Source organism: Schistocerca cancellata, chromosome 3 (assembly GCF_023864275.1).
Source record: "Schistocerca cancellata isolate TAMUIC-IGC-003103 chromosome 3, iqSchCanc2.1, whole genome shotgun sequence".
Taxonomy (NCBI): Eukaryota; Metazoa; Arthropoda; class Insecta; order Orthoptera; family Acrididae; genus Schistocerca; species Schistocerca cancellata.
The window spans coordinates 306,428,760-306,500,848 of NC_064628.1; positions in this window are offsets into that span (position 1 = coordinate 306,428,760).

Here is a 72,089-nt window from a genome sequence, read left to right on the forward strand (position 1 = left end):
TTGCATAAAGGGATTCATAGTGATTTAAAATCCACTATTCCTTTTGTTTTTGTAACATAAAGTTTAAAGCGGCCATGGCTGCTAGATTCAGTGATAAGCAATAAGCGCTCGGTCACCCATTCACAACACTATACTGACGTCACAGTCCTCTAATGATGAATTAGTGACAGGTTGTATCAGACGTGCCACTGCCTGATAATCTTATAACCGTATGATTGTGATTTTCGCCGCTGCATGCATTGCCGACCAAGTGGAGTTCTCTTACCTTTTTGCGGACAAAGTTCTCAGTGTAATGGTACAGAAAGGTGCACATTTCAGTTGGGCCATTCTTACCTTGGTCCTCATGATATCAATAAAACATACCTCCATCTGTTTTATGTACTGTATCTCAAAATTTAAAATTCACAACTGCCGAGACAAAACAATTTCTTGCACTGACAAAAGTGGAAGTGAAAGTTCTACATCTACATTTATACTCCGCAAGCCACCCAATGGTGTGTGGCGGAGGGCACTTTACGCGCCACTGTCATTACCTCAGTTTTCTGTTCCAGCCGCGTATGGTTCGCGGGAAGAACGACTGCCTGAAAGCCTCCATGCGCGCTCGAATCTCTCTAATTTTACATTCGTGATCTCCTCGGGAGGTATAAGTAGAGGGAAGCAATATATTCGATACTTCATCCAGAAACGCACCCTCTCGAAACCTGGCGCGCAAGCTACACCGCGATGCAGAGCGCCTCTCTTGCAGAGTCTGCCACTCGAGTTTGCTAAAAATCTCCGTAACGCTATCACGGTTACCAAATAACCCTGTGACGAAACGCGCCGCTCTTCTTTGGATCTTTTCTATCTCCTCCGTCAACCCAATCTGGTACGGATCCCACACTGATGAGCAATACTCAAGTATAGGTCGAACGAGTGTTTTGTAAGCCACCTCCTTTGTTGATGGACTACATTTTGTAAGGACTCTCCCAATGAATTTCAACCTGGTACCCGCCTTACCAACAATTAATTTTATATGATCATTCCATTTCAAATCGTTCCGCACGCATACTCCCAGATATTTTACAGAAGTAACTGCTACCAGCGTTTTTTCAGCTATCATGTAATCATACAATAAAGGATTCTTCTTTCTATGTATTCGCAATACATTACATTTGTCTATGTTACGGCTCAGTTGCCACTCCCTGCACCAAGTGCCTATCCGCTGCAGATCTTCCTGCATTTCGCTACAATTTTCTAATGCTGCAACTTCTCTGTATACTACAGCATCATCCGCGAAAAGCCGCATGGAACTTCCGACACTATCTACTCGGTAATTTATATATATTGTGAAAAGCAATGGTCCCATAACACTCCCCTGTGGCACGCCAGAGGTTACTTTAACGTCTGCATACGTCTCTCCATTGATAACAACATGCTGTGTTCTGTTTGCTAAAAATTCTTCAATCCAGCCACACAGCTGGTCTGATATTCCGTAGGCTCTTACTTTGTTTATCAGGCGACAGTGCGGAACTGTATCGAACGCCTTCCGGAAGTCAAGAAAAATAGCATCTACCTGGGAGCCTGTATCTAATATTTTCTGGGTCTCATGAACAAATAAAGCGAGTTGGGTCTCACACGATCGCTGTTTCCGGAATCCATGTTGATTCCTACAGAGTAGATTCTGGGTTTCCAAAAATGACATGATACTCAAGCAAAAAACATGTTCTAAAATTCTGCAACAGATCGACGTCAGAGATATAGATCTATAGTTTTGCGCATCTGCTCGACGATCCTTCTTGAAGACTGGGACTACCTGTGTAGTGTTCAGTATTTCAGCTTTACGCGTGTCATCGTCTGTTTCAATGCCATCATCATCCCGGAGTGTCTGGATATGCTGTTTCGAGCCACTTACTGATTTAACGTAAGACCAGAACTTCCAAGGATTTTCTGTCAAGTCGGTACATAGAATTTTACTTTCGAATTCACTGAACACTTCACGCATAGCCCTCCTTACGCTAACTTTGACATCGTTTAGCTTCTGTTTGTCTGAGAGGTTTTGGCTGCGTTTAAACTTTGAGTGAAGCTCTCTTTGCTTTCGCGATAGTTTCCTAACTTTGTTGTTCAACCACGGTGGGTTTTTCCCGTCCCTCACAGTTTTACTCGGCACGTACCTGTCTAAAACGCATTTTACGATTGCCTTGAACTTTTTCCATAAACACTCAACATTGCCAGTGTCGGAACAGAAATTTTCGTTTTGATCTGTTAGGTAGTCTGAAATCTGCCTTCTATTACTCTTGCTAAACAGATAAACCTTCCTCCCTTTTTTTATATTCCTATTAACTTCCATATTCAGGGATGCTGCAACGGCCTTATGATCACTGATTCCCTGTTCTGCACTTACAGAGTCGAAAAGTTTGGGTCTGTTTGTTAACAGTAGGTCCAAGATGTTATCTCCACGAGTCGGTTCTCTGTTTAATTGCTCGAGGTAATTTTCGGATAGTGTACTCAGTATAATGTCACTCGATGCTCTGTCCCTACCACCCGTCCTAAAAATCTGAGTGTTCCAGTCTATATCTGGTAAATTGAAATCTCCACCTAAGACTATAACATGCTGAGAAAATTTATGTGAAATGTATTCCAAATTTTCTCTCAGTTGTTCTGCCACTAATGCTGCTGAGTCGGGAGGTCGGTAAAAGGAGCCAATTATTAACCTAGCTCGGTTGTTGAGTGTAACCTCCACCCATAATAATTCACAGGAACTATCCACTTCTACTTCACTACAGGATAAACTACTACTAATTGTAACGTCTAGAGAAACAAAAACAATATATTATGTAGTAATTAGAGAATTAGATGTATCATATTGTGTCATTGCATAAAATTATGTATTTTTTTATTATTTATTTTTGAAAACGTCTGCGTCGGCGAGTAATAAAACCGACACAGAAGATAAATGTTAAACAGAGATTAAAAAAGGAACTAGTATATAATGCGTGATGTAGATTAATGTCTTTGTCTTCTTGATTTGGAAGTTGTGCGAGTAAGATCTCCTGTTGTTGTCGTAGAGAACGCGAATGTAGCACTCTTTTGTCGAGACTAAGCAATGTACGCGAAACTGTCGCCCAAAAACGCGGTGCCCGAATTTGCAGTGGCCACAAATATAAAATTTTATGTATTTTTCTTTCAGTGTTGATTGTTATGTATGTGTAGATATATATGTATTAGGTGATAAATGTATGTATGTATATCATGATCAATGCTATGTATTAATGAATGTGTAAACACTCTTTCATGACAAAACGTACTACTGCAAACGAGTCTGAGAAGACGATCCTGATAGTACTGAGAAGCTGTAACGACTACGTAATCCGGGGGCAGCCGAACCCCGAGATAAGATAAACTAAAGGTAAGACTACAGTGTAGTTGTCCTGTTTGTAGAAGTCGAGCTCCAGTGAAGTGATCTCATTTCGCTAGTGGTGTGCATATTGTGCGTAGTTTGATGTTAGTGTTTGTGACAGGACAAAGTTGATGGTAGATAGTAATTTTTAGTGTGCAGTTAGTGTAGATAAATTAATGTATTTTGTGTGTAAGGGGCAAAACTGTCAGACTTTGTATTTTAGTAAGCAATTTAGGAATATGGTTAAGCTGCGTAGTCAACAATTAGTTAGTGCAGGAAATGTGGAACCGGATACCTCAAGTAGTACTAGTACTCTCTTTGAGGATATAACATGTGAGAATGTGGGGGCAGGGGCACAGGAAGTGGTGCCACCGCCCACTAGTCCTCAAGGGGATGTAGAGAAAGAAGTTGTACCACCACCAGAAAAGCAGAAACCAGAGAGTGGTAATCTGCCTGGTGGGTATTCGCTTCAGGCTATATTAGAGCGCGTGCTGAATTACCAGGCAGAATTTGCGCAACAGCAAGTCGAGCGAGACCGCCAGCAAGCTGAGCGAGATCGTAGGCTAGCAGAAAATTTACTTGCCCAGCAAGCTGAGCGAGATCGCCGGCAAGCTGAGCGGGACCAGCAACTTGTGCAATCGTTAGAAAACATGAAAAAAGAGATTGCAGATATGAAACAGAATTATGAGTCGATACCTAAGGCCGTGCAGGAGCTGACTGAACAGGTCAACAATCTGCAAGTAGCAAACACTAACAGGGTAGACGAAATAGGTGTATTAGCCAATCGAGTAGAAAAGCTAGAAATAGATTCCACGCAGCTTGTAGAGCAGAAGTGGAACGAACAAGCAACTAAAATTGAAACAGAATTCAACTCATGGCTAGAAGTGAAGGAGTGTGAGATTGACAAGAACATTAATTCCAAAGTACAAGCAGCCATAGCAAATAGAGATCCCGAATCGTTCAGTATCGCAGTAAACAGTCAGGTACAGAACGACGTGCAAACCATCAAACAAATACTCAGTGAGGATATTCCGCTGTGGCAAGTGAATATGAACAAACGGATATCCGACCTGGAGAAGGGTTTAGCACAAAGCAGAAAGCATTTGGAACAGGAACCTCTGTCGCCAACAGCCCATGGTTTTGGCAACGCACAAACTTATACGCGATACAACAATGGGGAATCTGTAGTCGATAATGCGAAGAGCTGTAGCTTCGGTTCGGAGCACACAGCATATGTCCCAGGAGCAAAACCATGTAGTTCAAAAATATTAGTGGAAGAAAGTTTAATCAAAAATAGACAATTTCAAACGTTTACTACTGAACGGAAATCAGTACACCCAGTAGTATTCAGAAAAAGCTTTAAAAATATCTTGCCCAGTGTGTGGAACGAAACACAGAAAATTCAATACGTAATGTCGTACATTCAAGGGGACGCAGCGTTGTGGGCTACAGAAGTGGCAGACAGCTGCATGACATATGAACAGTTCGAAAGGGCATTTCTATCGAAATATTGGTCGCCTTGTATACAAGAGCGGCTAAGAAAAGAAGTATATAACCCCGAACCGTACTCACCCCGTCTGGGGAATTTGAGACGGTATTTTGAAAAATATATAAACAAAACACGCTACTGGGACGAGCCTATATCACCAAGAGACATTATAAGACTACTAAAATCACATTTACCCATTCATATCAAAGAGAAATTAATACACGTACCAGAAAGTGATATGGAAAACTTACTGTCTGTTCTAGATTCTATAGACTTGATACAGGAAGACGCAAAATCAGCGTGTGATCACTCGCGGAATAATGGGTCAGGATGTAAACATGACAGAAATAGTAGTGCACAAAACCACAACCATGGAAATGGTGGGGGTGGTAACAAGCGGCAAGAACATTCGCAAAATGGTAGTAATGGTAGAGGCCAGAACGGGTATGGACAAACAACTTATAACAAAAAGCGTCGATTTGACGACCGGTACGAATCCGGAATGTCAGGGACCAACCGCTGGAAGAAAGCGCGAGGTCAGTGGCAGAGCAATTATAGTGATAGTAATCGAAATTGGCAGCAAAATCAGCGAAGAAGCCCAGAGCGACAGGGTAATGACCGGTATGACAACAATAGACCACCACCGCAAAACGCGCCTATTGCGCAGCCGTGGCGGCCGACAAATCAGAGTGTACATATAGTGGAGGTCGCGGACAATAGCCGTCCAAGTACTTCACAAGTAACTAATCCAACAAACTAGAATCGGCCTCGATATGCTCTCCATCGACGGCCGAGGGATGGAGTGAGAGCAACACGAGTGATATTAATATACCTGGGATACGTATGCTGCGATACAACGATGGTGTCAGTATGGATAAAGATCTACTGAACGAACCGCACGAATGTAAGAAAGATAATAACGAAAATGTGCAAGCTATTATCGAAGCGAAAATCAATGATGTTGCAGTGAATATAATCATCGACACAGGTGCCTCAGTAAGTGTAATCAGTATGGAGTTATTTAAGGCACTGGGAAAAGGACATAGCATTCCGACTTTCCCGGTTAATAATTGTAAGGTGTCTGGAGCGATTAGTGCACAGAGCCAATCAGTTAAGTACCAGGTGCAGGTGGAGATTTGTAAGGAGGGCGAAGCCATAGTGAGCTCGTTCCTCGTTGTTAAAGGATTGAAGGTGGCCTGCATTCTGGGAGTAGATTTTCTCCGTGAGAGGGACGCATTGATCGACCTCTCCTTGGGGAAATTAAGCATAGTTAATAGGGGTAGGAGGATTGAGTTATCTATGATGAAATCGAAGGAGGTACTTGTGCCGTGTTGTAATCGAATCAATATCAAAGGTAGGAACCCTTGGGTACTACACCTTGATGATTTTTCACATGCAGCAGACCTCTATTATCCGAATTTAGAGGATCGAAATTTTGAAATAAATGTTCAGGCATTTCAAACCAAAGTGCAGGAATCTGAAGGGTTAAGCGATACACAGAAGCAACAGTTGACGCAGCTGCTATCGGAATACACTATGGTATTTACCGACCGACCAGGAATAGTCAAAGGGTACCACTATCACATAGAGGTGATGCCCCATAAAACATACTGTCGCGCAACTTACTCCATCCCTTGGTCTAGGAGGGAATTGGTAGCTAAAGAGATTCGGAAGATGTTAGAGTGGGATATCATTGAGCCCTCCTTCTCTCCATACAGTAGTCCTCTTGTAGCAGTGGCGAAAGCCAATGGAAAAATCAGGCTAGTGTTAGATGCGAGGGACATTAATAAAATTATCATACCTGTTCGGACTCGTCCTGAGAATTTAGATGATCCCCATACGGGGAAAATCAAAGGATTATATCCACGTAAAGATGTGAAGTTATTTATTCAGTGACGTATCACATATAGAGAGTAATAGTTGTAAGAAGATTTTAATTGTGTTTTAGAATATAAGTATGTTAGTATTAAGAAAGAAATTTGTGTGTAATGAAACTTGGAGGAAGTGGATTCAGAAAGTAGGCAATAGCTTACACAGGAAAGATTTTGTTTACAGACAATTAGAGCCATTTAAAATATTATATGCTCATTAAGCAACGAACAATCTTCTTGTTGATAAAGTGAGGATTAATTTCTTGAATCATTATACAAAGGATTAATTTCTTGAATCATTTTCTATGTGTCGTGTGTAAGCGCAATTAATGATGCAATCTAATATAGTAAGATAACTGTTGTAATTGTATTAGAATAAGGAACCCTGAGAGAGAGAGTCTTGACTAGCCAAACATGGACTCTGTAATATGCAACAATTATGTGATGTTTGCTGCCAGTAGTGATTTGAGAACGACACTGGAGCATAAGCTAATCAAAAAACAAGCCGGTTCCGTGGAAACTCCGCTTTGTATATAACAATGCTTCAATTGAAGCCTGTGTACTTGGTACACGCCCTTGAATATTCATTACGCGATACGCGAATTAAGTCAACCAATGTGGAACCTACACTGTAGTCATATAGGAAAAATCATTAAAAATAATGCTAGTGCTAAATGAAGTATTTATTGAGCAATATGCCCAAGTCAAGCTGTCATGCACATGGTAAAATCTGTTTGATAGATGGGTGATAACCAGGCAAGCTACACTGATAAGAAAATTAAAAAATTTTTACAAAAGGGCTATATACGCCTAGTAACAATATGAAAAGTGTGTTGTGATAAGGTAAAACCAAATAGACGCCATGTAGATTAGAGTGAGTATGCGAAGAATAGTTAAAAGGTATTAAAAAATAAACTGTGTGCATAAACAATGGAGGAAAGGACGGAATATTGTGTGTAGCAGGGACAGAAAATGACTGTTGTATCTGCACCAATATATACGTCGATAAGTCTAGTGTTGAGTGACAGACTGTCCTAGTGCAGTGCTCAACGAACAATAGACAGTGTATAAAAACAGTAGTTATTGATCCGTTCGGAGTCGATTTAAACGAACATCGCTCAACGGGGACATTTAGTATGTGTGTTACGAAACATTTTCACGTGTTGAAAGACGCTCTGGCAGTGTACCAACCGTGGAGTGAGTGAAAATGTGTAGCACAATGTGCGTGTGACGAACCTTGAATACCAGTGTCACAATGCCACAAGAAACCTGTTATCACGCCAAACCATCCTGTGCATACCAGTGAAGCGACGGCTTACTGAACAATAAACGCTTTTAACAAGTTGCATCTTCTTCCACAGCTAGTAATCTGTGTCCTTAAAGACAGTACACCGTTGTGGAATGTTTGTTTCATGCGCTACGACGGGGAGCCATGCGGAGAAGCCGAGACGAGTGCCGTGCCGCCAGCCAGCCGGTCGTGGTAAACCACTGCCACTCGCCGACATCGGCGAATGGTTCAGCGCGGTTCGCGACTGCTTGGGCGCCACGTCAGCACGACGTCGCTGTTACTGAGAGCCGGTCGTCGAACCCAGCGGCCGTAGGCACGCGGCGTTCCAGACGATGCTACTCAACAATTGCTTCGCGCCGCCAGCTCCGTACAACATTGTTGTCATTCAAATGAACTATCAAATATGTGTTTAATGCACTAACATGAATAGGGTTTAGTGGCCACGAAATGACGTGACAAACATTTGTTTTTTTTTCTTGAGTTATTCAATACAGACTCAAAGTATTCATTGGTTCAGTGATATATAGATATAATATGTTTTCGTCATGTTAATGAAGTATACTCGCATGAATGCTAGACATTTTAAACCAATTGTCGCGAGTAAATGCAAGGACGATTCATGATACTACTGTAAAAATGTGTAATAAGTGACTTTCATTACAATCCAAAACACAAATATTATATGGGTAACAAAGAGACTAAAAGTTTAACATGATCTCACAAATAGCCTTTGTTATATGTGAACATTGGATAGAATCTGAACTTTTTGTGATCAAACTGGGTATTAAAACAAACCAGGCGAGATGACCATGGCTCCGGCGCAGTTTTCCCAGGTTTTCTGATCGCACGTAGCCCGAATGGGGGAGCCAAATAAATGTAATGACCCTGGGACTAGGTTGACGGTCACCTTACAAAGTGTAAGAACAGTATAAAAAGTGTAATTAAACCTACAGTGTAAAGGAACTAAGAAGTGTAAAGTGAATGATCCAACCAAGGTAACAGACAATAACCAAACAGACGTTAGTGGCAGCATATTGCCGAACATTTCCAACGTTAGTCAATTGCTGCCAGGGGGCATTGTAACGTCTAGAGAAACAAAAACAATATATTATGTAGTAATTAGAGAATTAGATGTATCATATTGTGTCATTGCATAAAATTATGTATTTTTTTTTATTATTTATTTTTGAAAACGTCTGCGTCGGCGAGTAATAAAACCGACACAGAAGATAAATGTTAAACAGAGATTAAAAAAGGAACTAGTATATAATGCGTGATGTAGATTAATGTCTTTGTCTTCTTGATTTGGAAGTTGTGCGAGTAAGATCTCCTGTTGTTGTCGTAGAGAACGCGAATGTAGCACTCATTTGTCGAGACTAAGCAATGTACGCCATTACGTGTGAATTCACAAAGGTCTGTAATCACTGAGATATTTTAAGGTTTTAATAGAGTTGTTTAAATGAAAACTTGTATTATTTATTGTTAAGCTTGCTTGCATATTATCCCATCCTGTTGAGACATTTTTCAGTTATATAAATATTATCTGTGGTGCTGAGCTGCGTGGAGAACGAAGAGCCGCTGCCGCGGCGTATTTAAACGACTTACAATATAGTCGAGCATACCGCAAGGAAGCGGTAAAATAATAGTAAAATAATATTATTTCTTTTAGCTCCCAGACTGGCAGTGAAGATCAGCAGATTTTATGATGTGTTGCAGATTGATGCGGGCTGCTGATAGGATATAATTTACAGTGCAAATAATTTAATGTACCTTCAGAATCTGATAGGAATCTTGCTGTGCTCCGTTCTGATCTGGCAAACCTTATAGTGACAACGTAACTTTTTAATGAGAGTCTCATGTCTTGGGCTAGTTGTGGTATGAAATAGCATTTTAACGAGAAATAAAATCCACTGCGAACTTGTGTTTTCGAACGATCATACGAACTGTAACATCAGTTTTCAGAACAAAGTAATTTCAACTTTTAATCACTATGAAGTAGGGAAGATATATTGATTCTTAGCATGAGTTGCAGTTACGAAAAATCGTTCCTTAAATTGTAGGCCAGACACAGAACAATAAGACTTCCATATATACATTTTATTCCGCTAAAATGTAATGATGATAAAGAAAAGCAAAGCACAGCATTGCTAAAAGTATTTCGCGTAACTCTTTTCGTAAATGTGTTGTTACAAAGAGAATAAATAAACCAAAGAGCAACAATTTTACAATCCGCGAAAGAGAGTTGTACGCGAAATAATGATGACAAGCACGTCACCACCGGTTACATGCAATCTATCCTTTCTAAACACCGTCTGTGCCTTTGTAAAAATTTCGGTAGAATTTATGTCTGGCTTCAGCCAGCTTTCTGTACCTATAACGATTTCAGCTTCGGTGCTTTCTATCAGCGCTTGAAGTTCCGGTACTTTACCAATGCAGCTTCGACAGTTTACAATTACAATACCGATTGCTGCTTGGTCCGCGCATGTCCTAACTTTGCCCCACACCCTTTGAGGCTGTTGCCCTTTCTGTACTTGCCCGAGGCCATCTAACCTAAAAAACATCTACATCTACATTTATACTCCGCAAGCCACCCAACGGTGTGTGGCGGAGGGCACTTTACGTGCCACTGTCATTATCTCCATTTCCTGTTCCAGTCGCGTATGGTTCGCGGGAAGAACGACTGTCTGAAAGCCTCTGTGCGCGCTCTAATCTCTCTAATTTTACATTCGTGATCTCCTCGGGAGGTATAAGTAGGGGGAAGCAATATATTCGATACCTCATCCAGAAACGCACCCTCTCGAAACCTGGCGAGCAAGCCACACCGCGATGCAGAGCGCCTCTCTTGCAGAGTCTGCCACTTGAGTTTGTTAAACATCTCCGTAACGCTATCACGGTTACCAAATAACCCTGTGACGAAACGCGCCGCTCTTCTTTGGATCTTCTCTATCTCCTCCGTCAGCCCGATCTGGTACGGATCCCACACTGATGAGCAATACTCAAGTATAGGTCGAACGAGTGTTTTGTAAGCCACCTCCTTTGTTGATGGACTACATTTTCTAAGGACTCTCCCAATGAATCTCAACCTGGTACCCGCCTTACCAACAATTAATTTTATATGATCATTCCACTTCAAATCGTTCCGCACGCATACTCCCAGATATTTTACAGAAGTAACTGCTACCAGTGTTTGTTCCGCTATCATATAATCATACAATAAAGGATCCTTCTTTCTATGTATTCGCAATACATTACATTTGTCTATATTAAGGGTCAGTTGCCACTCCCTGCACCAAGTGCCTATCCGCTGCAGATCTTCCTGCATTTCGCTACAATTTTCTAATGCTGCAACTTCTCTGTATACTACAGCATCATCCGCGAAAAGCCGCATGGAACTTCCGACACTATCTACTAGGTCATTTATATATATTGTGAAAAGCAATGGTCCCATAACACTCCCCTGTGGCACGCCAGAGGTTACTTTAATGTCTGTAGACGTCTCTCCGTTGATAACAACATGCTGTGTTCTGTTTGCTAAAAACTCTTCAATCCAGCCACACAGCTGGTCTGATATTCCGTAGGCTCTTACTTTGTTTATCAGGCGACAGTGCGGAACTGTATCGAACGCCTTCCGGAAGTCAAGAAAAATAGCATCTACCTGGGAGCCTGTATCTAATATTTTCTGGGTCTCATGAACAAATAAAGCGAGTTGGGTTTCACACGATCGCTGTTTCCGGAATCCATGTTGATTCCTACATAGTAGATTCTGAGTTTCCAAAAACGACATGATACTCGAGCAAAAGACATGTTCTAAAACTCTACAACAGATCGACGTCAGAGATATAGGTCTATAGTTTTGCGCATCTGCTCGACGACCCTTCTTGAAGACTGGGACTACCTGTGCTCTTTTCCAATCATTTGGAACCTTCCGTTCCTCTAGAGACTTGCGGTACACGGCTGTTAGAAGGGGGGCAAGTTCTTTCGCGTACTCTGTGTAGAATCGAATGGGTATCCCGTCAGGTCCAGTGGACTTTCCTCTGTTGAGTGATTCCAGTTGCTTTTCTATTCCTTGGACACTTATTTCAATGTCAGCCATTTTTTCGTTGGTGCGAGGATTTAGAGAAGGAACTGCAGTGCGGTCTTCCTCTATGAAACAGCTCTGGAAAAAGGTGTTTAGTATTTCAGCTTTACGCTTGTCATCCTCTGTTTCAATGCCATCATCATCCCGGAGTGTCTGGACATGATGTTTCGAGCCACTTACTGATTTAACGTAAGACCAGAACTTCCTAGGATTTTCTGTCAAGTCGGTACCTAGTATTTTACTTTCGAATTCAGTGAACGCTTCACGCATAGCCCTCCTTACGCTAACTTTGACATCGTTTAGCTTCTGTTTGTCTGAGAGGTTTTGGCTGCGTTTAAACTTGGAGTGAAGCTCTCTTTGCTTTCGCAGTAGTTTCCTAACTTTGTTGTTGTACCACGGTGGGTTTTTCCCGTCCCTCACAGTTTTACTCGGCACGTACCTGGCTAAAACGCATTTTACGATTGCCTTGAACTTTTTCCATAAACACTCAACATTGTCAGTGTCGGAACAGAAATTTTCGTTTTGATCTGTTAGGTAGTCTGAAATCTGCCTTCTATTACTCTTGCTAAACAGATAAACCTTCCTCCCTTTTTTTATATTCCTATTAACTTCCATATTCAGGGATGCTGCAACGGCCTTATGATCACTGATTCCCTGTTCTGCACTTACAGAGTCGAAAAGTTCGGGTCTGTTTGTTATCAGTAGGTCCAAGATGTTATCTCCACGAGTCGGTGCTCTGTTTAATTGCTCGAGGTAATTTTCGGATAGTGCACTCAGTATAATGTCACTCGATGCTCTGTCCCTACCACCCGTCCTAAACATCTGAGTGTCCCAGTCTATATCTGGTAAATTGAAATCTCCACCTAAGACCATAACATGCTGAGAAAATTTATGTGAAATGTATTCCAAATTTTCTCTCAGTTGTTCTGCCACTAATGCTGCTGAGTAGGGGGGTCGGTAAAAGGAGCCAATTATTAACCTAGCTCGGTTGTTGAGTGTAACCTCCACCCATAATAATTCACAGGAACTATCCACTTCTACTTCACTACAGGATAAACTACTACTAACAGCGACGAACACTCCACCACCGGTTGCATGCAATCTATCCTTTCTAAACACCGTCTGTGCCTTTGTAAAAATTTCGGCAGAATTTATCTCTGGCTTCAGCCAGCTTTCTGTACCTATAACGATTTCAGCTTCGGTGCTTTCTATCAGCCCTTGAAGTTCCGGTACTTTACCAACGCAGCTTCGACAGTTTACAGTTACAATACCGATTGCTGCTTGGTCCGCGCATGTCCTGACTTTGCCCCGCACCCGTTGAGGCTGTTGCCCTTTCTGCACTTGCCCGAGGCCATCTAACCTAAAAAACCGCCCAGCCCACGCCACACAACCCCTGCTACCCGTGTGGCCGCTTGTTGCGTGTAGTGGACTCCTGACCTATCCAGCGTAACCCGAAACCCCACCACCCTATGGCGCAAGTCGAGGAATCTGCAGCCCACACGGTCGCAGAACCGTCTCAGCCTCTGATTCAGACCCTCCACTCGGCTCTGTACCAAAGGTCCGCAGTCAGTCCTGTCGACGATGCTGCAGATGGTGAGCTCTGCTTTCATCCCGCTAGCGAGACTGGCAGTCTTCACCAAATCAGATAGCCGCCGGAAGCCAGAGAGGATTTCCTCCGATCCATAGCGACACACATCATTGGTGTCGACATGAGCGACCACCTGCAGATGGGTGCACCCTGTACCCTTCATGGCATCCGGAAGGACCCTTTACGCGCCTGACGTTGGAGCTCCTAACTACCAGTAAGCCCACCCTCTGCAACCGCCCGGATCTTGCAGACTGAGGGGCAACCTCTGGAACAGGACAAGCAGCCATGTCCGGCTGAAGATCAGTATCAGCCTGGGACAGAGCCTGAAACCGGTTCGTCAGACAAACTGGAGAGGCCTTCCGTTCAGCCCTCCGGAATGTCTTTCGCCCCCTGCCACACCTCGAGACGACCTCCCACTCTACCTCAATGCGGGCAGTATCCCGGGCAGCCACAGTCTTAGTCCGATCGGGGGATGCGTGGGACGAGCTGGCTGTCCCCGACAAACCCCCATCCGGACCCCCACAGTGATGCCCATTGGCAACAGCCTCAAGCTGTGTAACCGCATCCAACACTGCCTGAACTGGGAGCGAAGGGATGCCAACTCAGCCTGCATCCGAACACAGCAGTTGCAGTCCCTATCCATGCTAAAAACTGTTGTGCAAAGAACGTCTGAACTAATCTACAGAGAACACAAACAAATCGACACAAAATTTAAACGGTTATTAAAATACAAGATTGCCTAGTAAATGCAGTAATGCTGCTGCTTGCGCACTGCTGACACACTGCTCGGCGGCGGAAGAAGACTACGCGATTTTACACTATTCAGGTACTAAAACGCGATGCTACAACTTTCAAACACTATAATACGCCCGAAATTTATCAATTAAACAATGCAAGTACCAAAAACACGCAAAGAAATTAAGAATCAAACTAAGTAACAAATAAGTGAGCTAGGAGTATACGACTTTCTGCTGGCAGCTGCTTATCCAACGGCGGCAGGGAGCACACTGGCTGCGACCAACCGACACTGGCCGTTCAAAACAAAAACAGAAGACAGACGACTACGCGATGTTACACTATTCAGGTACTAAAACGCGATGCTACAACTCTCAAATACTATAATACGCCCGAAATTTATTAATTAAACAATGCAAGTACCAAAAACACGCAAAGAAATTAAGAATCAAACTACGTAACAAATAAGTGAGTTAGGAGTATACGACTTGCTGCTGGCAGCTGCTTATCCAACGGCGGCAGGGAGCATATATTCAAATGACAGAGCCAACCAGTAAACATCTTTGCAAATTTTGGCTACTTTTTTCGTGGCACTATAAATTTTCAAACCATCTTGAATAGATAAACGTTCCTTGTACTATCCCAGTGAAAGTTTTTGTGCTGCACGAAATAGAACAGTATAGTCTACTAAAAAGTGATGAAACGTACCTTTATTTTGTTTTCTTGCTTTTTCATCATTGCTTGAAAGTCCAAACTCTGAGTTGATCATCTTAGAATTAATGTAGAACAGTTAATCGAAGTTTACAACAAGCATTACCAATTGGTTAAGCACGATTCCAGATCTGCCAAAGATTTATTTCTCAAACGTGACAACTTCTGGAGTTGTTCCCAATTAGAAAGAAATGCATATTTCAATCCTATTTCTAGAAGTGACAAGGCAATGACTGCATCACATTTTCATGCCTCAATAATCAGAAGGCAACAAAATCTACGTCTTCGGTTTTTGGGGAGTTTTCCCCATTTAGCAATAAGTGATTCAATTTAGCCAGCAGTATTTCATGATAACTGCGTCGTCTTTCTTCTAAGGATTCCCATTTAAGTTTACGAAGAGTTTCTTTTCATACGGTCTGTACCGACATGTTCCGATCCTAGCAGCGTCCAGGCGCTGGGTCAGTGCTCTAGAATTGGTCGCACTAGCATTCTGTATGTTATTTTCTTTAGAGGTGCATTGCATTTTCCGAGAAGTGTTCCATTCGACTTTCATAACACTGATTTCACATGATCATCCCATTTTACATTGCTTCTTATTATTATCCCTGAATACTTACAAGATGTGACATCTCAAGATGCTCACTACTAATCATGTAATCAGAATCACAGAAATCTGATTAGTATTTTCGGAGAAATTGCTGTATTTTGAACAGAATTTATCTGTTCTGAATTGAACATTAACGTGATTTCTGCCTTATTCGGTAGTTCGTGGTTTCATATCCTCATAAGGAAATACGTCCAAGTCGGGTAAGGAGGAAACAAAGTATTGCACTAACGCAATACCGGTATAAAACATCATGGACGAAATCTACTTTTCTGTTACTCGTACTTGTGTTTGCTTTGGCCACCCATAATAAACACTACAGTGAGTAAGTACTCTCGTCATATCTGAATTAACGTGAGTCAATGGTAAATGTTGTGTGCACACCCTGAATAGTATACTACAAACAGATGCAGCAGAATGACACTTCTGGAATAAGTCTGTCCAGCGTGAGTCGCAATTTTTGTGCAAACAGCGTCCATCCTCAGGAGGGGTCTCTTTACCAGCAGATTAATCAGCCGGATTGCAGAAGGTGCGTTGAATTCTGGCGCTCAGTTCTGAGCTAACATTCGGCCAATAGGTTCGTTTTCAAATAATTCTCTTTAGCAATGAAACTACCCGAATGTTAGAAATGTGCGTTATTAGGCTGCTAAGAATCCGCACTGGCTGAGGCAGGTTAAACATCAGGGGTAGTGGATGACTCTTACAGCTCAAACTTTTTTAAAAAATTGACTGAACATGCTGGTTAGTGAGTAATAAAAATTTAGCAAAAGGATTTCTTTATTAAAACAGTATTCAAGCAAATGAGGAACAGCTTAACAACAGTGAAACATCAATAACATAATTACAGGAGGTGCATAACCGCTGGTTCAATACGCCAAATGTGGTGTATTGAAATTCGGCAAGAACTTTCCAAATGATTTATTTGCTTCCACTACAGTGCTCCGTTCACCTCAGTCTGTGTCACAGGGGCCCGCAACGCTGAGGCAGCACCCAAGCGGCCTGTGCAATACAATGCTGTGTCGTGCCGGCCTTGTATGCCAGCTGCAGAGATCCGAATACGTCAGGATGGCTGCGCCAGCAGCCGACTCAGCGGCCAGGCCACTGTCCCCATTGACTCCGCCGCAATTCATAGGCCAGCCCCGCTGCTCTTTCTTCCTTACTTGTGTAGCTGAGAATGCGGCAGCAACGACCACCCAAGATCCGGCGTCCGGACCTACGGCCCTCGCCTCCGAAGTCTCCAGCATGTGTCGGAAGCCAAGATGATTGCCTGTGATAGTAAGCCGAAGATTGTCTTGCCGCTAGCTGGCTGTGGACCCTGCGTTGGCCTCAGAGGGTTGAACCAACGACCCACCATGGAATGGGACACTGGCACCCCCTCTGTTGCTGCATGTAGCCTGGCGGTGTGACACGTCCCACCGTCCAGGAGAGCTGTCACCCTTCAATGAATCTTGTTAGAAATGACACCTATTTATACTCGGCTGTGTGGCACTGTTTTGCTAATAACACTTAGATTGGCCAGTGGCCCTCTTCTGCCTGTGACTTGCGCCATGCCAGCCGGAGTGGTCGTGCGGTTCTAGGCGCTTCAGTCTGGAACCACGTGACCCGCTACGGTCGCAGGTTCGAATCCTGCCTCGGGCATGGATGTGTGTGATGTCCTTAGGTTAGTTAGGTTTAAGTAGTCTTAGTTCTAGGGGACTGATGACCACAGATGTTAAGTCCCATAGTGCTCAGAGCCATTTGAACCATTTGAACTTGCGCCATGGAAACTGCTGTGTACGCCCTCTCTGACAGTTCTATGGCCCTGTGGCCTCTATTTGCCTTCGCAGCTGCTGGTATGCGTAACTTACTGCAATAAGGCCCGCACCTGGCTGCAACTCGTGCTCCGAATATCGCACAAAACTAACTTTCCCTATCATAACCGGTGGTGCCACTACAATTTATATCAGACAAAAAAATACTAAACCTGAGAAAAAAAAAATGCGTTAGACATGTTGATGAAAAGCAGCATTCAAGAACGTTTAAGAATCGGCCCAGAACAACCAGTTAGCCGTCATAACCAATTACTTCAAAAACAGGTGAGCGCTATGTGACTTATAAGTATGGAGCCATAGCTATTGCACAACAAGTGTGCTCAAAATACTGAACTTCAAACAAAGCCCACACTAACCATTCAAGAACATCTTATCAATAATGGTAAACGTCAAGCACATCAAACAAATAAAAATTAAAAATGGCATTTACTGGGCAAATAAATTGTGCACTAAATATGTTCAGTTTAAACAAATAACCAATAGGTTAAAAATAGGTGCCACTGACTTAAAGCCCAAAGGATTCAACTGGTTCATGCTTAACAAAACAACTTCACCTCGTCCAGTGCACGGAAATATGTCCAACATAGACCAGTCCAGTGGACTCCCAAAGAAACAGCACTAGGAAACCGAAGTTCCCTCGCACGATACACAAATGTGGTAGACACTTGTTAAACACATACATGGTTTGCACGTCGGCAAAAGAGTCCAATAATGCCGCTACCGGTACACATGCATTGGTGCTGGGTGCACTAGAATACTGAGCAAAAGTACGCCACAGGACCAAGCAAGATGCTCACCAGATAAGTCCTTAAGCGTCCGGTGCTCTACGTATACCCATTGACTAAGCAGCAAAGACTAACCAAACCTGTATTGGAACTGGAGCGTCATGTTTCTGAGAAAAGTGAGCTTAACAGTACAAGACCTGGTCACAAGATCGCGTAATGCCGAGAAATGATCGTCCGTTTACAGCCACATGGAACGACCACGTGTGGCTGCTCAGGAACTTCCTTCTCTAGCTAACGGCAAGATGGAACTGACCAAGAGCCAAAGCAGCTCGCACACGCTCTCTCTAGCGGGACGCCAGGAAGGAGGTTTTTTAGTGACCACCAGATATATAGCCTCGCGCTGTCGATGAGGAGTCGATACTGCGCACGGCTCGGATTCATTGAAGAAATGTTAACTGGGAAAACACACACACACATACACAGTTTCTTACTGAAGTGCTACCGGCTTTTGTAGAGGAAGTATCACTTGAAACTGAAATATCGAGATGTGGGTGGTACTAGCATATCTGTTCGTATAACGCGCTAGCTTCCGAGAGAGGAAAGTAAGCCAGACCCGGATCGAACTAGAGGGGCCGATTACCGACCGTGGCTGGTCCACCAGAAAGCCTGAACGTGTTTGTTAGGAGGTTTCCCATGCTTCTTAGGCAAGTGCTGTGCCAGTCTCCACTTTCTGCCTGATAAAATGCGATACACAGGTAGTATAAATTCACTGAATAAAAAAAATGGTTATTTGTTGTGATCTAAACCTGGACTAGACTGGTTTCCTACCTTTAACGTCATGTATCTGTGTTGTTATCCTGAACATTGCAAGTGGTGTAATTACGAAAACGCTGTCTGATAAAAAAGTCGTCACAGTATCTGAAACTGTATTGCAAATAGCTTCTATTAAATTAATTAGAAAACCAAACCTATAAACTAAATGAGCTATCCTGTGCTACTCTGCGTTGTGCAGTGCAGTGAATGGTGCTACAACATGTGACATCACACTAAATGACTCGAAATTCTTATACACAAAAGTAACAGAATTGAAATTCTACATAACATTTGAAACTGAATATCGAACGAATAAATAACTACGGTAAAATTTTTCGCTACAAATGCCCAGTGATTCTACTTGCGAAAACTCAAATAAAATGTCAAACACTGAATGATACGCCCCCAAATGTAATACTGTACTGTAAGAATTAGAGTGTCGGCATGAGAAATGTTAATTTTAAACCGAACTTTATAAACTGCCATTACTATTTTTCAAGACTTACCTGTGACAACGTAAACTCGGTGCTGCTCGAAGTGATGAACGTAAAAATTGCTCCCCAGCAGCAAACTAGCTAAAGGAGAGAAAGACTTGCGTAATGCGATAGAAGGTCGTGCACCATTCTAAGCAGATAATGCTTTAGTCTTAACCACTGTCTTCCGCTCAGTGCAACGCGGCGACACACACAAATTGAAAAAAAAAACTTTCGTGAGGAGACAGTGGTACAATTTAAACTTGTTAAATGATTGAAAAGAAACTAACCTTGTTAAAGAACTGTATTTTGAATAATGAAACTCATTATCTGACTGTTACAATTATCTTCACAAAAAGTAATCCTTTGTTAATATATGGCTATGCCAAAAAAATAATTAGTGAAATAATATATGAGTGATAAATCTGTAACTTCCGAGTGTGAGCCATGTGAATAGACAGCTTGTTTAATGACGTCTCAGTAACTGACCTAAACCCACTAAGAAAAATCCTACTAAAACTTCCCGTTATCCCAACACATAAACTATGCACAAGCAAGCAGTGCAACAACAACAGCACCTGGAAATCTTCATTTCTCACATTAATCCTTGTAAGGTGTCAGGCAAATCCAACACCTTCCATGAAAGCCCTGACATGATAAGCAAATCCAGTAGTATGTCACATAGCTCGTGACATTAAATTAACCAAAGTAATACGAGTAACGAGTGAGCAAATGGAATACCACAGACTAACACAACAATGCCTAAATGCATGTCATACCTTCCCACCGTGAGACAGACAGTTCCAAGGGGAGAAACGAGAACAGAAGCCGAGAGCAGAACCGTGTTAAGCTGGAAGGCCCTACGATAAGGGACGGACACCCACGTCTCCAGCTAACCGCTAGGACCACCCCAGCCACAAGTTTTAACGTGAGACTTTTTCGCATCTCTGTTACGTTGCAAACTTTAAAAACATTGCCCCACCACGAAAAGTATAACGTTTCTCATTGGATAGACAGAATTTTTGTAGGCGGAGCTTAAGGTTAACATTGAGACCCTGACTGGTCAGATGAAAACACAGCCAGATAGTTTTTTTTTTAAATCAACTTCGGTAAATTGTAGTAAGGAGAAGTTAGGTGAGAGCTGCTTCCGAGACGGCGAGGTGAGCGGAGCTGTGCTGCCCGCCGCCTCCTGACGAACACCGACAAGGTAATGAACGCACGCACTGCCGCATAACAGCGCATAAAGCTTCACTCAGAACTGCAGAAGTCTCATCTGTTACACCCCCTTTTTGCGTAATACTAGTGTCGATTGTCAATTAAAGCTCATGGTGTTCACATTTGCCACTTGAAGTAAAAATCTGAAACGCGATGGTTTTTCTATTATATAGTTATTGAGAAGCCACATCAGCCACTGTAATTTACGACAAGTTAGATAAATAATTAAAGATAATTGAGGGTCACTGTAGACCATTTTGATAGTTTTCTCTTTTGTGAAACTTAATTTAAACCTAGATTATAGATTTGATATGGCATAGGTCATCCTACGATCCATTGTAGAACTTAGAAACCCGTTCAGGGAATATTCGTTCACATTTTTGTTGAACGCAGTTGGTTTTTATCATCCTGTATTAAAACATCTCCTTTTATCAATAGTGCAATTTATAAACAATGTTTTGTGAGTAGAATAAAATTTCCAATGGTAAACTTAACTGCTTTTTCGACGTTATTTTACCAGCTAACTAAAAATAGGAAAGCCTTGAACCCCTTCCACTAAATTTAGTTAGTATTAAGATTCTTTTACAGGGAGTGCAGTGGACCTGATGCTGAAATCATTAAGTATTTGGTTATATCATCGCTAGTCTGACTGAACTCTTCTGAACTCTACATGCCATGTGTTGTTTGGCGTCTCCTTACCAGCAACAGGTCCCAGGTTCAAACTAGTCAATTCCCTAAAAAACACGCTCAGAACGTCGTTGTGCGAAAGTGGTAGGGAGACGCTATATGGAACAAACAGACACCACGCAGAATGTTAGAGAATGGCGACCCTGCCAGGATGGCAAAATACCATGATTGAAGGTCGACCACATGCCTAACTAGGTCAGAAAAGTATCCGGTTGAAAAATTTTCGTAATAAAAAATTTTTTTTTAACGTTATAAATAGTCGAAAACAGTAGCTGCAGCGATAGATAGTAAGAAAGTATTCAATAAAAGTGAGACATTCTGGCAGAGACAATAGCATATTATGTTATGACTTTTAATATTGTTAGAATTAAGTTTTCTCTCGAATGCAAGCGCACAGATGGCGGATACATCGTTGACAAGTTGGTTCTGACCCAACAAGTAAGTGAATGGTTTGTCAAGTCATGTGAACAAAAAGTTTATGAAACGCGTGAGATCGTATGAGCGCATGTTGACTCGAAGTAGGGCGCGTGAATTGTTTTTAAAACAGAAAATAAGGGATTCGGAAAGATTAGCAATGGCAGATCGAGACCTTGACCGAATTGAGGTAGAGACCCAACATGAAAATGGACAGAGAATAGAGGACAGTACAACAGAAGATGCAGTATCGCGAGAAATAGGACAGATAACGCACCATAACGAGGATAATGTACGTCAAGGCATAGAAAACGTAAGTCAGCATACGACAGAGGAGCAGGAAAGTAGAGAGACAGTCGATGAAGATTCTAACTTGCGTCTTGAATACGTAGAACCCATAGTACAAGTAATCACAGCTCCCTCACCACAGAGTACAAGGAATGCGAGCAAAAACGTGTCACAGCACAGTTCAATGCAATCGGTTGCGAACCAACACTTGGGCGAAAATACAAAGCGTAGGACGTCGGAAGAAAACGCAATAGGACCCACCAATCTGGCAGAATTATTACAACAAATTACGGAAACCATGACAAGGCAAAATAAAGACATAGCGAACCAAATTCAAATTCAGAATGCAGAAACCACGAGACAAATGCGTGAGAATAAAGAACAAAACAAAAAAATTCAGTTACACCTAAGTCATATTGAAGACGAGGCAAAAGAATCTCAAGAAGTGATAGGAAACTTAATAACAGGTCACAATCAATTAAGAACAGACATTGACAAGCTACAAGTGGACGTACAAACATTGCGTAATGACACTCAAGACGAGATCAAAACATTACGTAACAACACCCAGGGAGAAGTCAAGAAACCAGAGAAACAGATAAACGAAATTACTAGACAAACAGCAGGTACAGCGCGTGAAGTTGTTGAAAACAGTGTGTTACACAAACGTATCACAAAAGCAGCGCTGAAAAGATATGATAACCGCATAGTTAAAATAGAAGCGCAAACGAAGCGACAATTTCAGAAATTGCGAACAGAGTTGTTGCAAACCATTGAAGAGCGTAGTGAACAGGATCGAACAAGCACAGAGTCTGCAACCACATCCGTATCTGTAACAGCACCGGAAAAACAAGCAATTAACGAAGATATTACGCATTTGCGATTCCAATCACAGGCGGAAAGCAACATACGTCAAATCAGACATCCTGCACAGCAACAAACACGTTTCGAAATTCTTGATGAACAAACGTCATCACAAACACATGCAGAACCACAAATGTATGTTTCAAGACAGTTTGGATCGTGCACTGAAGCAGCAAGGTTAGCCAGACAAGATACCGAATCAATACCTGACAATGGAAAGCCAGGTCGCGAAGAGTACAGTGCAATGCATTCAGCTAGACGTTCACAACCGATGGAAGAAAATTATTGCGTACCACTCCAACGATACTACGCAAGGGTAGGCGAAAGTAACAGTGGACAATATCCAATGGATCTACCACAACCGGAAAAAACGACGGGAGAAATGATCAGAAACAAAAGTGGCGAAGAATCGCGAATTTCATATGGAACTATGACGAAGTACGACAACGATCATTTCCTCACAGTCAGAAAATTTCAACACTTTCGAAAAGGAAACTCATTACATCCACGAACTTTTATTGATCAACTCCGAGTAGGATTACCAGAACACTGGACGCTAGCACACAAATTAGACTTTATATGTGCACACATATCAGGAACAGTCGCAGAAACCATGCAGAATGTTGCAGCGACATGCCGATGGTACGAAGATTTCAGAGAGAAGTTTCTCTCACGATATTGGTCCAGCGAAGCACAGAACAGAGTGAAGTACGAATTATTACAGAACCCATATTTTGAAAATTCAGGAGAGAAGAGTCTCGTGAAATTTTTCGAATTAATGGCAAAGAAAAATCAATGCTTAGATGTACCATACACTGATGGAGAGTTGATTAAATTATGCGCGATGAAGCTACCGTTGAAATGCCAGCAATCATTAGTAGGTCGCGGAGGCAATGACGTCGAAGCATTTAAAGGTATTCTAAGGGAACTAGAGTTCATATTTTCGGAAGATGACGCAAGAAAAAGAAGCGCACGTGAAAACGAAAGCAAAAAGCAGTGGAATCCACAAGACACAGTACGAAGAAACAATAATTACGAACCATGTGATAACTTCGCACCAAGAAACGACAATAGATTTCAACAAAGAACCGATTATGGCTTTAGAAGAGAATATGGCAATAACTATAATTCACCCAGGAACGGCAACAACTATTACAGAGGGAATAACGACAACCCGAACGGGTACTGCAGAACCAATAGACCGACAAATTATCAACAAAAAAACCACTATCAACAAGCTGAACAAGAAAAGAGAATACAGATAGAAGAGGTGGAGGTAAGACCACCAAACCCTGATAAACGTTCGAATTGACAGCTAAGCGCCCATGCCAAAGGGAATGACGTACCGAGCCAGGACAATTGCAGCACCTTGAACAGAGAAGTAAAAATCTTATCACGAGAAGAGAAGAAGGAAGAAACAAATCCGCAGGGACCAGATGAAAACGAAGACAAGAAAATAACAATATCGTGTTGGGACGAAATTAACTGGGAGAATACTGACGAGGAAGATGAATTACCAGAGGCATGCACAACGAATGTAGGAGGAAAGGACGAAGTAATGAGTATTGCAGAACTATTTGAGATGGAAACCAGGGAAAGCGAATTCAATGAGGATAATGCGCAGTCGACAGATGTTGAAAATAGGTTACGAGTGGGCACACAACCCAACGTATATAATGAAGGAAGTTATGAAGCGATAATTAGAGCATTTAGATGCGATTATGTGGAAGAAGCGACGAAGAAGGAGAAGATAGACGAGGATGAGGAAAAAGTAGAGGATGTTGAAGAAAGTGTAAATGAAGGAAGAAATAGAGAAGAGGAAATAAAAGAGAGAGAAGTAGCAGTCGAAGCTTATCCTACAGAAAGTTCGAATTCACAAGGGAAATTCCTAAAAAGACTCATGTATGATTGAGTGGAGGAATCGTTGATGCAAGAAGAAGAAGAACAGAACCAACCCTTTCAAATTGAACCAATTGTGAAGGCCATGGTAAAGCATATCCCAGTCAATATTCTAATTGATAGCGGAAGTGAACTGACTGCGATCTCAGAAAATTTATTCATGCAGTGTAATGCCAATGAGGAATTGCCAGTTCTGAAAACACATAAGATTAAAGTAAGAGGTCCTATTACAAACAATGCTGCGGAAGTTACGAGACAAACAAGGTTAACTCTTTCGCGTCAAGGTCAAAAGATCGAAGCCAACTTCGTAATTATACTTAAATTAACTGTAGATTTGATTATAGGTGCAGATTTTTAAAATGAGAGACGAGCGATAATAAATATGGGAAAAGGTAGCGTAACATTCGGGAATATCACACTTCTCTTTGAGCAAAAGCTAAAATTAGAACAAATACCAGTTATAAACAAACAATTAAGAATGACGCGAGATAAAGATGATGAAGAATTAGAATGGTATGCACAAAAGGGGGAATCGCCTCAACTCATGTTAGAAGTCCATAAAGAAATCGACGAAAAATTGGAAGAAGTTCAAGGTATTTCGGAACACAGTAAAAGAGAATAAGAGGGTATTTTACGAGATAAAGCAGAGGTATTTTTACCTAAGACTGGCAGTATTAAACACTTTCAGTACAAGTTTGAAGTAAAACGGCAGAAACCATTTAGAGTGCCACCCTATACAATCCCATTAAGCTACAGGAATAAAGTATTCCAGGAGATATCTAAAATCTTAGATGACGATATTATTGAACCAGCTACCTCCACATGTAACAGCCCGCTCCATATTGTACAAAAACGAGATGGGAGCATCAGGTTAGTGCTTGATTCCAGACAGATCAACACAATCATAATCACTGAGACAGATCGCCCAGAAAAATTAGAGGAATTGATACAAAACTTCCACAATGCTAAGATATTTTCATCAGTTGATTTACGGAGTAGTTTCTGGCAAATAAAGTTGGCCCCAGAATGTAGAAAATTTACAGCATTTATCGTATTCGGTAGATGTTACCAGTTTAAACGATTGCCATTTGGTTTAAACATATCATCAGCAGCGTTTATTAGGGGATTTAATACTATACTCAGTCCTGAAATTTTACAAAAAATTACTTGTTATGTTGATGATGTGATTATAGCAGAACCCTCTTGGGAACATCACAACAACACATTAAATCAGTGAAAGAGCATGGGGTCACAGTAAATATAACAAAATCCAAATTTGGAAGGCGAGAGGTCAAATTTGTAGGACACATAATTCAGAGAAAGGGGTAATGCCCGACCCAGAAAAACTAACGGCAATCAAAGAATTCTGTACTCCATATAATAAGAAAAATCTCGGAGGATTTCTAGGTCTCACCGGATTCTATAAAAAATTTATTTGGATCGACTTTCTCGCAACACCACGCCTATGTGCACTGACTGTAAAAAACACGCCATGGGTATGGGATCAACAAGCCAATGAAGAATTTTTAAAAGTGAAAAACGCACTAACAACAGCACCGATTTTAGCACATCCTGATCTAACACAAAATTTTTGTATGGCCACCGATAGCGCGAAAACAGGTTTAGGAGTTGTTTTATTCCAAGAATACGAACAGGCAGGGCTAAGATCGTATAGAACAATTGCATTTGCCAGTCGGGTACTCACAAAAAGCGAGAAAAACTATTCAGTCACGGAGCTGGAAGCATTGGCCATTGTATGGGGCTTCCAACGTTTTCGATACTTCCTATTTGGAAGAAAAACAAAAGTATACACTCACCACAAAGCATTAGAATTTCTGTTATCCGCCAAACTAACTCATGGGAGGTTAGCCAGATGGATGTTAACACTACAAGAATTTGTCTTCACTATTACACACATACCAGGACCAGCGAATGTATTAGCAGATGCTTTATCACGATGTCCACAGGGTGCATCCAATAACATAGGTTTGGAAGCAGCAGAAGACCAGTTTACAATGTACTATATGAAACAAGTACCTTTCGAAAACGGCATTACGACCTCATTGAAAAACATAGGCAAAGAACAGGACAAGGATCCCGAAATACTAGGAATCAAACACAAGTGGAGAAGTAAGGATTTTCCAGACATTCGACAGCACTATCTCGTAAAAAACAATGTTTTATTTTTTAGACGAAATGTTGCAACGAATGAATGGTTAATTTATATCCCAGATGAACTAATTAATAAGTACATATGGTATACACATTTAAGTAATGGCCACTTTGGACCAAAGAAATGCTTTTTAAAAATAAAACAAACAAGCCATTTTCCTAATATGGAAAGACGAATTACAACAGTATTAGTCAAATGCAAAAAATGTATGAGAACTAAACACGTCACTTTCCAAACCAAACCACCTATGTTTCCAATAATCTCTAAAAGATTAAAACAAATAGCTGCAACAGATTTGATGGGGCCCCTCCCACACACAAAAATTGGATATATTTTCATATTTGTCGTTTTGGAACTTACTTCTAAATATGTTACCTTGACACCATTAAAACGGGCAACAGGTCTTACTGTAAGTAAAGCATTTAGACAAGATTTTCTCAGACAAGTAGGTCGAGTGGAACGAATAATTTCTGATAATGGCTCACAATACAAATCAGTGCAATGGCAGAACACGGTAAAATAACACAAAATAAAACCCATCTACATATCTAAGTACAAACCTAGCGTAAATCCAGCAGACCGATCTATGAAGGACAAAGGCACTTTGTGCCGATTATATGCAGGCAAAAGACACAACACTTGGGATATATACCTTAAAGATTTTCAAGAAGTAATAAATGAAATGCCACATAGCACTACACTACTACCTCCAGTTACTGTACTTAAAAATATTGAACCCCCAAACATAACCAGAGAAAATGTTAGATTTCCTATTGTACCACGTTGACAGCACAAACAAGTCATAGCAACAGCACTCTCCAACATCAGAAAGGCAGCCATTAAAAGAAAAGAAAGAGGAGATAGAACAGCAATTAAAAGAACATTCTCAGTAGGCCAGAAAGTATTTGTAAAAACACACCATCTCTCCAGGAAACAGAAACACAAAATACATAAGTTTTACACTGCATACAAAGGACCTGTCATAATTAGCCGAATTGCTCATGATAATGCTGTGGAACTAATGAACCCAAAACAGGCAAAACCTTAGGACTTCACCATGTGAGCCATATCAAAAAGTTTGAAGATTAATTTTATTACTGGTAAATAATCAGCACAATATTTCAAGATTATGTTGCAGATAAGATTGTCAGGAGAAAGAAGACTGAAGAGAGAGGAAGGTGGGAAAAAGAAAGTAGTTTCAATAAAAAACAAAAAAAAATAACACCAGTAGTACCATAGATTAAGGTGAAGGGATAAAGTGTAGATAGTCTAACAGCATGAAATACTAAAATGCTATACACCACGACACTACACAAAAAATTAAAAAAAACGAATTTGAGGATTTTTGTAGAAGTTAAGACTCAAAATATCTTAGAATTGTAACATGGAAAGGGCGCCGAAATATGTAAAGCTTTTTAAGAAGGTGTAAAACAATGTAGGTACTAGACATATGTTAGATGATTATAAGTAAAACTTTTTGTAAGAACCATTGTAAAAACTCCAACAAAGACCAGATGCAACGACCCACAAGTTGCAATGCGAGAAATATCAAGAAAGAAATGGATGTAATTAGCAAGACACGATTCCTACAAGGCAGAAGTGTCGAGAGAAGGGAAAGGACAGTGAGACCAACAGAATGCCATTGTAGCCAAAGTGGGCAGTAAATCTGTCCACTAAGCGGAAACCTGCAGAGACACAACAGGACACGGAACGCCAGAAGGGTACGGAACGCCAGAAGGGTCCCTGGGGCACCCCGAATGAATGGAGTGAACAAAAAACGGCCTGACGAGAAGACTGCTTGGGCAAGCCACCACTGGTAAAAAAAAAAAAAAAAAAAAAATGTGTAAAAGTCACAATACTGTTATTAAACAGCACAATGATGCACGAAACTGAATAAAACTTCCACAAAGTAAAAATGACATGCCCAAACAATTTATGAAACTGTTACTAAGAGGAGAACTTCAAAGCGACTAGTTATCAATAAATATTTCCATATCCTGCCCAGAGAAGAACCAAGAAGCAAGTAAGAAGCAGAGAAAAGCAGGGAGAATAGAAGTTGAAGATTGCAAGATTGAGACCAAGAAAGAAGATGGGTGAAGAATAGACGACATACCTTCCCAAATCCCTATCCTATTGTAAACTAGTCGTCTGCGAAGTATTACAACGAAAAACGACCGCTTTCAGCGACAGATAACAATGACTTTCACGCATACAAAGCCAGTAAACCACGAGATTGTGCATTCACAGCTCCATTCCATTATGGGACCTCCACAACAGCAACACACACTTGCAAAGCCAACAAGGAACAATGAACAAAGCTGTACATCAAATACTAGCCCACATCCATCTCGCTCAAGTCCATCGCCTTTGTGCAAAAAACATTCGCCAACCTCATGCTTAAACATTCATAGGATTGTGTGAATGTGTGAAATGAAATTATGTGCTGTAGGGATTGTGCAAAAGAAATGTGTGGAAAACTAAATAAGTTAAGCACACCAGACAGCTAATAAACTACAAAATAACAGTCATTGACTATGGACTGAAGTAAAAAATAGCCTATCGATAAAAATAAGTCATTAGTTCTGAAATGGACAGTATATAAAGAACAAAAGTAAGGCATAATAAACACTAAAACTATATGCCACTTATTTTCTCCTCATAAAAATAAAAGAATAACTATATTTTACTTATTTTCTCCTTATAAAAACAAAGAATAAAAAATTATCTTGTTGGATGTTTCCCTTTTTTTTAACATTTGTACCATTTGTCAGGATAATATCTCAATACTTGTGTATGTATATTTCTTTGTCAAAGCAATTCTTGGAAATAATTCTTATTTGTTAGTGTAACAATGTTGAAATGAGTGTCTAGAAACAAAAACATTTTACTTGTAGATGATACTTAGAAAATGTGTTAGGAATAGATTTTACTTAATTACTACATTTATAAAAACAATATTTCTAAGAAAATCGATGTGAAAGACTCCTCACTTTCGATAACAAACTTCTTAAAAAACAAACATCACAATTAAATAATGAAAGAAAGTAATTAAATAAATAATAATTATAATAGAATAAAAATATTCTACCCTTGTCAGTATAAACATATTTTAATAATAATGTGGAAGAATATAAAAATATAAATTGGTAATACAAGCTAGCATAGAACAGAATAACATGGCTGAACAGTAGGCAAAAAAATTTAGATCACGGAATAATTTTTGACTGACTTAGACAACGATTCAATCATTGCTAACTTCAGTGCAAAAATTAAATTTGTAGGGTGGTGATACCAACACCTTCCATGAAAACCCTGACATGATAAGCAAATCCAGTAGTATGTCACATAGCTCCGAATAAATCGTGACATTAAATTAACCAAAGTAATACAAGTAACAAATGAGCAAATGGAATACCACAGACTAACACAAGAATGCCTAAATGCATGACAGACGCAGTTCCGAGGGGAGAAACGAGAACAGAAGCCGAGAGCAGAACTGTGTTAAGCTGGAAGGCCCTATGATAAGGGACGGACACCCACGTCTCCAGCTAACCGCTAGGACCACCCCAGCCGCAAGTTTTAACGTGAGACTTTTTCGCGTCTCTGTTACGTCAGGACCACCCCCCAGCCCATGTTGAAAGCTAGAGCCCTCCAGGAGAATAGTATAGATCTTACGATAACATAAAAAGGGCCACACCCCAGCCGCAAGTTTTAGCGTGAGACTTTTTCGCGTCTCTGTTACGTCAGGACCACCCCCCAGCCCATTTTAAAAGATAGAGCCCTCCAGAAGAACAGTATAGATCTTACGATAACACTAAAAGGACCACACCAGCTGCAAGTTTTAGCGTGAGACTTTTTCGCGTCTCTGTTACGTTGCAAACTTTAAAAACATTGCCCCACCACGAAAAATATAACGTTTCTCATTGGATAGACAGAATTTTTGTAGGCGGAGCTTAAGGTTAACATTGAGACCCTGATTGGTCAGATGAAAACACAGCCAGATAGTTTTTTTTTAAAATCAACTTCGGTAAATTGTAGTAAGGAGAAGTTAGGAGAGAGCTGCTTCCGAGACGGCGAGGTGAGCGGAGCTGTGCTGCCCGCCGCCTCCTGACGAACACCGACAAGGTAATGAACGCACGCAATGCCGCATAACAGCGCATAAAGCTTCACTCAGAACTGCAGAAGTCTCATCTGTTACACCCCCTTTTTGCGTAATACTAGTGTCGATCGTCAATTAAAGCTCATGGTGTTCACATTTGCCACTTGAAGTAAAAATTTGAAACGCGATGATTTTTCTGTTATATCGTTATTGAGAAGCCACATCAGCCACTGTAATTTACGACAAGTTAGATAAATAATTAAAGATAATTGAGGGTCACTGTAGACCATTTTGATAGTTTTCTCTTTTGTGAAACTTAATTTAAACCTAGATTATAGATTTGATATGGCATAGGTCATCCTACGATCCATTGTAGAACTTGGAAACCCGTTCAGGGAATATTCGTTCACATTTTTGTTGAACGCAGTTGGTTTTTACCATCCTGTATTAAAACATCTCCTTTTATCAATAGTGCAATTTATAAACAATGTTTTGTGAGTAGAATAAAATTTCCAATGGTAAACTTAACTGCTTTTTCGACGTTATTTTACCAGCTAACTAAAAATAGGAAAGCCTTGAACCCCTTCCACTAAATTTAGTTAGTATTATGATTCTTTTACAGGGAGTGCAATGGACCTGACGCTGAAATCATTAAGCATTTGGTTATATCATCGCTAGTCTGACTGAACTCTTCTGAACTCTACATGCCATGCGTGGTCTGGCGTCTCCTTACCAGCAACAGGTCCCAGGTTCAAACTAGTCAATTCCCTAAAAAACACGCTCAGAACGTCGTTGCGCGAAAGTGGTAGGGAGACACGATATAGAACAAACAGACGCCACGCAGAATGTTAGATCCTTACCAAATCATACTTCCAAAATTTGTCATCCTCCGTTGCTATTAGCAACAAAGAGCACCTTGCTTATGCTCAGAATCTCTGTGGAGTAACATGTCGACAACTGAAACTTATGTCTGAAATACGTCCATTGTACAGATATGAAGTATAACACATCGAATGGAAATGAAGCTTATATAACTTTTCTTGAGTACCGAAAATAAACTAGAAGCGTTGCAACAGTAAAAAGACGATCACACACAAAACTAAGTTTACAGAGAGGTGGCGCACTTGATTTACGTGACTTACACCCCCCCCCCTCCCCCGCCCCCAAGTGACGGTGGCGGCGGTACGTAGGGCATCCTGCCGCAAAACTAAACGGAATAAATTTGCTAAAACCTAAGTACAGTGGAGTCTGTACTGACGGGCTAAACGCTAACGAAAACAAGAATGTGGTACCAGAGTGCAATGAGTGTCTGGCGCCTTTCTTACTTGTGGCTAGGAAAGCCCTAAGCTAGCTGTTTACTAGTCTTTGGGTAGGATATGAAAGCGCCATTAGTTGGTCTGCACGTTTGCCGCTGGACTTGCTTTCTGTTGGGTAAACACAAAGATGAAGTCCATGCTGAAGTTCCGACGACCAAAGAGAATTTACAACTTCGCATTGTTGCTGTGAGTCCGTGATATGAAGAAATAGGTTCGATTTGTCCAGGCGTTCTTTCACCAAAGGATGCGATCGTGTATCACGGTAGAATGCTACCATTTCGAACATTTGATGAAATTACTGGAACTTTGTTGAGTGCTTATGGCCATTTTCTGTTGTGATTTCCTTTTTGTTGATATTGCTGAAGCGTAATTTTACACTGTCGATGTCCATCTCTAAATATAAGTTAATTTTTTGCTCATGTGAGGTTACTAGTTCACTGTTTATAAATCTCTGTTTCCTATTTTACAATGCCTTGGCCGAAACAAGAACAGAATTACTGTCGTAGTTAAGTGGTGAATCGTCCTTGGATGCCCAGGTATTTACTTTCCCGTAGATGTTTCAGTCCATCCAAACGTATACAATTACGATTAGCATTAGTTTCAACTTAATCTCTTCTCAAAATTTGTAGTTAGACTCTTTTGTCCTATTTACTTCAATCTGGAGCGCCCCACAGACGGACGCGTCCTTTCCGCATAACAACACCAGCGTCCGTATAAGATAGCGATCCATTGAATGTTTAAAATAGATATATCCTAAGTTACAAATACTACAGTTTCTTCGTTATATCTTACTAGATTTCAGAAAGTGTAAAAAAAGCAGTTGAATTTATCTTTTGTCTGCAGCATTAGCAGCAGAAATCACTTCAGATACATTTCAAAATGTGTATATCGCACCGATATATCTATAATTAATGTACCTACGACAAGAAACTATTCATCTTTTAGTAAGGAGTTTCTTGCAATTCATCTGAGCGAAAGCAAAATTACGACCTCTTAAACGATTCCGTTAATACACTACTGGCCATTAAAATTCCTACACCAAGAAGATGATAAACGGCTATTCATTGGACAAATATATTATATTAGAAATGACATGTGATTACATTTTCCCGAAATTTGGATACATAGATCCTGAGAAATCAGTACCCATAACAACCACCTCTGGCCGTAATAACGGCCTTAATACGCCTGAGCATTGAGTCAAACACAGATTGGCTGGCGTGTACAGGTACAGCTGCCCATGCAGCTTCAACACGAGTTCATCAAAAGTAGTGACTGGCGTATTGTGACGAGCCAGTTGCTCGGCCACCATTGACCAGACGTTTTCAGTTGGTGAGATATCTAGTGAATGTGCTGGCCAGGGCAGCAGTCGAACATTTTCTGTATCCAGAAAGGCCCGTACAGGACCTGCAACATGCGGTCGTGCATTATCCTGCAAATGTAGGGTTTCGCAGGGATCGAATGAAGGGTAGAGCCACGGGTCGTAACACATTTGAAATGTAACGTCCACTGTTCAAAGTTCCGTCATTGCGAACAAGAAGCGACCGAGACGTGTAACCAATGGCACCCGATACCATCACGCCGGGTGATACGCCAGTATGGCGATGACGAATACACGCTTCCAATGTGCGTTCACGGCGATGTCGCCAAACACGGATGCGACCATCATGATGCTGTAAACGGAACCTGGATTCATCCGAAAAAATAAAGTTTTGCCATTTGTGCACGCAGGTTCGTCGTTGAGTACACCATCGCAGGCGCTCCTGTCTGTGATGCAGCGCCAAGGGTCACCGCAGCCATGGTCTCTGAGCTGATAGTCCATGCTGTTGCAAACGTCGTCGAACTGTTCGTGCAGATGGTTGTTGTCTTGCAAACGTCTCCATCTGTTGACTCAGGGATCGAGACGTGGCTGCACGATCCGTTACAGCCATGCGGATAAGATGCCTGTCATCTCGACTGCTACTGGATCTGGACCAACGGGAGCAGCAACGTCGCGGTACGATAAACCGCAATCGCGATAGGCTACAATCCGACCTTTATCAGAGTCGGAAACGTGATGGTACGCATTTCTCCTCCTTACACGAGGCATCACAGCAACGTTTCACCGGGCAACGCCGGTCAACTGCTGTTTGTGCATGAGAAATCGGTTGGAAACTTTGCTTATATCAGCACGTTGTAGGTGTCGCCACCGGCGCCGACCTTGTGTGAATGCTCAGAAAAGCTAATCATTTGCATATCGCAGCATCCTCTTCCTGTCGTTTAAATTTCGCGTCTGTAGCACGTCATCTTCGTGGTGTAGCAATTTCAATGGCCAGTAGTGTATTTGAAGTGACCAGCTATTTGAATCACACTGTATAACTGAGCAATACGTGAACAATGATATTAAATTGAATCTGAGTTTAGTTTTAATTGCGCCACACTGAACATGAATGGCAGATAAAGATGGGACGTATGAGGGCAAGGACAGTGTCAGATTTTATCAACGTGAAGGATACGATATGTCGCGTACTCGGCTGAGACAGCATTATCATCCTCTGACAGAGTTTGAAAGGGGTACCACTACGGGTCCCCATTTGGCTGGCTGGTCGAATCGTGCAGCATCTAGATTTGTGGATCATTACAGTGTGCCAGCGGCCCGATGTTGGAGTGCACGGAACTGTGAGGCTAGGCATACTCGTCGTCAAGGTTCCGGTCGACCACGTCTGACCACCACTATAAAGGATCACCGACTTGTACATCAGGGGCAGTGACTGCGGCTCTGTCTCGGTGACACGCCGGAACTCACATGGCGTACAGACTCGAACTATCTCGAATTAACTCGGCGTAACAAGCTGGAACTAACTGAACTAACTGGCCCGCCGGTCCGAGGCGGCGGCTACCTAAATACTGGCGGCCGAGAGGGCGTTGGCGCAGCGATTCTAGCCAGACTGTCGTTGGCCTCTGTCGATCTTCTTGTAACCTGTATGCCACATGGTGTACTGGCGCCAGCTTACGCCAGCACGACCGTGGGTTCGATTTTCCACAGGACATTGCTCGTTAACTGATGACACTCATCTCTAGGAACTGTCTGTGTGATGCTGAGGCGTTGCCGTGGCCAACACTATCCCCAGATCTGTGCCCTGTGCAAAATGCGTGGGAACGGCTCGGAATTCGACTCTGTCAGAACGCCAGTATCCAGGACATCAAGGACCAGCTACAACAGTTGTGGGCCAGTATGCCTCTCCAATGGCTTTATGACATCCTTTCCAATCGAATAAGGGCACGCATCCACACCAGAAAGGGTGCAACATCATACTGGTGAGTGGGCTCGTACTGTCAAGATGTTTGTAACTTTGACTCGTAATCACTGATGTAACATCATATATCCTCTCTAACCATGAAATTTCATTTCATTTCCTTCTTACTTTCTGGGAACTTCATTTTATTAGTTCGTCAGTGCAGTTCATATACAGCGGCACCTCTTTGTGCAACAGATGTATACAAAGGAATAATACGGTAAACTCTTTGAATATGAATTTTGGCCTGTTAATGTCCAGGCCTAACTTCATTTGGCTTTTTTTTTTAATTTTGATATAATTTGTTCTGAGAGTTAAGGCTAGTGTTTTAGAAACTATAGTCTTGTAAAGCTGAATTTGGGAAATTCGTAAGAAGCAGTAGTATACCAAGTTATTCATTTTCACTGAAGACGTTCGAATACAGCCCCCCCCCCCTCCTCATGGGTAGTGGGGCGCAACTTTGACATCTTCAATTTCAATGGGGACCAACCTTTTTATTGCAGATTACGGTTGTACGGCAAAGTCTACATGCATTTTCTACGGAGCACTTTCTTCGTTTTGTCACAGAAGGCACTGTCGCTGGAGGAATAGAAAAGGGTACACAATCGTAATTTACGACGTGCTACTCAATGGCCCCTGCATATCGAATGGCACGGGGGACCCCACCTCCATTCTGCGAGGGCAGTACAGAACAGTATTTCGTAACTTCTAATTGGAAACCCCATTCGCAACATTGTATTCCTCTGACTTAAAGAACATTCGACGAGCCATTGTGGCCGTGGCTCGACGCGAACGCTGCTCTACCTTTCCAACTAGAATAAGTGCCCAAACGTAGTACCTCCAACTTCAATACACTTCTTAATCCGCTTTTCGAATGATCGTACACAGGACACAAGCATATCTGCGAGAATGTTAGCACAGGCGTTTCTGATGCGGTCGACCATGTCTTCACTGTTTGTTGGTACTATCTTAAAAATATCCCCACAGAAATAAATCCAGCGACTTCAAATCCGGGTACCTTGCGGGACAATTAATAGGGCCACTTCTGCCGATGCCCCGACCAATGTAAACACAGTCTATTACCTCCCTTGTTTCAATTGCGTAATGCGCTGCGCGACCGTCATGCTGAAATCACACACGTAGTCGAGCGCCCAAGGCAACATCCTACAGTAGTACCAGTAGTTGCTGTTGCAGAAAACGTTCGATATTTGCTTGTTCCCTATGATGCCACACCATACATTAACCGACCGAGTTAGTTACGGTCAGCTTGCCGTAAGCAGTGGGGACTGTCTACATTCCAGCAACGCATGCTATGCCGAATAACGCTACCATGGTCTGTGAATGTAGACTCATTGGAAAATAGTACCTCGACAAGAACGTGGGGGTCGTTTGCATTTGCTGGCGTGTCCATTCACGAAACGCTACCCGGTTATGGAAATCGGCACCATTAACTCCATGATGCTGTGACACGTGGTATGGATAATGCTTACGACGATACAGTATTGTGTCAATACTACCCGCGGACGTAACGGAACCGCGGTGTAATTTCCGGGCGTTTGTCCGTGGGTTGTTGCGCACTGCGGCTAGCGTAACTGTTCCATTAGCTTCTCCTTAACAGGTTCGCTTTGTTTCCTTTTGCCAGTCTGTACGCTGCCACCAGACATAAAGGCGTTCGCAACCGTGTAACAGAACGAACAAGAGCGAGCTTTCTCTGGAAAATACTCAGCATACAAGGCAACACCAACTTCCACATTTCTCCTACATTCTCCGTAAATCAGGATCTTTTCAGTTTCTTCTTCTGTGGTTGCAACATACATCGTCCACTCGTAAGTTTGTTCTCCAAGTGATATGTCGGTGTGCAGACACTAAACAGTGCACAAGTATTGTAATGTTTGGATTCAAATGGTTCAAATGACTCTGAGCACTATGGGACTTAACATCTATGGTCATCAGTCCCCTAGAACTTAGAACTACTTAAACGTAACTAATCTAAGGACATCACACAACACCCAGTCCTCACGAGGCAGAGAAAATCCCTGACCCCGCCGGGCCGGCCGCGGTAACCGTGCGGTTCTGGCGCTGCAGTCCGGAACCACGGGACTGCTACGGTCGCAGATTCGAATCCTGCCTCGGGCATGGGTGTGTTTGATGTCCTTAGGTTAGTTAGGTTTAAGTAGTTCTAAGTTCTAGGGGACTTATGACCTAAGATGTTGAGTCCCATAGTGCTCAGAGCCATTTTGACCCCGCCGGGAACCGAACCCGGGAGTAATGTTTGGAGCCAACATTTCTTCTACGCCTGTACGATGCGTGAGTTCCGGTCGCAGTGTACTGCCTGTTATTATACGTCGTAGTTTGCTTCACGTCTACGGTGGCGCGTCGAGTCGTCCCCTGTTCTACATGTCGGAGAAATAAAACGTTGCGAATGGGGTTTCTGATTAGAAGTTATGAAATACTGGCTGTCCTGCCATCGCAAAGCAAAACGAGGATAATGGAATGTAGTCGAATTAAATCGGGTGATGCTGAAGGAATTAGATTAGGAAATGGGACACTTAAAGTAGTGAACGAGTTTTGTTATTTGGGGAGCAAAATAACTGATGATGGTCGAAGTAGAGAGGATATAACATGTAGACTGGCAATGGCAAGGAAAGCGTTTCTGAAGAAGAGAAATTTGTTAAAATCGAGTATTGATTTAGGTGAAACTTTCCTGGCAGATTAAAACTGTGTGCCCGACCGAGACTCTAACTCGGGACCTTTGCCTTTCGCGGGCAAGTGCTCTACCATCTGAGCTACCGAAGCACGACTCACGTCCGGTACTCACAGCTTTACTTCTGCCAGTATCTCGTCTCCTACTGATTTAAGTGTCAGGAAGTCGTTTCTGAAAGTATTTGTATGGAGTGTAGCCATGTATGGAAGTGAAACATGGACGATAAATAGTTTAGACAAGAAGAGAATAGAAGCTTTCGAAATGTGGTGCTACAGAAGAATGCTGAAGATTAGATGGGTAGATCACATAACTAACGAGAAGGTATTGAATAGAATTGGGGAGAAGAGGAGTTTGTGGCACAACTTGACTAGAAGAAGGGATCGGTTGGTAGGACATGTTCTGATGCATCAAGGGATCACCAATTTAGTATTGGAGGGCAGCGTGGAGGGTAAAAATTGTAGAGGGAGACCAAGAGATGAATACACTAAGCAGATTCAGAAGGATGTAGGTTGCAGTAGATAGTGGGAGATGAAGAAGCTTGCACAGGGTAGAGTGGCATGGAGAGCTGCATCAAACCAGTCTTAGGACTGAAGACCATAAGAACAACAACAACTGCCTTCGCAGCATGTAGATGGGGTTCCTGTTGCCATTGGATATTCAAGGGCCATTGAGTAATGCGTCGTAAATTACGGTTGTGTACCCGTTTCTATTCCTCCAGCTACAGAGCCAACTGTGGCGAAACGAAGAAAACGCTTCATACAAACCGTAAGTAGATGTTGCCGTTGAATCGTAATCTACAATGAAAAACGCGGGTTCCCATTGAATATTCCAAAGTTGCCCCCGCCACCCACGCACGGGGTGAGATGGCGGGTGAGTGTGGTATCGTTAAACGTCTCCTTCCGAGACAAAGGAATTGGAATTATAATTTTTTTTTATCCGAAGTGCCGTTTTCGAGATATTCAAAGTCTTCAATTAAAATGATCACCCTGTATGAACATATTTTGTTGAGAGTGCAGTTTTATTGCGTAATTAAGTTCATGTGAAAAAATTTGCCTCAGCTACGACGTCACGTACCGATTGGGAAAAACTTAGCGATGAGGAGGTATTATCATCCACGACAGAGGGCAGCAAGTGGGCGACCTCGGCTGCTTCGTTATGGCCAGTGGCGACTATCAATTATCGTTCGAAGGTGTCACGGAATTTCATGCAGAATCTTTTCTAGACCAAGGCTGGAACGGGAGTTGTGACGGTCTTTCCCCTGTTAGAAGCGGGATGTGACACTGCACATTCTTCGATTTATTGTCCTTCGTTTACAATTTCTGACAGAATTCATTGACTCGCAGTACAACGATTTTAACTTCAGGTTATTAGATGCCCTTCTGTAACTTTGGATGATTTTGCTACGTGCGATAGAAGTTAAAAACATATCATCGTTAGTAACCAATAAGCTCACACGCATGGCACAAAGACTGAATCACCAACTTTGAACGCCCACGTGGCCAGTTTAGAGAGACAGCTAACGTTTTAACTGAAAATATTTTTTGTCACACAGGAACTAATTATAAAAAGGCTGCCAATATAACGTAAGCGGCTGTGGGTTCCTTTGAAAAGACAAGAAAGATAAGAAAACTAAAACTGACTTTGCTGTGAATTTCGACTCGTACAACGAACTGTACTATTGTCAAAAAGTTCCTTGTAATCAAGAAGTTAGAACGTAGATTCTAAAATTAGTAAACTCTGGGCACCTGTTACATCACTGGTTAATTAGGTCGCTAAAATCAGCGGTTCACTTGTTGTTGAAAATTATATTTGATGATGTACTCTGGACGTACACTCATACGGTGAAACGTGGGAACACGTAACGCACTTGGGAACAGAGTCGAACACGACCGTTTTAGTGGCCCAAGTATTATGATGGGGCACAATGCTGCAACGGGCGTAGTGATCTGCAAATCTCGGTACATTCATCGGTCAACACTATTGTGACACTGTGCACCTTCCCCATTTGCGGCTTTTGATGTGTGCGTACAGCTCTGGCTTCATTATTATGGACGACAATGCGCGAACGCTTGGAGCAGCATAGATGGAGGAGCTCTTGGAACGAGCGGATATTCGGCGAAAGAACTGGCCTACCCATTTCCACTACATAAATCCCGTCGAGCACGTGTGGGATACGTTGCGGAGAAGCATTTCAGCACGTCCACATGCACCGATGGCCATCTGGCAGTTGTCAATTACACTGCTGGAGGAATGGAAAGCCCAACACCTGCATTTGCATTTGCATTTACATCTTACTCCCAAAGCCATCTATTGTGTGATTAACTGAGCCTTACAACCTTGTTCCACTCGCAAATAGCGCGTGGGAAGAAAGGTTGTCGGTAAGCCTCTGTATTGGCTCTAATTTCTCGAATTTTCTCCTCATGGTCATTACGCGAGACGAACGTGGGGTGAAGTAGTATGTTGTCCGACTTTTCCCGGAAAGTGGCTCAAATGGCTCTGAGCACTACGGGACTCAACATTTGAGGTCATCAGTCCCCTAGAACTTAGAACTACTTAAACCTAACTAACCTAAGAACATCACACACACCCATGCCCGAGGCAGGATTCGAACCTGCGACCGTAGCGGTCGCGTGGTTCCAGACTGAAGCGCCTAGAACCGCTCGGCCACACCAGCCGGCTCCCAGGAAGTGCTCTCTCGAAATGTCAGTAGTAAATCTCTCCGTGATGCACAACGCCTCTCTTGTAACGTCTGCCAATGGAGTTTGTTGAGCATCTCTGTAACGCTCTCGTGACGACTAAGCGATACCGTAACGAAACGGGCCTCTCTTCGTTGGATCTTCTCTATTCTTCTGTCAGCCCTGCCAGATACATGAACAGTATCCAAGAGTCGGTCGAACAAGCGCCTTATAAGTCACTTCCTTCGTGGATGAGTTACATTTCTTTAAGATTCTTCCCAGGAATCTGAGTGTGGCATCTGATTTTCACATTATTTATGTTGTCATTCTAGTAAGGTCGCTCTGGATAGTAACTCCTAGATAATTTGCGGCCCATACTGTGTCCAGCGTTTTGTCATTAACTGTGTAACTGTACAGTAATGGATTTCTTTTTCTATGTGTGCACAATATATTACATTCATTTACGTTCAGGGTCAACTGCCAGAGCCTGCACCTTTTATCAGTTCTCTGGAGGTCATTCTGCAAATCGTTACTTTCTTCTGGCGTTGCTACTTTCTAATAGACAACTGCGTCGTCTGCAAACAGCCGGCAAACAGCCTACTATGCCAAGCATAGTAACACGTGGCGGAGCATGTCTTTCCGTCTGCGATGATTACACAACCTGTTAAGAACAATGTCCCACTTCTGACAACGTCCAGGGAACCAACGTCAATCGCAGTGGCTTCAGTGTAATTATCATCTTTGAATAAAAATCTCATCTTTGTTCGGCTCATGCGGATTTCTTTCAGTTATCTTGTGTACTACACTGTACCAGCTCTTTCTTTGTATGATCCAAGTTTTATCGAGCTACGATACCGGGTAATGACACATGAAGCGAAAGTTACTTTTGTCCTTACGATTTGCACACCAGTATGTTTGACATCTGTCGCCATAATGTCGCAAGTAGCGAACTGGCGTAACTGTCTACAGTTGCGAACTAGCCAGTTATCGCAGAAAGATAATTTTGATCGTGGTTGTACATTCATATAGAGAAAAATAGATGTTAAGCAGTTTATCTATGTTAACAATGTGCTATTCTGCAAACATTTTATTTTAAAATTTAGTGCGATGCCTAAGTGGTGTATAGCATGTTGCAACTAGGCCATTCTGTTGACTGTAATACGAAAGTAAGTGAATCTTAAATGCAATTTTGACATTAATATGTCGCTACAATAACAGTGTGGCTAAATCAGATTTTATTTCGCACAGATAGAGCAGTCACAAAGCAGGCTACAAGAAATATGTCACTACATGAATATATCTGAATATGAGCAAAAGCCTTAAACATATCTTGCAAAATCAAGTTCAAGAAAGTGGCTACGTGCTGTATTTCCTTGAGTGATTTAGACCAAAGCCAAGATTGTGAAACTCCACTGTGACGCTCTCAAAGGAAAAGGTATTGCGAGAAGAAAGGTAATCAGATCATCAGCTGCATGTTGTCTGAGTCAAGCCTTGTACATCTAGTTTGGACACTTTTTGGACATATTCCTGTATACATGCATGGGATATTTTCTTGTGGTATTGTCTAAAATCACTGATTTCAAGCTTGACTGTAATGGATTCTATGAAAAACTTCTAGGACGCCATACACCGTTTTACACTGAAGAGCCAAAGAAACTGGTACACCTGCCTAGGGCTCCCGAGGGCACGGAGAAGAGCAGCAACACGACGTGGAATGGACTCGACTAATGTCTGAACTGACAGGGCCGTCCATAAATCCGTTAGAGTATGAGGGAGTGGAGGACTCTTCTGAACAGATCGTTGCAAGGCATCCCAGATATACTCAATAATGTTCATGTTTGGGGAGTTTGGTCGCCAGCGGAAGTGTGTAAACTCACAAGAGTGTTCCAGGAGCCATTCTGCAGGAATTCTGGACATGTGGGGTGTCGCACTGCCCTGCTGGAATTGCCCAAGTCCGTCGGAATGCACAATGAATATGAATGGATGCAGGTGATCAGACAGGCTTTCACCTGCAGAGTCGTATCTAGACGCCCCATACCATTACATAGCCTCCACCAGGTTAAACAGTCCCCTGCTGACGTGCAGGGTCAATGTATTCATGAGGTTGTCTCCATACCCACACATGTCCATCCTCTCGATAAACTTTGAAACGAGAGTCGTCCGATGAGGCAACATGTTTCCAGTCATCAAAAGTCCAATGTCAGTGTTGACGGGCCCAGGCGAGGCGTAAAGCTTTGTGTCGTGCAGTCATCAAGGGTACACGAGTGGGCCTTCGGCTCCGAAAACCCATATCGATGATGTTTCGTTGAAAGGTTCGCACGCTGAGATTTGTTGATGGCCCAGTACTAAAATCTGCAGAAATTTGCGGAAAGGTTGCACTTCTGTCACGTTGAACGATTCTTTTCAGTCGTCGTTGGTCCCGTTCTTGCAGGATCTTTCTCCGGCCAGTGATGTCGGGGGTTGGATGTTTTACCGGCTTCCTGATATTCACGATACGCTCGTGAAATGGTCTTACGGGAAAATCGCCACTCCATCGCTGCCGCGGAGATGATGTGTCCCATCGCTCGTGCGCCGACTTTAATACCACGTTCAAACTCAAATCTTAATAACCTGCCATTGTAGCAGCAGTAACTGATCTGACAACTGTGCCAGACTCTTGTTGTCTTATATAGGCGTTGCCGACTGCAGCGTCGTATTCTGTCTGTTTACATACAGTGAATCACTTTAATACCAGGACACTATGATACGTTAACCTTGTACCGTCATAACTTTATTCGTAACAAAAACAAACAAACCATATAACCAAGTATGATATTCCGTGATGTGTTTCGTAAATAAGAGAATAACTTTATTAAGATAACGTACGTAAGTTCTTTTATAATACTATTTAAATAGACTTCGGTCCTACATTCACGTTACTTTAATATCCGGACACTTTGCAGAACTAAGCATTTCAGGACAAGTTTTTGTGGAACATTAAATGTTTCAACGTCTTGTCGGGTAGCCATTCTGTTTTATCACTTCTTTCAAACACTGCGGCATACTGCAAATGATCTTTTTTAAATGGTCCGCATATAGATTGTCCCATTCTTCTTTTAATCGAGTTCAGAGTTTCCTTGGAAGATACTGGTGTTTTTCTAATAAGTCGCTACAGTTCTCTCCACACATTCTCAATGGGGTTGAGATCTGATGATTGAGGTGGTGGTTGTAAGACTTTGGAGCAATTGTACAATTATTCCTGCACAATGCGAGCCTTATGTTTCGTGTCATTGTCCTTTTAAAACTTGAACGTGTTCGATATCCCCATGGTTTCAGCACTTTTCCGTAAATTCTTCTTCAATATATTCAAACAGACATATTTGTCCACAATACTGTCGGTGAACGCAAATTCGCCCGGTCCAAATATCGATATACAGCTCCAGACAAGAACGCTGCCACCGCCATGCTTTACAGTTTGTTTAATATTTGTAAATTCTTCGTTCTTCTTCCTCCACACCACGCTTCATCCATCCGACCCAAAAGATTAAATGTACATTCGTCTGCAAAAATGATGTCGTTCCACCGTATTTCATCCTTCGTAATGAACTCCCTGGCAAAGTACAATCTCTTCTCTCGATTCTGTTCATACCCATACGGTTTCTTCCTGGCCACTCTTCCACTGTAGCCACTTTCATTCAACGCTCTGCGAATCGTTTGGGGATGTACTTTCTTGCCTGTCTCGTTTAGCAGCTCACGTGATAATCTGGGTGCACTGAGTGTAGGATCTTTTTTTATTTTCCGTATTAGCTGCCTCTTGTCACCTGCATCCGGCTTCGGTGGCTGGTCCTTTTGCGGTACAGAGTCGATAGGGTCCTCATTTTTTATTCGTCTGACGATATCTGCCACAGTATTCTTACTAATGTTGAGCGTGGCAGCAGTTTGTCTATATGATTTATCTTTCGCGTTGTGAAAAATCACAAGCTGTCGTATCTCAGAACTAGTATTAGCTTTGCCGGCCGGAGTGGCCGTGCGGTTCTAGGCGCTACAGTCTGGAGCCGAGCGACCGCTACGGTCGCAGGTTCGAATCCTGCCTCGGGCATGGATGTGTGTGATGTCCTTAGGTTACTTAGGTTTAAGTAGTTCTAAGTTCTAGGGGACTGATGACCATAGTGCTCAGAGCCATTTGAACCATTTTGCTCAGAGCTATTTGAACCATTTAGTCTTAGCCTTGCGTAGCACCGTACCATTTGGACAGTCGACCGCACCTTCTGACTTGACGTATTTACCCTGGTGTGAACGGTGAAAACGAACCGCGGCACTGCCATCTGTCCGGATATTAAAGTAACGTGATCATCGAAGAGTGCTTTATTTCAATCGCATTATTCAACAAATGGTGTACGTTGTGCAAACATCATTCATACTGTTATATACTAGATATCTACCTTCATACAATACGTGGATGTATTATATTTTTGTTTTATCCAGAATACAGTTATGATGCAGCAAAGTAAAAATCTCTTAGTGTCCGAATATTAAGGTTATTCACTGTATCTCTGTATTTGAATACGCATGCCTATACGTTTCTTTGACGCTTCAGTGTAATACAGATCACATATATTTAGAAAGAGTGTTTATCCTTCAGGATAATATCAACGTGAGTAGGAAACGCAACCTCCAAATACACATCTGGTGAACACACTGGATAATTACTATGGCAGTATGAACTGGATTCATGAGAGCTATTCATACCTAATAGGTAGCTGTCGCATTGTTGCATTATTTGTAGTATTATACCTCAATATTTGCAGAGTGTTCTTCCATACACTTTTTCTTTTAATACAAACAATCCTGTCGGAAGAACATCCGCAACTGAGCATTTTAGCAGAAGTTGAAAATACCGCTTCAGTTGTAAATTTCTTTATTTTTCACACGATCGGTTTCGGACTGTCATAAGCCCATCTTCATGTCTCGTACTGGAAATAGCAAAAGATGGGAGATAATTTTCACACGCCGCAAGACACATAAGAAACAAAAATTTTTTTTTCTCAAAAAAGTTTTAAAAACATTTCGTAAGCGCCGGTCGTGCTTGTTTCATTGCGCTTTACGGTTTATATAATGATTTTATATCGCACCTTCCACTCAGTTTTACCACAGTTTTGAACCGACGTGTTCAATACGCACCTTTACTACGCATAATGCACTTTTAACTTATTTCGTTTATTTTTTATGTATTTTTTCTTCTTCTTCATTTTAAAAGTAAACCACTACATTCAAATTGTGAACGGCCGCGTTCTTCTCTCCGTCAATAGATGGCAGCACTTTTGCCACTCTGGTTTACCAATTTGCCTCCTCGTTCGCATCCGTCACTCTCTGTTCCGCGCAGAGGCAGCACACCGCACCTGGTACACGCGACGCTCGGGGATCACAGCACAGCGTTAAGTATCGAAATATCATTTGTATATTTCCCTAACCAGGCAGTCGCCCGTAGTACTGTCTGGTGCGACTTTCGCATTGTCGTAGATTTCACAGCACTTAGCCCGACCGGCGATTTCGAAATGTTTTGTAAAAGTTTTTAAAATTGTTTTGAGAAATTTTGTTTTTGTATTTTATGTGTGTTGCGGCGTGTGAAAATTATCTCCCGTCTATTTCCAGTATGACACCTGAAGATGGGCTTACAACAGTCCGAAACTAGTCGTGTGAAAATAAAGAAATTTACAGCTGAAGCGGTATTTTCAACCTCTGTTCTCTTTTAATATCGAGTTCACATTTTTCCGCTTGTGAACGCAACTCTTGCTCTGTCATTGTTTATCTTTATTAGGACACAGTGGGTTTCAAAACAAGCTGTGAATCAAATAGATCGCATAAAAACTAAAGTGTAAACAGTTGACAGCAGTTATAGAATGAGGGATGTTTCCTGCAGTTGCGTGGTCGCGTGCACACTTTTCCCTGAAACACTTTTCACACACTCATCTTTGCGGTCGGGGTAAACCACATTGTTTTTGCCTCCCAGTTGAATGAATGACTATAGAAGCTCTGAGTAAAGTAGCACTCGCGCAAGGCGTGTCTTTTTTACGTAGGGCACTAAAGTGGAAGTTTCCGAGGCAAAGAGCATGCTTAAATTTCGACACAACCATTACAACTGTGCTGTGGGCATTCCTAATGAGGTCATATAACAAAGGTATAGTGTCAGAAAAACACACATTGCATTCCAGATTCCGTAGAACAAATCAGTCTTCTATGCTGCAGCAAGCACACCAGGAGATCTACGAACGCTATAAATAATTCAATACCTTCTCTTGCTGACAATACGGGTAATGTAACTGATGATGATAAAAACAGAAGGCCGAAATTCTAAACCTAGCTTTCAAAAACTCGTTTACAATAGAGGACTGCAGCACCATTCCCCCTTTCAATTATCGAACAAACGAAAGGATGGCTGACATAGTGTTTAGTGTATCTGGGATTGTAATACAGTTAACATCCTTACACGGTAGAAAGGCATCTGGCCCAGACGGTATCCCCGTAAGATTTTATGTTGACTATGCTACAAACATAGCACCATTCTTATCCGTCATCTATCAGAGCTCATTGGAACGGCGGAAAGTTCCACGGGACTGGAAGAAAGCCCAGGTCATAACAATCTATAAAAAGGGTAGAAAATCGGATGAACATAATTACCGGCCAATTTGACTGACATCGATTTGTTGTAGAATCATGGAACATATTTTGTGTTCAGACATAACGACCTTTCTAGACTCTGAGAAGCTCATCTGCAGAAACCAGCACGGTTTTAGGAAACAGCGGTCATGCGAGACACAGCTGGCCCTCTTTGTGCATGATATACAACAGGCTCTAGATGCCGGCTTCCACGTTGATGCCATATTTCTCGACTTTCGAAAAGCGTTCGACTCAGTTCCGCACTGTCGCTTGCTACAAAAAGTGCGCGCTTACGGTCTATCCGATGACATATGCGGTTGGATAAAAAAGTTTTCTGACAGGCAGGGAGCAGTGTGTCGTCGTGAATGGGGTGAAACAAGCCTAACTTCATGTGTGCCCCAGGGCACGGTCGCAGGTTCGAATCCTGACTTGGGCATGGATGTTTATGATGTCCTTAGGTTAGTTAGGTTTAAGTAGGTCTAAGCTCTAGGGGACTGATGACCCAAGATGTTAAGTCCCATAGTGCTCAGAGCCATTTGAACTGCCTCTCTGACCCAAGCTCTACGCAATGGTTGGCTACACTGCTCTTAACATTCACAGAACCATGTAGCGGCTTACATGGAGCCGTTACAGGAGAAAGCACGGCTAGAACTCCCTCTGCAGGTAAAAACCACTGAAACTGTTTCCCAGAATCACTTGCATGGTCTGGTCGCTGAGCTTAGCACTAATGGCCCCCAACTCAGCTCACTCCCCATTCTTGGTCACCTCGCTACGGCCTCCCGGATACAAGTTCCCTACGGGTTACGGGTTACACCTGCAATTACAAGATAATTCTGCCCACAATTTCCTCATATAGAAAAGGTGATAAACTTCACATAGCAATTGTGAAACGAGGGAACACCGAGGCTCATAACCTAGAATATGAATGTTAGTCTTACTGAGAATGTTGTTAAAGTGAGAGAGTAGCATGCCACTTCTCAACTTCAGAGAGTGCACTAACTACACTCCTGGAAATTGTTCTTTTTTCCATTTCCAGGAGTGTATATTAACTGTTCTAAAAGAAGTGTTGAAGGTTTGGGGCATTATTTAATGAACGACTCTCGCAGTTTCAGACCTTTTCGGCTGAAAAGCGATACGCAAGTATTTTTACTGCTGACAGTCCACTTTCCGCCCATATGGAGCGAGGCGGACGCAACAACAATAAAGAACCAAAGCAAAAAATTCCTTGTGGCTGTCATGACGAATGTGTGGCAAGCCAGTGTAGTGTAGTGACGCAGTAATGCTCCCGCGGAGAGCGCTGGCAGCTGAGGCAACACAGTGCGTTACGTGTCGCTTTGTTTACTGTCGCGCCAAGCGTAGTTGCTCCGCGATCGTTGTGGGCCCATAGGCAGGCTACTACCGAACGAGGCGGCGCCGTGGTTAGCAAACTGGACTAGCATTCTGGTGGACGACGGTTCAAATCCGCGTCCGGCTATCCAGATTTAACTTACCTGTGATTTCCCTATATCGCTCCATGCGAATGCCGGAATGGTTCCTTTGTAAGAACGCGGCTAATTTTCTTTCCAATATTTCCTTAACCTGAATTTGTGCTCCGTCTATAATGACATCGATGTGGACGGGACTTTAAATGTTAATCTTCCTACTGTAGGCATGCTACTGCTGACAACCAAGACGAAGAGACCTTGTATCGACTGTTCGAGATTCATGTTGACAGTCGGCTTCACAATCCCAGACCCCTCTCCTGTCTCTCTCTTAAAAGTAAGTGGCAGCCTATAATCTTCTAGCATTTCGTTAAGCTCATTTCATACGAGCGAATTTCATGGGAAATCGAGCTTACTGCAATTGCCCGAGCGTTATATACCTGTACTGTGTAGTTATTAGCAGTAGTAGTATTAGCAGTAGTTTTATTCCTCCATTGATCACTTTTAAAAGGATACTGAACATGTCATATCACAAATTAACACGAAAGCTAACCTCATCGTATATACAGGCATTCACATTCTTACAGGTCTACTTTTACGAGACTGGGGTAGGTAGTCGTTCATAGCCTTAAAGTAGGAACCGTCCCAGCCTGAAATAACGTAGGAAAACCGCGGAAAAAGTAAATCACAGTGGTCGAATGAAGATTGGAACCTCTGTGTTTCCGAATACAGGACGAGTTTATTTGGAAAAGTGCTACCTCATTCGGTTTATCGGCAGTGTACAATAATGTTTCGCAAAGACGTTACGGTATTTGACAAGAATCATCTTTTCGATGTTGTAGCTTTTCCTACTCCAGTACTTGCTAAGAACAAACCGGAGAGGAACGACACCTTATGCAGGACACCGCTTTTATAGTTCTGTTGTCCTAGAAAGGTTTCAGCACTTTGTGTACTACCTTCAGTGGGCTTGTTTGTTTATCTTCTTTGTGAAAAATTGTTGTTAATTATTAACCTCTTGTGTATGTTATATGAATTTTGATTAAGAAGTATTTACATTTGTACAAGGAGCAATTATTGGGTGTCAAATATTTTGCATTACTTATCATACTATTAACGCGTATGTCACTGAGTTGAGGCATTTATGTTGTTCATAAGACTGGAAGACCAACAACAAAGTGTTCGGGTTAAACTAGAAATCGTATAAGACTGTTCAATCTATAAATCTAAGAATCATTGATGACATTGTTATCGTCAGTAAGAGTGAAGAAGACTTACGGGGTATGCTGAACGGAATTAACAGTCTAATGATTACAGATTATGCATTGAGAGTAAATCGAATAAATACGAAAGCAATGAGAAGTAGCAACAATGAGAACAGTGAGAAACTTAATATCAGAAAGCGTGATCAGGAAGTATATGAAGTTAAGGAATTCTGCTACCTAGGCAGCAAAATAACGCATGATGAACGGAGGAAGTAGGACATAAAAAGCAGACTAGCACTGGCAAAGATGGAATATTTGGCTAACGGAAGTCTACTTATATAAACATAGGTATTAATTAGAGGAAAAAAATTCTGAGAATGTACGTTTAGAGCACAGCTTTGGATGGTACTGAAACATGTTGATAATTAGGTGGACTGGCAAGGTAAGAAATGAGGAGATTCTCCGCAGACTCCGCGAGGAAAACACTGACAAGAAAAGGTACACAGTGATAGGACATCTGTGAAGACATCCTACATCTGTCAAGATATCAGGAAATAACCTGTGTGGTACTAGAGGGAGCTGTAGAGGGTAAAAATGTAGGCGAAGACAGAGATTGGAATAAATCCAGAAAATACTTGTGGACGCTACACTGAGATAAAAGGTTGGCACAGGAGAGGAGAGGAATTCGTGGAAGGTGCATCAAACCAGTCAGACGACTGATGACTCAAAAAAAAAATTGTTCATTCACAGTATGTTTAATATATATATTTATCAAAAATAGTTTTGCATCACCTCGGTTCCGAGAGTACAGGAAATTGGAATACAGATCAACATAAACATCATTTCCGCTCTTTTTGTTGCCCATGAAATCCACACATTGCATGTTGTACCACCATACAGTGAGACCTTCAGAGGGGATGGTCCAGATTTCTGTACAAACCGGTATCTCTAATACTCAGCAGCACGTCCTCTTGCATTGATGTGACCCTGTATTCGTCTTGGCATACTATCCACAAGTTCATCAAGGCGCTGATGGTCCAGATTGACCTACTCCTCAACGGCGATTCGGCGTAGATCCCTCAGAGTTGTTTGTGGGTCACCTTGTCCATAAACAGCGTTTGTCAATCCATCCCAGGCATTTTCGACACGGTTAAAGTCTAGAGAACGTGCTCACCACTCTAGTCGAGTGATGTCGTTATCCTGAAGGAAGTCATTCACAAGATATGCACGATGGGGGGTGGGGGGGGGGGGGGCGAATTGTCGTCTAAGAAGACGAATGCCTCGCCAGTATGCTGCCGATATGGTTGCACTATCGGTCGGAGAATGGCATTCACTTATCGTACAGCAGTTACATCGCCTTCCATGACCACCAGCGGTATACGTCTGCCCCACATAATGCCACTCCAAAACAGCAGGGAACCTCCACCTTGGTGCACTCACTGGAGAGTGTGTCTAAGGCGTTCAGCCCGACCGGGTTGCCTCCAAACACGTCTCCGACGATTGTCTTGTTGAAGGCATATGCGACACTCATCGGTGGAGAGAACGTGATGCCAATCCTGACCGGTCCATTCGGCATGTTGTTGGGCCCATCTGTACTGCGCTGCATGGTGTCGTGTTTGCAAAGATGGACCTCACCATGTACATCGGGAGTGAAGTTACACATCATGCAGCCTATTGCGCACAGTTTGAGTCTTAACACGACGTCCTGTGGCTGCACGAAAAGCATTATTCAACATGGTGGCGTTGCTGTCAGGGTTCCTCCGAGCCATAATCCTTAGGTAGCGGTCATCCACTGCAATAGTAATCCTTGAGCATCCTGAGAGTGACATGTTACCGCGACAGTTGCTGTTTCTCTGTATCTCCTCTATGTCCGAACAACATCGCTTTGGTTCACTCCGAGACGCCTGGTCACGTCCCTTTTTGAGAGCCCTTCCTGACTGACACAAAGTAGCAAACGCGGACGCGATCGAACCGCGGTTGAACTACAGACAACACAAACCATGTACCTCCTTCCTAGTGGAATTACTGGAACTCGTCGGCTGTCGGACCCTCTCCGTCTAATGGGCACTGCTCATTCAAGGTTGTTTCCATATTTGAGCGGGTTTAGTGACATGTCTGAACTGTGAAAGGGACTGTGTTTGTGATACAATATCCACAGTCAACGTCTATCTTCAGGAGTTTTGGGAACTGGGGTCATGCAGAACTTTTTTTGATATGTGAATATACACCTCACATCCTACAACTTATTTTCTGTATATCTTTTATTTCCAAGAAAGAATCGCTATAAATCGTGTTATACAGCGTGTTACTTGCGGTTTTTTGATGATGTGGTGTTGTTTCACTTGGTTTTAACTTGTTAAAGAACTTATTCCATTTGCTGTTGCTGTTTCCTGCTCTTACGTATATATATTTATGATATGTCAGTCTGTAAAGTTTCTGGCGCCACTTCACGTGTCGTTATAGCTACGTGGTTTTCGGGTGTTTGGTTACAATAACATGATCATGGATAGACCTGTTTGTGTAGCACTTATCAATATTATATTTTATATGCAGATCTGATTAATAAATGTAGTCACATGATGTAGTTGATGTCCCCGGTGTTTTTGAACAGATCTTTACGATCAACTCCACTGCTATTTTTGGTTGTTCTTCATAGGCACTTTTCTGCAGTTTGAAAATTGTGAATATACTGTATATTTTTTTTCTTGCGTTGGCATTGCAAGATGAACCCTCATATGGCGAGAGGTGGGAAGACGTAATGTAACCAGGAACATTGTCCCGATGATCGTTTTCATAGTCCAGGTTTTATGATGTGACATGATGTTGCATGGGAGTACTGCCCTCCAGATGTTTGGACACTGTACACTCACCGGCCAGTGTTATTGCGTCACTGTGCTCCTTTCCCATGAGCATGTCTTCAGGTGTGCATTCGGCCCTGACTTCATTTTTATGGATGATAACGCGCGACCGCATCTAAAAGCGCAGATAGGAGCTCTTGGTACGAGAGCTCCAACGACTCTACGGCATTTGTCAACTGTGCTGGTGGAGGAATGGGAAGCCCTACCGCAAGAACTACTCGTTAACCACGTGACCAGTACGGGATCAGGTTGCAATGTATGCATCGCCGTCCGCGGTGATCACACACCCTATTAACAACGATGTTCCGCTTTTTGTAATGTCTAGGCGATCATCATAAATCGCGCTTACTTCAGTGAAATTACTGTCTTTGGATAAAACTGCCTTTCCGTTCGTCTCATTATTTTTTTTTCAGTTACGTTGTGAAGTAGCACCTCTTTCTATGTATGGTCCAATCGTCATCGAGCTATGTTACTTCGCAGTGACACACCATGCAAAAGTAACTGTCGTCCTTAATTTCTGCACAGCAATGTTTATCAGGAACAGTATTGGTCCTAATGTGCTATATCGAGGAGTTACTGTGTTAATGTATTTCTGTTCTGATATGTGTCTGTCTAAAAGTTTATTATTATTTGACATATATGTTGTCTTTAGTCTTTGTACCCTCTCTGCTGGGTGTGGTGAGTACCAGTCATTAGCTACGTCGCTTATATCTAATGATTCTAGCTTATTTAGTTGACCCGTATGGTCAACAGTATTAAAAGCCTTCGAAAGATCTAAAAATATTTCTCTCAAGCAAACATCTTTGTCAAAAGCATCAAGCACTACATTTGAGGCTTCTATAAGGGACAGTCAAATTAAAAATGAAAGAAAAAGTAAGTTTAGTAGTATAAAAGTAATCGCCATAACTACAAATACATTTATACCAATGTGAGACAAGACGGTCAATGCCTTCATGGAAAAATGTTGGCGGTTGCCTATGAAACGATGATTGTAGTCAGGCGTGCACCTTTTCTTCCGAAGCAAATCGACGGCCACGAATGTCTTTCTTCATGAGCCCAAAAGCATGAAATTCGCATTTGGAGTCTGCAAGGGCTTCCAAGTGAGACTTCTGCAGCGCAGTCGAAACAACTTCCAACGCTGCAGAAGTTTCGCTGGAAAGCTGTTACAAATCCTCCATACAGCCCAGATCTTTCTCCATGTGATTTCTATATTACTGGAGGCCTAAAGAAAAACATTCGCGGCCGTCGATTTGCTTCAGGCGAAGAGGTTGTAAAGGCACAATTTACTTTTATGACTTAATTTTTGTAGGATAATTATTGTTTTTCATGGTAAGAAAGAGACTTCCGTATTCTTTAAGCTCAGAACGTTAATATTCTGGAAATATCTTACTTTTTTTGTCTTGTTACATTCGCTTGTCACTAAGTGCGTTACGTGTCCTCCTCCGAACTCCTGTGTGTACGAATGTGTGTAATTATGCAAGTTACCATTTTGGAGAATAATAATAAGTACGATCAAATAGACACATTTTATGGTGCTTATTTGCTTTGCTGTCACTATTCACAAATTTGTTTTTTAACAGCTCATACTTTGGGAGTGACATGACTAGAATTAGCCGGCCTGCCCATAGTCTGTTTAGCTACCATTACAGCTGTCTCACTGAGACAACTAATAGTTGCAGTAACTGTATAGAACCAGCTTATTGCTTTATTTTTTATCACGAAATCCGATGCAACAGAGTGAACAGGACTGACACACATAAAATACACACATCTAAAAAAGTTTTGTATCACCCTGGTTCCCAGAACTCCTGAAGTTAGATGTTGATTGTGGATATTGTATCACAACACAGTCCCTTTGACTATTCAGAGACGGCCGGTCTGGCCGAGCGGTTCTAGGAGCTACAGTCTCGAACCGCGCGACCGCTACGGTCGCAGGTTCGAATCCTGCCTCGGGCATGGATATATGTGATGTCCTTAGGTTAGTTAGGTTTAAGTAGTTCTAAGTTCTAGAGGACAGATGACCTCAGAAGTTAAGTCCCATAGTGCTCAGAGCCATTTTGAGAAGGGGAAAGGAGGCGAGAAGGAGGGGAGAGAAAGGGGGTGCAAGGACTCAGGGGGGAAGGAGATGTCACTAAACCTGCCCAAAGATGTAAACAACCATGCATGACCAGTGCCTATTAGACGGAGGGGTCCGACAGCCGATCAGTTCCAGTCATTCCACCAATAAGGAGGTACACGGCTCGTGTTGACTGTAGTTCAACCATGCCTAGACGGTCAATACCGCGGTTCGATCGCGTCCGCATTGTTACTTTGTGCCAGGAAGGGCTCTCAACAAGGGAAGTGTCCAGGCGTCTCTGAGTGAACCAAAGCGATGTTGTTCGGACATGGAGGAGATACAGAGAGACAGTAACTGTCGGTGATATGCCTCGCTCAGGTCTCACAAGGGCTACTACTGCAGTGGATGACCGCTACCTACGGATTATGGCTCGGAGGAATCCTGACAGCAACGCCACCATATTGAATAAAGCTTTTCTTGCAGCCACTGGACGTTGTTTTACGACTCAAACTGTGCACAATAGGCTGCATGATCTGCAACTTCACTGTATGTGGAGGAGGTCCATGTTTGCAAACTCGACATCAAGCAGTGGGTTACAGATGGAACCAATAATATGCCGAATGGACCGGTCAGGATTAGCATCACGTTCACTTCACCGATGAGTGTCGCATATGCCTTGAAAATACAATCGTCGGAGACGTGTTTGGAGGCAACGCCTTAGACACACTTTTCAGTGAGTGCACCAAGGTGGAGGTTCCCTGCTGTTTAGGGTTGGCATTATGTGTGGCCGACGTACGCCGCTGGTGGTCATGGAAGGCGCCGTAACGGCTGTACGATACGTGAATGCCATTCTCCGACCGGTAGTGCAACCCTATCGGCAACATACTGGCGAGGCATACGTCTTCTTAGACGACAATTCGCGCCCCCATCAGGCACACCTTGTGAATGACTTCCTTCAAGATAACGACATCGATCGACTAGAGTGACTAGCATGTTCTCCAGACATGACCCTGTCGAACATGCCTGGGATGGATTGGAAAGGGCTGTTTATAGACAAAGTGACCCACCAACCACTCGTAAGAATCTACTCCGAATCGCCGTTGAGGACTGGGCTCTATTAAAACCATACTGTTATGAAGTCTGGGCTAAATTTCGAGCTTCAATATAACTACAAATGGTTCAAGTGGCACTGAGCACTATGAGACTTAACATCTGAGGTCATCAGTCCCCTAGAACTTAAAACTACTTAAACCTAAGTTAAACTTAAGGACATCACACACATCCATGCCCGAGGCAGGATTCGAACCTGCGACCGTAGCGGTCGCGCGGTTCCAGACTGTAGCGCCTAGAACCACTCGGCCACCATGGCCGGCACGTCGAATAAAGGCACGCATCAATGCAGGAGGACGTTCTACTGGGTATTAGAGTTACCGGCATGTACAGCAATTTGGACGACCACCTCTGCAAGTCTCGCTGTATGGTGGCACAACATGCAATGGGCGGAAATGATGTTTACGTTTATCTGTATTCCAATTTTCTGTACAGGTTCCGGAACTCTCGGAACCGAGGTGATGCAAACCTTTTTTTGATGTTTGTATTTAAAATTCATGATCGTAGAATTGTGAACCAAGTCAGTTAATTAAAAAACACAATATTTCGTGTTTTTCATTTAACATTTGATATGAGCCGTCAATGTAACATTTACGTTACACTGGCGACTGAGGCAGGACAGTAACTATAAAAATATTATGCTATAAGAGTAATGTTATTCAAAAACATGCGTATTTCATGATTAGTTTATTTTTTCATGTATTCATGTCACACAAATGAGAATGAAAAGTCGAAAAGTGTATGAAACGGGAAAGTTTATAAAAATAAACAAGAAATAATACAATAATTTAAAAAAGCGTAAAAAGTAAAGGACATAAAAATTATTAAAATCATGATCAGTCTCCTACAATGAAACAGGGTAAGGCTTTGTTTCACTCCTTTCTCAATATGTAGTAGTTTTGTTTTCAGTACCGGTTCAATCCGTTTATTTGAATTCTTTTTTTCCCGAAGAGATTTTGTAATTTATAAAATTTGTAATTACCATATAATTATTTTATATTTCGTAAAACAGGCACATGATGGTGGATGTTTACAGTTAGGCAAGCGCTGTTTGCAGTAGTGATCTGCAACTGCTTTCAAGGAAGTACTTGTTGACAATTAAGTTGTACTGCACACGAATAGCATCTGCGACTTGCTTACATATTTTACCAATATGATCAGCAGTAGCTTCGACAGATGGTTCTTGTACACTAATACGGTTATGACGAGAAGTCAACATATTATCATGACTTAGTTAAAGGTAGATAATGTGTCATATCGAATACCTAAGGGCGAATTCGCCAGTGACAGTGTAAATGTCTTTTCCGCTTCAGCAAGTGAGATAATGTCATCTCCTGCGAGCTGAGTTCTTGTTGAATCTGTTATCAAGTCACGTGATCCTGTTATGCAGATGTTACAAGAATTAAAAACTATAATAAATAGTATAGCTAATGAGGTTACTACTATTAATCAAATACAAGAGAATTTAACTAAAGAGATTGCTATCATAAATCAAAGCCAGAGAGCATGGCTAATGATTTTACCACTCTGTAGCAACAACAAGATAATCTGACTAGACAGGTCGCACGAGTTACCGAAAACGTCAGAAACAAAACTGAGCAAATTCAAAGTCGAAGGTGCCAGTCATCTAACCGACATGTTACGACCCGATCTAGAGAGTATATCAACCGAGGTTTCAGGATTGCAAATAATTATCAAGGATATCCCTGAATCGGTTAATGAACTGACTGAGAATTTTAATACTCTACAATTAGAACAAAACACTTTAAAATCAACACTTCAGCGGGTAATAACACAAGTGTAGTATCTTTCTACCAAACACCAGAAGAAGATAAATGAGTTTTCAAGAGAGGAAGATGATCGGGAACAGAAAGGTCGAAGTGAGGGTTAAAAGGAGCAATGCAACAAACTGTTACTGAAGTATATGAAGAGCAAAGCACTTCAGTTTAGGCAATTTAAAGCGATTTAGGACAATTACAGAAAACATTAGGAGAACAGTTGCCTCAGTGAAAGAACAGCGTACAGACTCAGTTTAGTACTCAAACAGATAACACAGAATGGAATGTGGCTAAGGAACAAGTAACGAGTGGTGCAGTCCATATAGTTAGGACTAGTAATACCTGTCACAGATCAGCGTTTTTGAAAACATATTTACTAACGAAATGTGTGACAGAAATCGATCACCACAAAACCTTACGACCAGGAGTAAGGGGGCAGAACCCACTCTCTCTTCTGTTTCGCTAGAAGTCTTTTAAAGCATGGCCAATTCCATGAGTTTATTTCAGAAAAAAAGTGTGCTCCCAGTTATTTTTATTAAATCTTTCAAAAGTTTGTTGCCTAAAACATGGTCTAATCAACAAAATACATAATTTGTGACACGATTCCTGTTAGCTGAGGCAGGCCTTTGGGCAACCAAAACCGCGGAATCTTAACAAACATACGAACAGTTTGAAGAGTGCCTTTTTGGCGAAATATTGGTCCAAATGTGTACAGGAGAGCCTACATAAAGAACTTTTTAATCTAGAACCGTATAATGTCAAACAAGGCTGTCTAAGAATATATTTAAATGAAACTCGATTCTTGGACGAACAAGTATCTCACAAAACCGTATTACGCATGCTGAAAGGGAAACTAGCGACTAACATCAAAGAAAAGCTATTAAAAAAAGTCCTTGAGTCAATTTTCATCTGCTCTAAATTTTACTGACTTAATACATGCGGATGTTAGAGACAAGGTACAACAACAATAGTTATCGACATGGTAAAGCTGCGAGCCAGGCAACACCTTAGTGCCATCAGTACAGCAACAATAACGAGCAATCAGCGGATGCTTGTGATGGTTCGTTGCTTTGCCGCCGGCTTCTCGGACGCCGAGTGGTCGACCGCAAAATGGCAATTATCCGAACTAAACTGAGGTGACAAAAGTCATGGGATAGCGATATGTAGATATTCGGTTAGTTGTAGAACCTCGTACACAAGGTATAAGAGGGCGGTGCATTGACGAAGCTGTATTTGTACTCGGGTGATTCAAGTGAAAAGATTTCCGACGTGATTAAAGCCGTACGACGGAAATTAACGGACTTTGAACGTGGAATGGTCGTAGGTGCTAGACACATGGGACGTTTCAGTTCGGAAATCATTTAGGGAATTCAGTTTTCCGAGATCCAGTGTGTCAAGAGCGTGCCGCGAATACCACGTCTCAGGCATTGCCTCTCACCAAGGACCACACAGTTGCCGACGGCCTTCACTTCTCCGAGAGCTGTGGCGTTCGCGTAGAATTGTCAGTACTAACAGGCAAGCAGCACTGCGTGAAATAACAGCAGAAACAAGTGTGGGACGTACGACGAATGTATCCGTTACGACAGTGCGGTGAAATACGGCGTTAATGGGCTATGGCAGCAGACGACTGATGTGAGTGTCTCTGCTAACAGCACTACATCGCCTGCAACGCCTCTCCTGGGCTGGTGATCATTTCAGTTGGACCCTAGACCAGTGGAAAACCGTGGCCTGCTCAGATGAGTCCCGATTTCAGTTGATAAGAGCTGATAGTAGAGTTCCAAGTGTGTTTGGTCACCCCGATTGTCAGAGATGAACCCCACCGAAAATTTATGAGACATAATCGGGAGGACAGTTTGTGCACAAAATCCTGCACCGACAATACTTTCGCTACTATGGACGACTATAGAGGCAGGACCGGTCAATATTTTTGCAGTGGACTTCCAGCGACTTGTTGCGTCAATGCCTCATCGAGTTGCTGCACTGCGCTGGGCAAAAGGTGGTCCAACACGGTGTTAGGAGGTATTCCATAACTTTTGTCGCCTCAATGTATAAGAGAAGGAAGAGAGCCAATAATGAGTATCATCCTGGCTATCTAAATATCGGGACACGTCCCTGGAATAATCATGACAGTAATGATCAGTGTTATTCTAGCTACAGTTTAATGTAAATCAAGATAGTTGTGGTAATCAATGTCATCCTATCAAAGAAGTCAACCACACTTCAATGTGGAACAACACTTTCCAACAGCCAAATTCTTAATCTACACATAATGTTGAACTGCAGTGGAGAAATCAGAATCCTGCAGTTAATATTGTTGAGGTCAGAGAGGAGGCGCGACTGTAACCATTGTAAGTAGGCTGTTTAAGTTTTGATGTTGGTAACGCCACGTAGCGCTCTCTCCTGTGTGCAGTCTGTGGCTGATTTGAATTGTTGGAATTTAATATTCGCTATTGTAGTCTTGGGCAGTTGGATGTGAACAGCGCGTAGCGGTACGCAGTTGGAGGTGACGCCCCAGCAGTGGTGGATGTGGGGAGAGAGATGGCAGAATCTTGAGAGCGGACGATCTCGACGTCTGTCCATCAGAAAGAGTAAATTTGTAATACTGGATATCATGAACTGATATATATATATATATATATATATATATATATATATATATATATATCTTCTGATATATATACATATCTCTTTCATCAGTCCAGTGGGCCGACATCAGTGAAAATATTCTTTCCAAAAAGGCATTATCTTCAGGAATAGAAAACAAATACCAGCAAAATTTAGGAGGAGTTGGCATTTGCGTTCAGGAATTTCGATTTCCTTAAAAAATTAAATCCACCTTTCTTCCAGGGAGTGCTTAGATGTCCAGTCTTCCGAGTCACGCTTGGTTTCTAAACAGCTCTTAGAGTATGTATATTCCTGAAAACAAATGTCACCTGAACTCTACACACAATTTTAGTCAGGTATATAATACTGTTTTCATTAAATCCCCAATCTGTGGTTTCAGATAGTGTCATCCCTCCTCTCCGTCCAAACAGGCCTTGGATGGCCCAACGGGACCGACCGGTCGCCGTGTCATCCTCAGTCCACAGGCGTCACTGGATGCGGATATGGAGGGGCATGTAGTCAGCACACTGCTCTCCCGGCCGTATGGCAGTTTACGAGACCGGAGCCGCTACTTCTCGATCAAGTAGGTCCTCAGTTTGCCTCACAAGGGCTGAGTGAGATAGTGTCATCCAATCAAGTAACTGATATTTACTGAAAGAAATAACCCATTTCTCTAAATAATCAAATGCTGTGATAGAGAAAGCCATCGTCTCTTCCTGAAACATCGAAATCAAATTATTTCTTGGTAGGGGTTCTCATTTTTTAATTTATTCATACCCATCTTGATTCGCATACCAATAAAACTGGCACTGTTCCTTTCATTCAGATAGTTTTGAGGTTCGGTTAATATATTTATTATTCCATATATCGAGACTTTACTCTTCCCCACGCTTTTTATATTTTTATTCAAAAAGAAGCAAGTTTGGCTGCAGAAACATGAAGCAAATTTCACTGATCGGGTTACTGAACAATTTTGAAATTATTTTAAGTGGCCTGCATTCGGCGTCAAAAAATAGTTTTAATGGAATCCAAAGCTTAAGAATTCTCACAATTGCGGACATTAACGACAGCTATCTTGTTTTAGAGTGAGACAGAAGAGTGTGATGATTGACATCAGCGTATAAGCAGAACTCTTTCATTTTCTCTGTCCTTACAGCGTATGCTGAAAAATAATTAAATATTTCCATGACGATTATTTTAATGTCGACAGTTAAAACTCCAGCAGCGCTCGATATAGTATTGTGGAGAATATGGGCAGGGCATCCCACTCCTTACACATTTTTTGTTGGTTCTGCATTGGTATTGTCTCCACAAAAACGATTAATTTATCTAATGGAATTTGCAGTTGTCTTAAAGTGTCTAGATATAACTTTGCAGTTGTTTACGATGTTTCGTTATTCAGCGAATCAAACTTCAACAGCTGCTGTTGGATTCCGACAGCTTCAGTAAAGTCATGAATGACTAAATGAAACATTTTTTCAGCCTTGTGGTTCGTTGCGTCGGTGTCTATGCCGTAAAATGAAACTTATTACAGTTGTTTCATGCATTCGGACACGGAGTGTGGTGCGAGAATATTTTTAACAATCGCTGTAGCTTTGGTCCTGGCTGTAGACTGCTTTGCGGCGATTTTTGGAGTCAGGATACAGTGCGGCGTTCAGTTTTACGGTAAAGTCAAGAGAACTGAAAGACTGCTGTTGCTTGACAACTTTGCAAGCTGTTGTTAGTTCTGCAGCAGCAACGAGCAATTCATCCTGGGTATCTTCTTTAATGATGAATGTAGAACCAGACTCGATGTTGATGCTACCGCGAATCTGTTTGTATGATTCTTCGTAGAAATGTGATACCTCACATCTGCCTTATCTCCGTGAATTACTGAGATGAAACAGCTACAAATCTGGCATAAAGCTTCTTGATCCGTGTGTCCTTTCTAGGAAAAAGACCGCTCTTTTGGTGTAATCATCCGAAAAGTGACACTTTCTCTTTCCATCCTTAGGCATTTTCGTAAGCTATTTAAACAGTCCACAATTAACATTTTAGTCATCAAAATACACATCAATATACGCTTCGCACCCTATATACCCGCATTATTAACTTGCACTCGTTGTTCGTATTACGTTTAGAAAGAATCATCTTATCAGGTCGCTATTAAAGTGGAACTGCCCAATTCTTCCGCTTGGCGCTGCTTAAATAGTTCGAGCCCCTTACTACTGAAGAAGTCTGGTATTTTCTCGAATGATGGTGCTAGATCTAGAAGGTGCTTGCGTCGTCGATACAGGACACGCAACATGCAACTCCATCTGTGAGACAACCTTGTCACCATAAACATGTTGACATAAATGAAACTAACTGAGGCTGCATTTATATGTTGCGCTAACAGATGGCGTTACTTCATCACTTGAGCCAAGCTCGTAACAGTATTTTGCAAAATCGGACAAATTTGGGTCTTGTCGGAATGTCGGGACAAGAAGGTCTATCACGGTGATGGTCCCAATATATCAGGGTGGATGGCATCCCTAACCATCACCCAACCACTCTCCTGCATCGATCTCTACGCCTGCTTCCATCACAATCACAATGGGAAGGGTAATAGTAACACACACAGGATCAGCTACCTACCCCAACCTGTGGAAGACTTCCCGCATTCCCTTGTTCCTCAAAGCCAACAAACCCTCTTCTGTCTCCTCTTCCTATCATCCCATCTGCCTCACCTCCGTCTTCAGTGAGGTCTTCGAATCCATCCTCTCCCACTGTATCCATCACCACCTCCATCACCTCCACCTCCTTCCACTTACCCAGTGTGGCTTCCGACCCTCCTTCTCCTCCGCCGAAGGCCAACTCCTTAACCTTGTCCACCTTCTCTCCCTCCAACTTAACTCCCATTGCTCCACCTTTTTTGTTTCCCTCGACCTCCAATTTGCCTACAACCGTGTATAGCATCCCAGTCTCCTCTTTAAACTCAAAACCCACGCCCTGCCTATCAATTTTGTCCGTCTGGTCGCTTCCTTCCTCTCACGCCGTCCTTCCTATGTCACCCTCCACGACACCAACTCCCGTATCTTTTATCCTATTGCTGGCATCCCCCAGGGCTCCGTCCTCTCCCCTCTCCTCTATCTCCTGTAAACTGCTGATACGCTCAAGCCACCCCCACCTGTCCACCTCCTCCAGTATGCTGATGACACTGCCTTCCTGGCGCTCTACCCAACCCTTCAACAGTCCCAATGCACCCTCCAAACCCACTTTGACCAGTTCACCACTTGGTGTAACCAGTGGTTCCTTCTTATCAACGCCTCCAAAACCCAGGCAATCATCATAGGTTGAACCACACGCTCCTTCCATCTCCATGATTTCTAACTAACCATTTATGATCGTCCCATCCAGCTCACCCCACCCTGAGATACCTTGGTCTCAACCTCGACCATCACATCACCTGGACCCCTCATCTCCTGACCAACCAGCAGAAAGCCCATTCCTAACTCCACCTCCTGAAACTCCTGTCTGTCCAGACTTGGGGATTGCATCCTTGCACCATCCTCCACACCTACAAATCCCTCATCCATACTATCCTCTGTTATGCCAGCATCGCCTGGATGTCCACCCCCTCCCCCGCTTTAAAAGACCCTCCAAATCTTACAATGCCAGGCGCTCCACCTTGCCTTCTGTATCCACCTTCCTTCCCCCACACAACCCCGTATGACCTTATTCCCTTCCCCCACCTCCTCCTATTCCTACAACATCTCCACATCCTTTATACTGTCCGCAGGTTTGATCCCCTCCCACCCCCTGGTTTCCTCCTTCCTCTTCCTCTCCACCCCCACCCCCTCCGTTGCAGCACTTCTGTGCTGTATCCCTCGCTCTCTCTACCACTAAACCCTCCATCTCCTTCATCAGGGCAATTTCCAGCACCTTCCCCTCCCAGATGTTGAACTTCGCCATGACATCTAACCTTCCTACCAACTGTAGCCTGTCCTCATCTCCCTCCCTCCCCAGTGCCCCCCTTTTCCTCTCCCCTCCTTCTCCTGCAGCTTCTTTTCTTCCTTCCCCCCTGAGTCCTTGCACCCCCTTTCTCTCCCCTCCTTCTCGCCTCCTTTCCCCTTCTCAAAATGGCTCTGAGCACTATGCGACTTAACTTCTGAGGTCATCAGTCGCCTAGAACTTAGAAATAATTAAACCTAACTAACCTAAGGACATCACACACATCCATGCCCGAGGCAGGACTCGAACCTGCGACTGTAGCAGTCGCTCGGCTCCAGACTGAAGTGCCAGGATAGCACAGCCACTCCGTCCGGCTTTCCCTTCTCCCTCTTTCCCCACCCCTGGCAGATCCTCCCAGGTTTTTCTTCATCATCAAGTGTGCTGCATTAGTGTTTTGACTGGTGCCGTTCTACAGTGTCATCAGTGATGTGGTTTTAATTATGTGCTCGACCTGTATATAGTCCATGATTGTTCCGTGCTAGGCCGTCCATCACGTGACTGTTTTAATCGTTCTGCGTCTTTTTATAGTCTGGCTGTACTTTGCCTGGTGCCTTTTAATCCTTACAGTGTGTGTTTTTTGTGTGTGCAATACGTTTTTAGATTTTTACAGTCACCGCTTTTTGTATGCCTTCTTCTGTTATATTCCGCCTTTTTTGATTGTATGTTCTGCCATGTTTTCTTCTTTATATTGTTTTAAATGTGTTCCTGTCTACTTGTAATGTCTTTTGGTTGGAGAGCAGCTCCTGTGCTGCCGCCAGCCCACCCCAGATGGGGAATTGGAAATACAATAAAGAAAAAAAAAAGGATCAGCTACAGTGTGAGCTTGTTCAAATCATATCTGAACTGAAGACTAAACGAAATCATTTCCACTTCGCTGAATCCTTTGTGATTTTTCCACCCCAGAACAATCAGTATTCCGTGGCACGATGCAATTAAGTATTCCATCTCTATTCCGACTACAGACATTTTTTATGGGAAATATCTCACATCCCAGACTGCCTCGCTTTTATTCTCTGCTTTGTGTATTATTTTGTCAATAAATGACTTTTTTGCAGGAATCTTTCTGTTTGTATGACACTTTTTCATGGAACCGAGGTCCTTAAGGGTTTGAGAAGACTTCTTAATACCTGTTGTTATCCATTTGTTTCTGTAAACCATTTATACTGACATGGGTACCGGTAGTTTTGGAAATGTCACTGAAAAGTACATTTTAAATAATGTTGTGAGTTTACAGAATTTCGAATTTACACTGGTTTCCCTATACACTTCATCACAACTTTTTTTTCTATTTCACTCCAAATTTTTCTGAAAAACGTCTTTTATAGACCTGCAATTTATGGATTTTTACCACATCTAATTTTACTGGTATTGTTTGATAGAAATGGAGAGAGGGTTCGGATCTTTTACAGCAACATCGCACCTTTCCCTGCCAATATCTGTGGTCGCATGGCTATACTACTGACCAAGAGATACATAAAAAACTGTGAAAGATATTTCTGAGGATATTACACGTTTCATTTTGTGGTCAAATGAATACAGAGTAATAGCATAAGCAGCAGAAAATGGAATAACGGAAGTAGGAGTCGTTATGTACAAGAATGCGGGGCACAGAGTGAGTTACTGTGAGTAGTTCAATGCTATGGTTTTTCACGTCAATATGGAAGGAAAATCAACATCGACAATAATAGTTCACATGTAGAGCAGTAAGAGATAGAGAAAGTGTATTAGGCTAGTGAACGGCTAATGCAGTATGTAAAGGGAGATGATAATCTAATAATCATTAGGGACTGGAATGTGACTGTAGGGGAAGGAAGAGGAGACAGAGTTGCGGCAGCGTGTGGGATCGTATTAGTAATGAGAGAGAAGAAAGACTGAGCTCTGTAATAAATACCAGTTACGCTGTCTGAAAAAAAATTAGTACGTCGTTTCAGGGGTTTCCAATTCACTCAAGATTTGTTGTTTGAACAATGCATATGGAGTACTTGAAATGATAACATTTGCTGATCAATAGGACAAGCAGTTCTGAGGTACTAGGTACCGGCCTGTGTTGAAACTCCTATATTAGTACGTGGTGTAGCCTCAATGGGAGGCAACTCTAGCGCTGACTCTGACATCCAGTCGATTTCACAGGTGGTAAATGCTGACCTGGGATATGTTATTCCTTGCTTTCTCGACCTTTTCACGTAGTTTTGCATGAGCTGTTGGTTGACGATTCTCACGGGTCACTTCTCGTCCCATCATATCCCACACATGCTCGATTGAAGACAAGTCCAGAGATCGTGCTGGCCAGGGAAGTTGCTGCACATCTTGCAGAGCACGTTTAGTTTCACGGACAGTGTGTGGCAGAGCATTATCCTGTTGGAACAACATATCATCTACCTGTTGCATGAATGGCAAAAGAACGGGTCTAACAACATTCTGCTCGTGCTCCATGTGAATACACTTACCAGTCAGTTGTACACATTGAAACGTCCCCTCTGAACAATTATACATGACTGTGCTTAAACTGACACACAATATTTTTAGCGCAACGCAATCTGACTTTCAAAAATCCCTACAAAAGAATGGCCCTGACTAACATTAACCTATACGTTTCACAAATCACTTACCTAAAAAAAATCTTCGTTACTCGAACTACTGCAATACAGCGAGCGCCACTACTGCCAGCTAAATAAAAGATTCAAACTACTGAAGGCACTAACTACTGATAGGCATAGTTAGCAAATGAAAGATTTTGATAGAGAACAAACAATGTATTTACCTTAATAGTGTTCAAAAGTCATAATATATATAGCAGTTCATGACATCCAGTCTTACAAATGTATTGTCTCTGATGGACACACGTCCAGATCATCGGCTCTCAAATTTCCGCCATCTCTCTCCCCACATCCACCACTGCTGGCGGCTCACCTCCAACTGCGCAACGCTACGCACTGTTAACAGCCAACTGCCCAACGCTACAATGGCGAGTATTACAATTCCAACCAGCCACAGACTGCACACAGCACAGCCAGTGATTTTCATACAGAGCGCTACGTGGCGGTGGCGTTACCAATATAAGAACCTAAACAGCCTACTTACAACATCAAAAATAACATTGGTAATTAATTCACAAACACTTCTGTCCATGACCATGGAACAAGAGCTAGACTCAACTTACATTTGCCAAGAAACAATAAACATAAATCTCAGAACAGCATTTTCTTCCAATGAATAAAACTGTGAAATAAATTACCAAGAGAGATAATAGAAATTGCAAAAATGCACTTATTTAAAAAGGTAGCTAAAAGTACCTGTTACGCAATACATTTTATACATTGAAGGATTAGTTACGTAAAACAGAGCAGGGGTTTGTTAAAAAAACGTTATACAAATAAATAATAATAATGATTATAAGCTATGCATTGCACAGTACTAACACCTCTTCCCCTTTCTGAGCTCAACATCTCAATCATTATAGAGGGATGCTGACTCAGTTTTTCAGGATATCAAATGGGAAGTTGTGGTACAGAAAATGGCCCAGAGATCACTAGTGTGTGTGTGTGTGTCTGTGTGTGTGTGTGTGTGTGTGTGTGTGTGTGTGTGTGTGTGTGTGTGTGTGTAGTGTGTGAAGTGTTATTAAACAATGTGTGTTTAGTGTGTGCAGTGACTGATAGTGAGTTCGAGTGAACAGTGTGGCATTACATTATTTAATAAGTTATTTGTAAAAAAAGTATTGTTTACCAGGAGTAAATCTAATGATTGTCTCTAACTAGAAGTCTGTAAATGTATGTGCACACGAATTAGCTTATTTTAAATTGGTCTATACTTGTAAATACTTTGACATGTCCTATATACTTGCAAAAACAGATCTCCGGATGAATAAAGCTACTACTACCATTGCACGTACTGGTTAGCGTCCCCTTCCAGAAACACCAAAGATGAACGAGAGTTGTAGCTTATCGCACCCCAGACGAATGCAGTCTACGAGACAGTGATCACTAGGTCTACGTATACGAGCAGACGACCAGCGCTTGCGTGCAGGCAGAATCTACTTTTATCGTTGAAGACCAGGGCGCGCCATTCCATCTTCCAAGTGATCCACTGACGACACCAGTCAAGCCGTGCACGTCGATGCTGTGGCGTGAGTGGAAGGCGGGCTGGAGGTATGTATGCCCTTAGTCCCACAGTTAATACCCGGTTCACAACAGTTCATGTCGATAGGTCATGGCTCAGAAGCCCTCTTATCTGCGCTGTGGTAGCTGTACGATCTTCCACTGCTGGCCTTATTATACAACAATCATGGCGGCTGTCTGTGATGCGTGGACTTCCAGAACCTCCCCTATGCGTATGAGAATGTTCACGTGACCACTGATGGCAGCATAGTTGCACAACACATTCAGTACGTCCAACTTGTGTGGCAATTCTGCAAAAGGACTATCCCGTCACTCTGAAGGCCAATTTTATCCGCTTCAAATTCGCTCACTTTGCTGTAGGAAGCACGAGTGTGCCTTGTGGCATGGTTGCCTGCTTGCTTCATATGTTTGCACCACACTGACAGTGAACTTCCTGGCTGTGAGCATTCACTGTTAAAGGATGAACTCAGTTGACGCTGTGGTGTCAATGCTACTACGCTCTCTATTGGTGGACGAAGTTGAAACCATTGTCGGTCCATCTGCTATCCCCCATGTGGCACATGCCGTCATCGGATCAAAATAAACGTTGTCTTTACAGGTCCATTAATTTTTTCCGGCAGTGTAGTAATAGCGAATACACTGACCAAAAATCGTAAGGGGAGGAGGTATACTTGGAAAAGTCGCGGCGACACGGAAAGATTCCAATTGGATTATACCGTGATGAGATACAGATACCGAAAATAAAATACCCGACTGTAAGGCGTAAGCAAATAATATAGATTGGGATCACAATTTAGTAATGATGACGAGTAGACTGATTGTGGAAAGAGATGGGATACGTAAGTACTGAGACGCGATGATATGTATTTGAAGTTCGCTGAGGTACTGGGATAAAGAATACCACAGAAAACAGTTCAGTTGAAGAACAATGGACATATCCGAAAAGGATAATTACAGACGTTAGACAGACAAACATATGTAAAAGGAAAGGAAGTGCGAAAAAACCTTGGGTAACACAATAAATACTTCGGTTGATCGATAATACACGGAAGTACAAAAATGTTCACAGGTATACAGGAACACATCAACAAAAGCCACTTGGGAATGAAATAAAGAGGAAGTGCAGAGAAGCCGAGTCGAAATAGCTGCACGGAAAATTGGGAGAAACTGAATAACAAATGGTCGTCGGAAGCACTGATGCACTGATTTAGGATGTGGAAGTGTCAAAAAAACCTCAGTTGAATTTAAAAGCAAAGGCGCCAACATTAAGGTGCCATCAGAATTCAACTGCTAAACGCATCGAAGAAAGCTAATGCGTGGAAGGCCTCTACAAGGATGAAGAAGTGCCTGATGAAATAGTTGAAGAAGAAATGGTAGTCGATTGGGAATACATAGGGGATCCGGTAACACAGACAGAGATTAACTGAGCTTTGTAAGACTTGGGATCAAATGAGGCAGAAGGAATAGATATCATTCCTTCTGAATTTGTAAAATCATTGGAGGAAGTGACAACCAAATTCCTGAAGAGAGCAAGGGCTGATGTTGTTGTTGTTATTTTTGTTGTGGTCTTCAGTCCAGAGACTGGTTTGATGCAGCTCTTCATGCTACTCTATCCTGTGCAGGCTTCTTCATCTTCCAGAACTTACTGCAACCTACATCCTTCTGAATCTGCTTAGTATATTCATCTCTAGTCTCCCTCTAGGATTTTTACCCTCCACGCTGCCCTCCAATATTAATTGGTGCTTGCTTGATGCTGCAGAACATGTCCTACTAACCGAACCCTTCTTCTAGTCAAATTGTGCCACAAATTTCTCTTCTCCCCATTTCTATTCAGTACCTCCTCATTAGTTATGTGATCTACCCATCTAATCTTCAATTTTCTTCTGTAGCGCCACATTTCTAAAGCTTCTGTTCTCTTTTTGTCTAAACTATTTATCGTCTATGTCCCACTTTGATACGTGGCTACAGTCCATATACATACTTTCAGAAACGACTTCCTGTCGCTTAAATCTATACTCGATGTTAATAAATTTCTCTTCTTCAGAAATGCTTTCCTTGTCGTTGCCAGCCTACATTTTATATCATCTCTACTTAGACCATCATCCGTTATTTTGCTCCCCATTTTAAGTGTCTTATTTCCTAATCTAATTCTCTCAGCATCTCCTGATTTATTTCGACTGCATTCCATTATCCTCGTTTTACTTTTGTTGATGTTCATCTTATATCCTCCTTTCAAGCACTATCCATTCCGTTCAACTGCTCTTCCAGGTCCTTTGCTATATCTAACAGAATTACAATGTCATCGGCAAGCCTCAAAGTTTATATTTCTTCTCCATGGATTTTAATTCCGACTCCGAATTTTTCTTTTGTTTCCTTTACTGCTTACTCAATATACAGATTGAATAACATCAGGGATAGGCTACAACCCTGTCTCACTACCTTGCCAACTACTGCTTCCCTTTCATGCCCTAGACTCTTTTAACTGCCGTCTGGTTTCTGTACAAATTGTAAATAGCCTTTCGCTCACTGTATTTGACCCCTGCCACCTTCAGAATTTCAAAGAGAGTATTCCAGTCAACAACGTCAAAAGCTTTCTCTAAGTCTACAAATGCTAGAAACGTAGGTTTTCCTTTCTTTAATCTGTCTTCTAAGATAAGTCGTAGGGTCAGTATTGGCTCACGTGTTCCAACATTTCTACGGAATCCAAACTGGTCCTCCCAGAGGTCAGCTTCTATTATTTTTTTCCATTCATCTGTGAAGAATTCGGTGTTAATATTTTGCAGCCGTGACTGATTAAACTGATAGTTCGGTGATTTTCACATCTGTCGACACCTGCTTTCTTCGGGATTGGATTTATTATATTCTTCTTGAAATCTGAGGGTATTTCGCCTGTTTCACACATCTTGCTCACCAGATGGTAGAGTTTTGTCAGCGCTGGCTCTCCCAAGACTATCAGTAGTTCTAATGGAATGTTGTCTACTACCAGAGCCTTGTTTTGATAGGTCTTTCAGTGCTCTGTCAAACTCTTCATGCAGTATCATATCTCCCATTTCATCTTCATCTACATCCTCTTCCATTTCCATAAATTGTCCTCAAGTACATCGCCCTCGTACAGACCCTTTATGTACTCCATCAACCTTTCTGTTTTCCCTTCTTTGCTTAGAAC